We start from the raw sequence: 71,758 nt of genomic DNA, 5'->3' as shown, positions 1-71,758 counted from the left end.
CCCCTTCCCCTCCTCAGTTGCACATACCTGGATCAGGCCTAAAGCCTCAGGTGAACTGTCCGCCTTTCTTCTCTCACCCCTGGCATCCTCCCCGTCAGCAGATCTCGGCTCTGTCTTTGAAATCTGACCACTGCCCGCCCTCTGCCCCCAGTTCATGCTCCACTCTGCAGCCCGACCAGTCCTGTTAAAAGGTTAGCTGGGGCAGGTCACTCTTCTGCTCAGTGCCCTCTGAGGGCTCCCCTTCCCTCCAGGCAGAAGCAAAAGTTCTTGCCCTGGCCGAAGGGGCATTTCCTGTGTAGGCCCTTCATCTGCCTAGGCTCCTTCCAAGGCCTTGCGTCAAGTTTTTACTTGTAATTTTGATTTTTAAAAAGTGGATGCCCCCCTAAATTGTGTGAATTTCAAGTCCCCCCATGCCTGGGTCCACCCCTCACAGTGGCCTGTAAAACCCTAAGCAATATGGCCCCTGGGTCTCACTGACCTTATTTCCCACCCCTTGCCTCTTGGCTCATTCCACACTAGCCACACTAGTGTCCTTACCTTCCTCCTTCAGGACCTTGGTGCCCCTTCATGTGGGAGAGGTGGAAGGGTCTCCCCGATGGCAGAAGGACCTCCACCCCCAGCCTTGTCGAGACATAGCCAGGTTCCAACTGGTCTTGGGAGCCATTTGCTGGGTGTAGGAGCCTGTGAGATACACCAGCCTGATTCTCCCTCTCTCTCGGCCCTTGAGAGCCCAGGCCTGGACCTCAGCACCCCAGGCTCCATCATCACATCAGAGGCAGCCTGTGCTCTCCCAGCTGAGAATACCTGCCGCCTGAGACTCCACCACCATCGCTCCCTTCCTTGGGAAAAAGCATTACCTTCTCTGAGATTCCCTTTAAAACGTCCTCTTCCTTGTATGTACACACCTACACACACACATGCACACATGCAAGAGCACCCCCTGTGCATGCATACACACTCACAGGCAGGCAGCCTGTGCACACCCACGGCCCTCCGACCTGGCCCCGAAGCCAAGGACACATGCTCCTGAAGCAGCTCCAAGGCAGGGCAACCTCTGGGTCGTTGATAACGTTTTCTTTCTGCAGAAGCCACAGGTAATGCAGGATGCTAACCTCATAACGGCAGTTTCCCCTCTCCATGCCGAGCTGGTATCTGTATCTTTCCTGCTCCCTCACTTGGGTAGAAGGGGACAGATGTCCAGGGAGCATTTTCCACCTGGAACTCTGTGTGGTTCTGGGCTGGGAACTAGGTGAGTGAGGTCCTTCAGGACACCCCTTCCCTGTGAGCCTTTGGGAATCGTTCCACCTCTCTGGTCCTTCCCACTCTGCCTTCTCTGGGGACGGAGGGAATGCGGAAACACAAGCACAGGGTTTTCAAAGTTAAGAGCATGTTATCCCGTGTCTGGAGAGCTCTGGAGGGGCATGAGGACGGGGAGGAAGCGAGGCCTTATGAAGCAGCCACAGGAGGTGGATTTCTGTCTATGGGTTCTGTCTGGGAGGAAAGTGGGGTGTCAGTGTTACTGACAAAGTCAAGGAGATGCCCTCCAGCTGAGCTTGTTGGTTTCTCTGGCAGAGTGGACTCCCCTTGGTGTCCCCGAGGAGGGAAATTTCAGCTAGGGGAAGAAGATCTTGCCTGGGTTGGAGTGGCACGGAACTCCTTGTCAGAAGTATGTTAGCATTTACTGGTCAGGCGTTGGGAATCTTCAGGGGTAGAGTGTAGTGGCATCATGTAGGATTTACTCAAGAGGCTCCCCAAGCTTCCATTCCTCTCCTTTGAGAAAACCCAGCACCCCAATGGCCAGAGCCTGGCTACAGGCAGTAGCACCATAGCACCCCTGGACATGCTGTGTCTTTTTATCTTGGGCCCGAACACCTTTTCCCCACACCACTCTTCTTCCTGGGTCAGGCTGTCCATGAGCAGATGGGAGGGCCTAGGAGAGCTGGGTGGTGCAGAGGGTGGCAGGACCATCGCCTTCCTCCTCCTAGGAGGCCTGGCATTTCTGAGCTTTCCCCCTACTCCATCTCAGGTCTGGGGGCAGGGCCCTGACGGAGGGGGTCCCCTGAGGATCGTCCATCAGATAAAAGTGCAAAGGCACCGGCTCTTCATCTGATTACCTGGATGCTTGATGGATGCTGAATGCACTCGAGCCTCTGCTTCCTCATCTATGAAATGGGGGTGCTAAGAACAGAACCCTCCTCAGAAGGAGTGGTGAGCAGTGAATGAGACGATACCTGTAAAGCACTTGGCACAGTGCTGGCACTTCATAATCCCTCAGTAATGTTAGCTGTTCACGTTCACTTGTCCACTCACTCACACCGAACCTGCATTGTGCCCTGAGCGTGGCACTGTGGGACTCATGGCTCCTGCCTGGGAGTTGGTCACAGACCAGCTAGGGAAACAGGACAGGGCCTGGTAGGCTGTGTGTGTTGTGGGGTACAGAGGAGGTACAGGATTATCTGATTGAGTTGGGGTCACAAAAGGCTTTCGTGGAAGGGATGATGTCTAACAGGAACCTTTAGCGAGGCAGTATCTGATGTGGGGAACTGGGAAGCAGGAAGGGTATTCCAGGCAGAGGAACAGCATAAGCAGAGGCTCAGGGGCGTAAGACAGCCGGGTGTGCACTGGGGAGAAGCAGGCTGGGAGGGAGGCCCGCAGGCTCTGTGCTGGAGGGTCAAGATGGGGCGTGCTGAAAGGCAGGGGCATCATCATGGGGGGTTGCATTTTGTCACCTATAGACTGGGGACGACTGGCCTCAACTCATAGGGTTGTTATGAGGACTCGAGTTCGTGCCAGTACAGCACATAGCACAGGGCCTGGTACGTGCCGAGGTTCACTGTGGGTCATTATGGTTGCTTGCAGATGTGTGTGGCAGGAAGCCTCTTCTGATGCCAAATGCATTGTAGGGGTGACACTGGCACTGGGGAAGGACAGTCCATGGGACTGTGGTCTCCAGCTGCAGCCGGAGAACTGACCCTAACTTCCAGGACTCTTGTCTCCACAGCCTGTCCCTTCTCAGCCTCCAAGCTGCCAAGGTCGAGGTGGCAGCGGCTGCTCTCCTGGGCCTGGGGGAAGGTCAGTGAGTGGGAGGATCTTCAGGCAGGAAAGCTGGCCCCAGTGGAGCAGGGATGGCAGAGGAAGAAGGCAGCTGCCATGCCAACCTCTTTCCAGGTGTTAGGGCATCTGAGCCAATACTGACATAGGGTCCAAGGGCATCCAGAAAAGGCCATCATCCCTCTCCCTCTCCCAGTTCTTTCCTTCCTCCATCTCTCCCTATCCTTCTGTTTAGATTCCTCTCTCTGTGTTCCCATCTCCTTTTACTGAAGCCACTCCTAGGGGTTAGGCACCGACAGGTGAGTTGTTACTGCTGACTCATTAGTAGCCATCTGTCTCTCACCCTGAGAGTCTCTACCCTCCCCCATGAAAAATGAAAGCAGGGGCCCAAGCACAAACTCCTGTAGGTGACATTCACGAATGAAGCAGGTGGCTGTGGACAGCAGGGGCAGGATTAAGGGGCGCTGGCTTCAGCTCCGGCTGGCTGTTGCCCTGTGATGGATGGGCTCAGGGTTGCCAGAGCTCCTGACTTTTTTTTAAAGCAGCTGGACATCTGGACCTTTGTGTGAGTAAAAGGATGGAGAAAGTATCATCCCACTGCATGAGAACTGTGACAGGCCAAAAACTGAGGACCAGGGAGCGTCCAATGAGATGGGACCTGCTGGGCCCACACATCACTCTCCTCCCCCTGCTCAGGGCTTACTAAATCATGCACAGAGATGGGGGTGCCCTCAAGAAGTGGGCTAGCCTCTGCCTCCCAGCTGGAGGCTTGTGTACTGTTCATCTGAGATCCTTCATTCTTTCAACAAAGATTTGAGTGCCAGTTTTGGAGAGATAGCCCCAAAGAGATGAAAAACATAAGGCAGGTATTCTCGAGAGGGCTTGCAAGGTGTCTTCTGGAGCTCAGGGGCGACTGTGAAGATGGAGATGAGGTCTGTTTCTGACCTGGAGTATTTCTGACGTGGGAGGTGCATGGTAACAGCTGGTGTTAGCTTGAAGGGATGGTGGTGTTAATGATCGGGGAGGAGGAGGGCAGTCCTGCATCCCCTCCCAGTGTTCTGAGGCTCTTGGAGGTAGGCTCTGGGGCTCCATGTGTTGGCGTGGGGAGGGGAGAGGAGCTGCAGCTGTGGGGCGGCACAGGTGGCTATGCAGCCCAGCGTGCTACCTCAAGCAGCAGACGGACTGTGAGGCTCTGGTGGACTGGACAGAGTCCCTGACTACCCAGACGCCTGTCTGAGAGTCTAGGACAAAGCTCTAGCCATTTCCCAAATCATGGGTGTCGTCTACGGGGGACCCAAGCATCAAAAAGAGAGAAAAACCCACCCACCAACCAACCAACCAAACAGAAAGACCCAAAACACAAAAACCCCAGCATGAATTAGAGTAAGAGCACCTCCCCCCACTACCCCCATCACCACGGCTAGTGAAAAGACAGTTTACCTTCCCCCACCCCACCCCACCATAGCGGGGCAAGGGTTCAAGAGGTCAGAGGAGACATCTTAGAGGTGGATGTGAGTAGGAATGTTTTAAATTGGACTGAGTTCAAGAACCAGAGTGACCAGGCGGGTGGGGCGCCAGCTGCTGAGATGAGAAGGGGGATGTGACAGAGCTCCGCTGGGTGAAAAGAAAGGACCTTACATTTCCACATTCCAGTGAGCCAGCCATGCACCACACGTTAGACCGTTGCATCTTTAAGTGAAGTAGGGTCCCCTCTGTGCCCGGCACTCTCGTAAGCCTTTACGTCCACTGGCTTACTTCAACTGCAGAACCACCTTGCAGGGTGGATACTGTTATGACTCCATTTCACAGGTGAGGAAGCTGAGGAACAGGCAGGTCAAGTGACTTGCCCAAGGTCACAGGGGAGAGCTGGTAAATAGAGTCAAGACTCAAAGTCAACAATATGCCATCATGCATCTTACCGAAGTTAGTAACATGCGGGCCAGTCAGAGCGTGTCTGTGGACAGATCTGGGCTGTGGGCTGCCCCTTAGAGGCCCATGGTTTAAATATGAGTTGGCAAGCTCTGTGGGGGAGAGGAGGAGGGCAGGTGGGGAGCACTGAACTTGGGCAGGTCCATGGCCCCCTTAGAATCATGGAATCTCACAGATGGGTAGGATTTTGGTGAGCTGGGCCCATCTTTGTCCCCATTTTATGGATGGGGAAATCCAAAGGGGGTCAGGACTTGCCCAAGGTCCCCATGGCTCAGGACCCCTGCACATGCCTATTTTCTTCATAGGCTCCTCACTTAATTGATGTCCTAGGAACCAAGAAGTCCACAGGATGAAGCTGTGCTCTTGTGGTTCTAATCTGCTAATCTGAAGGGGGGGGGAGGACACCTAGGCCAGGTGCCCTTCTCGTAAGGATGCCTGTCTGTCCCAGGAGTGGGATATCCTGGGTTAGGAGGCAATAGGCTCTGACAGGCCTAAGGCCTGCCTCTGGAAGCCGCAAGGAAGGTGGGCGCTGACCAGGGTGCTGAACCTATATGGTGCCTTCCTCTTAATGCTCAGTCTAGCTGAGGGGAGAGGAGGAGGTGGAAGGGAAGGAGATTCCTATTGGGGACCAAACTGTTTTAGGCAGTTTATAGTAGGAAAGCCTTGGAGCTAGGAATTCTGTGGTCTGCATGGCCTTAGGAAGGTCACCTAACTGGTTCTGGGCCTGCTTTTTCATCTGTTCAATGGGGAGAGTAGCTCCTGTCCTACTACAGAGGTGAGCAACATCGGGTGACAGAGCCTTGCACTGAGCCCAAGCCCATTTCTGGAGCCTGGTGAGTCTGCTCAGGAGCACACCTTCACACAGGGACTTTCGCAGGCTTGTCTCTTCCTCTATGTAATGGGTCCTGTGCTCGGAAGTTTCACATGCCCCTAACCCGGGTGCCCTGGGCGTAGGTATGTGGAGGTGCTCTGATATATGATACACACTTCACAAATGGGACTGAGTTAGAGGAGTCTCAGACCATCTCAGGTTATGTCAAGACCTGACTTGGTTCTCCAGCTTCCGGAATGGATTTTGCCCAGGGACCCATGATCCTCACCCGCAGAGGGTAGAACAGTTCCATAAAAAGAGCACTGGCTCTAGAACCAGGCTGATCCAGGTTCCCATCACAGTTCTACCACCCCTAGGGGGCAAGTCCAGCACCTCACCCAATGCTGCTAACCGTGTCATGTCAGGGATGATTAAGATACTAAGACTAGGAAAAGCCCGGCACACTGAGTACCAGATAAATGCCTGTTTCCATCACTGGAGGGCAGCCTAAGGTTCCCTTCCTCTTATCCACAAGCCCCCCGGCTCATCTACCCATGTGGCCTCAGTAATAATAGTAGCTGCTAGCCACCAAGCTCCAACTATCTGTTTATAAGACACACTACTTGGCCGGACCCAGCAACAATCCTGAAGGTAGAGGTGATGATCATTTTGCAGAAAAGGCCACATGAGCAAAGGAAGGGCTGGGAGCTGCAGCCATGCCTGCCTGATTCTGAGACCCCTGCTTGGCTTTGAGCAGATTACCAGACCTTTCCAAAATCTTTTGCTGGTCTAGAAAATGAGGATAGTTATCTTGCTATGGTTATTATTTATATAATGAAGATATAATGTATGCTACTTCACAAGGGTGTATGCATATTTTAAAACCTGAAACACATTGGAATGACTCACAGGGGCAAGGGAATGGAGTGGATACAGGGGATAAAAGTAGAAACACTTAGAATGTGGGGGTTCTTGCATGCACTAATCATAGTGTGCCGTGAATCAATTAGACCCACTCAATTCTCTGCACCTGACATCCAGGTGAAGAAAAAAGATGTATCAATAGTTTGTACACTAAAGCGTCTTAAACTTTAATATGCACACAAGCTACCTGAGGAACTTGTTAAAATGCAGTCTCATTTAATAAGTCTTGGGTGTGGCCTGAGATTCCACATTTCTAATAAGTTCCCTGCTGTTGCTGATGGTTTGAGTAGCAAGAATGTAGAAAGTCTTCCCTCCCTCCTCAGGAGTTCTCAGACTTGCCTGATAATATGAATCACATGAGGAACTCATAAAAAATGGACCTAAAGGCCCTTCCCTGAGATCTGGATGCTGCTCTGGGCCTTGTCCAGAATGTACAGTGCACTTTGAGCTATTGTCACTGGAGACCGTTTGGCTGGGCTGGGCTGCGCTGGGCTGGGCTGGGGAAGCGTGAATGTGGTACTCATTTGGCCCATGGCCTGTGGTGCACGAACACACAGGATGCGGCCAGCTCACCAGATCTCTGTCTCGGTGTGCCTTCCTGAATGCAGAGGTGGGGAAAACGAACAAAGGCATTTCCTCAGGCTCTCTTGCAGCTATGGTTAGAGCACAGGTGGCAAACACAAGGCCTGCGGGCTGAATCCGGCCGTCCACCTTGTTTCTACCTGGCTGCAGCACCGAGCTCTCACTTAACCGTTAAGGAGCAGTTACATTTATACAGTCCCAGAATTACATTTGCCCTTTGAAGGCAGCCGTGAGGCTGATGTGGCCCCCGGTGCAAATGAGTTTGACACCCCTGGTAGAGGTGATGTAGGTTCTATCAGATGCATTCAATTAGGCATTGATTTTTTAAAAAAGATTTTATTTATTTTTAGAGAAGGGGAGGGAAAAAAACATTGGTAGGTTGCCTCTCGCATATGCTCTGACCAGGGACAGAACCTGCAACCCAGCATGTGCCCTGACTGGGAATTGAACTGACAACCCTTTGCTTTGTGGGATGATGCCCAACAGAGCCACGCTGGTTAGGGCTGAGGCTTGAACTTGAACTGAGCTGAGGTGGGGTCCGGGTGGCAGAATAAAGGGCATTCACTTCCTGTTGCAGGCCCGAGCAATCGCTGTGTGGCTCTGGAATTTCCCGACCCACAGATCCTGACAGTGATGTTTATACCCAACACTTTTTCTTACAAAAGTAAGGTCATTTCCGCTTGCTGCAGCCAAAGCCCAGGACCAACACTTCAGCAGGACCCTCCCGCTACTCTCTCTTCCTTCTGAACCCCTATCACACTGTCTCATAACACTTACCGTTGACCTTATGCAGCTCATACGGCACATGGCCTTCCGTGTGGTCATCCAATCTCCATTATTAGACTGCATCGTTAGCCTCAGCAGAGAGGCTTCCACTTGGTACCTCCTACCCAGCCCTGACAGCAGTGGGATATTCAAACCTCATTATCCTTGCTGCTCTGTGCATTCTAGGGTCTGTCCTTTGTCACCTGGGTCTTGTCATCCATCATTCCCCACCAGCCACACTGCCTGCCACTCCTGCCTTTTGACCCACCCTCCAGGTCAGATTCAGGGACAAGCACAGCTGCAGTCACTCAGGTGTGCCTTGTGGTATTTCAAGGACACACAAGGGCTGGGGACGCGGTTGCCTGCCTTTGAATCCCTCCTATGGTGCAAAAGGTCGGCCATGGCCCACAAGCATGCGCATTTTATGGCAAAGCTGAGGATATGCATGTGGGGGATCTTCTCTCTCTTTGGTGGTGGGACTGGTCTTACTGGAACTGCACCAAATTAGACAAGATTATAAGGGGACAGAAGGTATTAATGGCCCCACAGACCCCAATTCCCTTCTGTGAAGAGAGGCAGGGTCAGTAAGAGAATGTCATCATGACAGCAGAAAGGGAGGCCCCAGGGAAGCTGGGTGCTACCCATTTTCTAACCATGCATCACTAGGCGCCGAGCTTCGGGAACACAGTCTCCGTTCTGAGCATGATACATTCTTGGAGTTGGGGTCTCAAGAAACTCATGACTTCATCATGGAGGTTGACAGAGAAGCTCATGACTGAGTAGATAAAAGTAAAGAGAAACACGGCCAGCTCAAGAATGGGGAAGGACACAAGGAAGAGAAGGTGGGGACGAGGGGCTGCCAGAGATGGCAGTGTGAGTGGTCTATGGCACTTAACTGGAAGGCAGAATTCGGAACCAGACCTTTACTTTACTTGTAAGCCACCAGATAAACAAAGAAATTTCAAACCAAGTGAAAGTGATGCCACAAACGTCACGGGACCTGGAAAGGGTCACGTGAACTTCCCTGCAGACAGGACCTGTCTGATATCACTTCCAGCCCGGAACCTTCCCCAAATGTTCAAGCCAACTCCTCTGTGGCACACCAGCCATGGGCAACCCAAAGTGGTAACTCCCAAAGCCATGGTCGGCTCCCAGGGGTGACTGGCTCTGGTCTCTGACTTGTTTGGCCTAGGTCAGAGTTCTTTTTAAAAAAAAAAAAAACAAGAGGGCAAAACCACAATGAGATACCACTTCACACCAACTAGGAGGGAAATACGCAAGGAGACTAACAAGTATTGGCAAAGATGTGGAGAAACTGGAACCCTCACACCCTGCTGCTGGGAACGTAAAATGGCACAGCTACTTTGGAAAACAGTCTGACGGTTCCTCAGAAAGTTAGATATCAAGTTAGTTTCCATATGATCCAGCAATTCCATCCCTAGATATAGACCCCAAAGAATTAAGAACAGGTGTCCACACAAAAGTTTGTACACAAATGTCCATGGCATCAGTATTCACAGGAGCCAGAAAGTGAAAATAATCCAGCTGTCCCTCAACTGACACATGGATAAAGACAATGTGCTATATCCATACAGTGGAATATTATTTGGCCAGAAAAAAGGAATAATGTACTGATACATACAACATGGATGAACCTTAAAAACATTAAATGAAATAAGCCAGATGCAAAAGGCCACCTATTGTGTGATTCCTTTTATGAGAACTGCCCAGAACAGGCCAGTCTTCAGAGACAGAAAACAGACTAGAGGTTGCCTGGGGCGGGGAAGAGGGGAGCGGGGAGCGGCTGTCAGTGGATACGGGGCTTCATTTTGGGGTGGTGAACATGTTCAGGAATTAGATAGAGTGATGGATGCACAACACTGTGTATACACTAAAAACCACTTAAATGCACACTTTTAAAAAGGGTGAACTTTATGGGTATATGAATTATATCTCAATAAAGTTATTTAAAAAAAGAGGACCAGGTTATTAAGTGCTGATATTTATTAAGGCTCCAACCTTTTGGGTTCCAAAGCACACACACCCGAACCGTTCCCATTTGCTGCCTGGTGATGACCCATGGCTGAAAGGAGGGACATGGCCCGATGACAAGCACAGACAGCTTGACTCCAAAGTTCCTAAGAGCCCCGTGTAGCAGCTAAGACATCACCTGTGTTCCTCAGTGTCCTTGATGCAAGGAGAACCCCCCCCCACAATGGCTGATTCTGCAGATGAATCACTAAAGTTTCTGTTTTCAGAAAACGGAATTATGTATACGACTAGCCTTTTGACCACTGCCACTAGAAAATCTAGGTGGCAAATTTATTGTTTCAAGCTTTTCTTTGAATAAGGGTCCTAAAAGTTATCTACCCTTTCCCTGCTTGTCTCATGGTCTCTGGTCTGATGTTCCTTTTAATGCTTCCTTTTATAGTAAAGGATGCTTTTAGGAGCAAACTGCCCTAAGTCTTGCTGGTAGCAGATATGATCCGATTTCAAAACAAAAACATCCCACCCATTTGCTGGCCTTTGAGGAAGAAAACTATGATTGATGACTACATTCGTAGCTCTGCCCGACCTCTGGGCCCAGAGCAGAGATGTTCTAAAAGACTCAAAGTGGTCTTTGGCTAGATCAGTGCTTGAGACGGGGACTGCCAGAAATGCCCAGCGAGCCCACTCAGGCTAGCCTCCCCACCCAGGCCCAGCCTCCAGCTCAGACTCACCCTGGGCCTACGCGCCAGTTTCTTTTACCCCTAACCCACTCTCAGGCAAGGCAGACAGGACCTAGCATATTAGCAGATACCTCAGGAAGGCTCTGGTAGCTCCCTGTCCACAAACAAATGGTATGTCCTAATTTGGGCAAAGGAATCCCAAGGAGGTGAGAAGTGAAAGGACCCAAATGTGGCTGAAATGCTAGTTGTGACGCCAAAGGCACCACGGCTTTGATCTCTTGCCTCCGAGCCTGATGCTCTATGGCGCTCTTTCTACTCCAGCACGAGATTCATCACTGACCGCGTCTGTCAGGCCTCGGGCTGAAAAGGAGCCGGAGAACACCAAAGGTCAGGCAGGCTGGGACAGAGGACACAGGCTTCCAGAGGCGGGGCTCCCTGGGGGTCAAATGCCTTCCTGGGTTGTTTTGTGCTTGACTAGTTCTTCCATCCACCCCAGCCACTGGCGTCGAGGCTGGCCTCCTGAAGTTCAAGACCATGTTCTCTGATACAGCCCATGCTCCTGGGCTTCTGGACCCCACCAGGGATGAGAGGGAACAGTACAGCCTCTGTAGGTGAGTACCACATAAAGCCTTGAACTTTCCTCCTTCTCCTTTTGCCCCAGTTCCCAGGGCTTGCCATACACAGAAGCAGACATCAGATTGCTTTGGAGTAGGAAAGATTTCAGAGGTGGGGCACAAAGGCCATGGGAAGGGAAAGGACTTAGGGTCACTTAGTAAGTTAGGGGTAAAAATGAGACCGGCCCCCAGGTCTGTCCTGTTTATTCCTGTCTATAGGCTGCCATCGCCCCAGCACAGCTGGACTCAGAGGACTGGGCCAGACAGACAGAACTGGAGCGTTCTGCCCTTCACGGAAGCACGCGGTCTTTCTGCAATGTGCCTGCCACTGTGAAAGCCATCCTCGCGGCCTGTGGGGTTTCCAGTCACTCATTTTCACCCACGCAGCCATACTGGGACCCATCTTAGTGATGTCAGGAGCAAACAGCAACTTAGGAAGGGAAGGCAGCTGAGAAGTAGGAATGGACCACGGGTAGGAAAAGAGTCATGTAGCCCCACACGGAGTCAGACCCCAAAGTCTCAGAACTGAAAGGGTCTGTGCAGTAAAAGAAGTGAGAGACGGCAACATGACTTCTGTATTGACATTTGGCTCTTAATAATAACATCCAAAATGCGTTCTGTTCTTATAGCGCTGCATCAGGTCGAGGATATATGTTGCCGGAGTCTCCCTGGGAAAGCGGGGAGGAGCTGGTGGTGAGACACAGACACTGATTTCTCTTTGGGACCTATGTGCAGCCAGGTGGAAAGCTACAACAGGTGCCCTGGCTCTGACAGGGGGGCGAGAGGCGATCCCAGCCAGCCTGCAACCACATGGGCAGAATCCCTTGCCCCCAGCCCGCAAGAACACGGCTGCTGATGGGGCCAGAGATGGCAGCTCCAGGAGAGCGGAGGGAAGGCTGGGATGTTACATTCTTGAGGCCTTCACAGGTACATGTCATCGAAGCCCGGCGGGGGGAGATGGTCTGGGTTGGGTCTGGAATGGAAAGAGGGGCTGGTGAGTTGGAGCGAGGGAGGGCCAGGGGCACACAGGCAGACAGGGCCCTGAGCTGAGGGAGCCTGCCCTCCAGAACGACCTGGTGGTTCATGGAGTTTAGGAGCGTGACCTCTAGAGCCAGACAGAGTGCTACACTGAGTCCTGATTTTTCTACCTTGTGTAAGTTTTCTCATCTTTCAGGACCTCGGTTTCTGTATCTACAAAAGGTGGACAGTAATATCTACCCGTGAGCGCTGATGTAATAAGCAGCCAGGGAGTTCCTGACACACGCTAAACTTCCAGGAAGTGAGGAGCTCCTCCTCTGGGTCCTCCTGAGGAGAGCTGGGGGAAGGAAGGCTCTGCAGAGTGGGGAGCTCCTGGAAGCTCCGGGGGGCCTCAGGCAGCGCCTGGAGGAGGCTCCACTCTCGGCAGTGGGGCCGGAGCTACTGGCAGCTCTGCGCCTGGTATCAGACGCCTTCGCTCCTGCATCCCTGAGCTGGCCTGTCATCAGGTCCTACTTCTCAGCATACCTGAGGGAATACCTACCCGGGTGGGCTGGTCCCAATGGGTCCAAAGGGATCAAAGCGCGCTCCTGGGGGCACAGCGCCTGGAGGAAGCCGGTTTGGGAGGCCCGAGGATGGGTCAATAGGTACTCTTGGAAAGCCGGATCTCAGGGGATCCACAATCATACCCCCTCTCCGACACCTGGGGCAAGAAGGAAAAATGGGTGCAGATGTGGCAGGGAGCTGTTGGAGAAGACGCAAAGGAGGTGGGGACAGACCGAGAATGCCTGGGGTGTTCATTCTGGGGGGCTCAGGCAGACACACAGGGATGACTGCCTGAGCAGCGGCAGGAAGCAGGCCAGAGCACAAAACCTCCCTGGCAAGCACGGTCGGGCCTTTTGGCTTCCCCGGCTCCATGAGCCCACAAAATTGAGATTCCTGCCATGTCCTACACCCGAGAAGGACAATTTGATCAAGAACAATTGCCAAAACTTGCCAAGGGCAATGCAGAACCACCACAAGGCTCTCTGCAAGGCACTACTTTAGGTCGAAGGCCTAATAATAGCATTGAGAAAATTCACGCCGCTGGCTTTGTTGCCGTTTCCCTAAAGAACCTCAGGGCAATCTATGGACTGCTTGTGGGTCTCCCATAGGGCTCCTGACAGCACGTGTCTTTCATGGAGTTCCAAAGACCCGATCTCATGTGCTCAAACCAGGACACGCAAGCGGCTGTTCCGCTAAACGTTGGGGTCACTATTCAAGTTTAACTGCATACTTATGTGACTTTACCATCTAAAAATCAGATGCTCAAGTTGGGTCCCTGTACAGCAGAGGTTAAGGTCTAGTCTGAATCATTTAGAGACGACAGTGCATAGCTGAGGCTGTAATGACTTTATGGCCCAACCAGAGCTTGATGGGGATTAGGGACTGCCCCTTATCAAGCAAGGTGATCTCTGAATAGCCCTGAGCTGCACGAAGGTCTGTAGCCCACCACGTGCTCTTCAGTCCGCACCTACCTGATAAACCCACGTGGCATCCTGCCACCCAAGGGAGGGTTGCTGCCCTCCACAGGGCCCGAGGGGCTGGATCAACAGAGGAGCTGCTGCTGGGCTGGCTGAGCCCCTCTCCCACGCCCAGAGCTCACCTGCACTGCTCCAGGCCTGGCAGAGCAGAACAGGCAGAGCAGAGCAAGCAGAACAATTCCTTAGCTGCTCAGCAACAACCTGTCTCCTTCACCCCGAAGGAAGACTGATGAAAAGCTCTAAAATTAGAAGATGAGCTGGGGCTGCAAAGCCACGAGAGCAAGTTGTGTTGCTGCCACCTCCCCAGCAGTACTCACCCAAAGGGGTCTAGGTCCTCTCCCCCGACAGCAAACGGGCCCAGGGGATCACGCCTGAAACAAACAAGGGACAATTACCGCAAGTCCCATAGCAGCCAGGCGCCTGGGCCCTCAGGGGCCTGACCTGATGCCAGAGGGGGTCACAAATGCACACCCAGGCTTGGGGACAGGGCAAGCCCCTGCATGAGACCATAATACAAGGGGTACTGCAAAGTGGTCCTTGGCACAGACCGACAATGGCTGAACACAAAGTTACAAACCACGGCGGAGCCCAAGCCTATAGAAAGAAAGAATATCAACACTGGTAACCTCCACGGAGCTTTCATTCTGTCACGCCTTTCCCAAACTCCTCAACTTTGGATAACGAACCACGATCTTTTAGATCAGAACATTATTCTGAAGCCAAAACTAAAAGCTCAGATTTAAAAGCTTCCAAGGCTAGTGTGAGAGGGGTGCTCTCACACAGCTAGGAGTGCTTCTCACCCTTTCTTCCATTATGGTCCCTGCATGAAATTTTCACACCACGAGTAATGTGTCTCTGCGTACGCACTGCAGCCCAGCGGGGGGCCGCGGCCACGGTGACCTCCCACTGTCCCCACTGACGATGCATGAGCAAGGCGCAAACATGGAGAGTCTACGTTATTTAATACACGCCCACAAGATAGATCTACCTTTCAAAAGCTTAATGCATCCTTTATATTCTTTGATCCAACAGTTTTATGTCTAGGTACCAATCTTAAAGAAAGAACACATTATTCAAATTAACATATTACCACGAATCAAGGGCACTGTGGGTTGGCTTAAACAGGGGCCAGTTAGGTACATTGTGGCACATCCCTCAATGCAACCAAGGAAACAGTGTTCTTGGAATGTTTTAAAAAGATGAGGGAAACGTTCATGCTCAGTGTTAACTGTGGGGAAAAAGGGGTTTATCAATAGCCTAGGAAAGCGACTGTGAGAGTGTGGGTGTGTGTGGACAAATAAAACTAGAAAGCAGCATACTGAAAATATAAACAGTGCGGAGCTCCTCCTATTTCCTGTTTTTCTCTATAAAGGATAAGGACATAACAAAATGAAAAAGGTTTTAGGATTTGGAAAAGTGGTCTCTAGAATCTGCGCGGAGCCCCCGCGAGCAATCGGAGCTGGCCAGTTCTGGGGTGTGGCAGGCTCTTGCCAGACCTCAGGAGAGCCCTGCGAACAGCCTCTAACCTAAGCTTACACGTAAGAAGCCATTAATTAAAGAATTGGGGGGGAAAATCCAAAAGCAGGGGCTTCTCAGTCAGTCCTACCGAGTGGGCCGGAAAATATCACTGTGATTTAGCCGGGTGGGCGAGGTTTCCGAGGGAAGATTCTATTCCCAAGGCATGGTCCGTGGGGCGGGCAATCCCGGTGTCCGGTGTCCTCCTAACATTCCACCTTGGTGGACTGCCCAGCAGGTGCGAAGGGCGGCAAGCACTTTCCCTGTCCCCACAAACTACCGCCTTCAGAGCAGCACACAGAGCGGCTATGAAGACGCCCGGGGGAGCAGAGCCTCGATGGCAGCTGAAACAGGCAGCCATCTCTGTTTTTCTCTCCTGGGCCACAGCGTGCGGAGGGGAGAAATGGAGAGCAACGGGGGCTAGAAAGGCAGCTGCAAGGCCAAACCCACACTTGAAACTACTGCAACAGATCCTGCAGGCTCCACTCAACACATTCTCCCTGTAACACACGCACACTGTCGTGAGCTCGCTGTGAACATGCGCAGACCCCTTTTTAAAATAGTCTGTCCTGGATGTGCTGACTGAGACTAGGGTTTAAAAAAAGAAGGCAATTTTTGCACCTTCTAAAATCAAGCTCCTACTACTTCATCTGGTAACCAGCTGAAGGACAGAATGTTGTACATTAATCCATAGGCACGACTTCTTGGCTGGCCCACTGGACTGCATGTCCCAGGTCTAAATGGGGCCCTCTGATGGATTTGAAGTGAGCCTGACCACGCACAGTTTCCTTCTTATACGCTGCCCCCCGCCCCGATGAAAACAACAGTCCTGTCTTGGACACACAATTCCAGCTGACGCCACGCTAATGGCTGAGGTGCTCTGTGAACTGGAAAGGCCTCAGGACCGGGATTAAGAGAGGGGCTCTAGACCCTGGCGGGGGGAACTCTCTGGCTGATTGGCAGGGGTCCGCCATAAAACCTCTGCATCTCAGTCTTCACAGATGTAAATCGAAGCAGTAACACTCACGGGCTGCTGTAATGGGGAAAGATAGGACTGGCCGTGACCAGATCTGCTGACAGTTCAGAAAGGCCTGGAAGAACAGATCGACAGAAGCCACCGCTGTTTACCGGGAGCTTGCGTTGTGTCAGGCACTGTGCTAAATTTAAACTTAATAGATGACATTTTTAAATTTAATTTTCTGAATAGGTAATACACTCACCAGTTCCAAATTTAAGAGTGAAACAGGATACACAGATCCATAATCTCAGGCTAGCTGTGTTTTGGAATTCAGAATTGTTCGAAGTTTAGAAAGGTCACAGGAATGCATCTAATACGTGTTGTGTAACACTCCCAAGCAGCATGCTATGCCCAGTACCCTAATATTTCTGCAAACGAGTGAGTAGCCACAAGCTGGACAAAGGAAAATATAAGGAGCTTCATGCCACTTCAGGTCAGGTTTTGCTACCAAACAAGGTGTGGGACCAACCTTATTTTTCTGGGGAAAAAAGAAACACCTTGCTTTTCAGATCTTTTTTGATTTTAGAATTATAGTTAGGAGATTGTGGACTCATAAAAGTAAAAAATCTCCTTCCCACCCTTTCTGCCACCAGCCTACCAGGTCTTCAGTGACTTATATGTCCTTCCAAAGATGCTCTGCCTACGTGCGCAAATACGTATCTCCCCCGCTTTCAGACCGAAACCTGCCTAACTCCTGTGCATTCTTCTTTCACATTCGCGGCAGCCCTCTGAGTAGTGAACTTGTTAGTTCGGGAGAAACAGCTGACAGTGTATGTTGCCAATAATAAAATTCAAGCTTTCAAGTGAAAATTAGCAACAGACAAAACAAACAAACCAACAAACTAGCTTGATGGCTTCCCAACAGTGATGCTGATGAGGATCAGTAACATTAATGAGTGTGATTTTTTGACAGTGTGATAAAATGTATTGCTGTTTAGCAGCTCTGCACATCTTAGTGAGCCCCTATTTTCCAAGCAACTGATACATAATCTTAATGTAATAATGGATAAGAGTTCACTGACAGGGATTCAGATTCCACACTACATCTAATCTTTAAAGAAACTATCACATGGCAAATTTTGGAGTAATGCAGAGAATATCCACAATTATTTGAAAAAGTATTACACTATTCCTCTCTTTTCCAACAACCTATCTATAAGTTAAGGCTTTAACGAAAGTAACATTATCACGTAAGACTAAATGCAGAAGCAGGAATGAGACTCTAGTTGTCTTCTATGCCTAACAGTAAGGCAATCTGCAATAATGTAACACGGTGTTACTCTTCTATTTTTTGTCTTGTAAAATATAGTTACTTTCATAAAATTTCTTACTTATGTTAACATATAATGGATTTATTATTCTTTTTAAGTCAATGAATAAGTATGTCTTTAAAAAATTCTGGCTGTAATTTCTAATACGGTAAACACTGACAGATACACCTCACACAAGGGCTCCCTGGGGTCCTCAGTACTTTCTGAGAGTGTGACAGGGTTCCTAAGACCAAAAAGTTTGAGATCTGTCAGCACAGGAAATACAACTCAAAGAAGTAGATACATATGTGTATAAGTAGATACACATGGGTATATATGCATGTGTATACGTGTATATATATGTGTGTATATATATATATATACAGATTGCTCATAGTATGCAATTTAAAGTGAAAAATTGAGCATGCTTGAAATTACCTTATCGTATAATAAAATATCAGATACTAAAAAACATATATTTAGCACTTTAATCAATGAATTATGAAATTTTAAAAAGGAAATATATAATACATAATATCGGGAACATTCGAAAAACATGTAAAGATGCAGACTGGGATTAAAAATGAATTTCGAATGACATAAGAGCTTTATATCGAAGAATTTATTTTTAGCAAAGCTGGTTAAGCATAGGAAAAATTGTTTTTTCAAAATGGGGAACAGGATTTGGGACAGTCTCCTGACTGACGACAGATGGAGCAAAGGGAAATGGGTTAGAATTGTAATAATAACAAAAAAGGCTAGGCTTATATTAAAAAGTGAACAAGCAACTTCCCTTACAGACAGGCTGTGTCTGGGAATTCTTCCCTAGTGCACCCAGGAGTAGGATGCATCCACTTTCCCCGCCCCAGTTCTCCATCACAATGGGATGTCCTCTCCATCTACGCCAGCATCGAACCAGCAGACCCAGCACCTTGACAAGCTCTGGTTGCACCTCACCACACAGTTAGAGAAGCAATCCTCTTTATGCACTGGGGCAGACATGCCAACCCTGGTTTGCATTTGGAGGTTTCCGGGGTGGGACAGGCAAGATGAGGGCGTGGAAGGTGTGGGGTGAGACACAGGACCGTGTGCTGTGGGAAGGGGCAGAGGCTGCTGCTTCCTACTAAGAGCACATGCCAAGCTGTTCAGGGATGGGGTAATTAACACCCTGCAGTACCAGATGGGCCTGCTGCTGTGTTGCTCTTTCTCTTCCCTCACCCTAAAGCCCCACCCCCAAATCAGGCATTTGAGGGAAAAACAAAAAGGTAAAAGTGTGAGTGCCTGGTTGCCCAGCAACACAGTGGTGGTGGTGTGAGGGGCTATAATAAAGGGATCAATGTCATTACAGACATCTGTGCTACAGAGGAGGAGGGCTTGCAAAGAGGGACGGAGGGAGAAGGGGCTAGGGAGGGAAGATGTGACAGGCTGTCAACTCTCTAGTGGCTGACAAAAGCCTCCTAAGCGTCTGTCCTCCTGTCCCAGCCATCCCATCCAGTTCAGTGTCCTAGTCCTGGGAGACAGGCTTGCTTGAGAAAACCTACTGGGGGAGGGGGAGGAAGAAGCCAGATTTTCCTCCATAATTGGTGTATGCTCACCACACCGAACTTGTGCACAAACTGATTACAGGAGCTAAAATGGAAGAGTGAAGTGGGGAAAGCACAAGCCTCTGAGTCGGACCCACTCACGGGTAAACCTGTCTTCACCCTCCCACTTAGATAATTCTAGGAAGTTATGCTACCTCCCTATCCACGGTCTTCTCCCCTTGTTAAGCGGGTTGCCCCCGACCTTCTTGTAGGGCCGTCTGGGAGACGAGCAACCGTAAATGAGAGCACCTGGATCAGTGGCAACACTGGGAGAGCCAGGAGATGGCAGTACTCCTGTCCCTGATAAACGCCCGCCAGCGCTGGTAAGAAAGCAATGTCCATAACGGGCCTGGGTGGGAAGGCAGTCGCCCACCACACCTTCTGGGTCAATACTCTCTCACCGCTGTGGCCCCACTGCATCGGATCCTTTGCTGGGGGAGGACCCTATGTGTTTAAAACCAGAAAACCAGGTTGTCTCTGGGGAGACGCTCTACTCATTACACCTTCAGTCTTGTTCTCATCTCTGCCGCTACTGGGGTGGGACCCACTGAGTATTTACTGAACAGTCACTATATTCTCAGCACCGAGCTCCACATGTGACACCCACCATCAAACTCAATCCGCAGACAGGACTAGGGATCCCTAAGTGCAGATGAGAAAACCAAGGCTCCAAGAGGCTGAATGTGCTGACGGGTTAAGCTCCAAGGTCAGGACTTGAACCCAGTCGATCAACCTCCAAAGCCTGTGTTCCTAACTGCCATGTAACACTGCCTCCTTGACATGGGGCTTGGGGGGCTGGCAGAAAGAAGGGGGGCAAGTCCCGCTTGCTAAGAGTGCCATGCAGGAGTGACGAGGCGTCTGCCTTCCCTCTCCGACCTACCAGGCTCTGCGGCCAAAGGCACTGGATGGGAGCTGGCGGCATCAGCACCCTCCAGTGGTTTCCCACCGCCCAGGGAAGACGCCCTCCCTCCCTCCCGTCTGCATCAGGAGTCTTTCAAAATCCAGCCCTACCCTCCACAGCCATTACATCCTAGGACTCCAGACACAAATTCTTTCTACAGCTGAACTTCAGGGACAGTTCCATGCATCTAGCTTACTGTCCCTCAGCCTGGAAAACTTACCCCCTGAAAGAAATGTTATGAAATAATTCAGACACATTAAAAGGAAAAAACAAAGGAAGCTTAAAACACTTCTCTTCCTCATGAAGACACAGCTCAGGCAGCACCTCCTCCAAGAAGCCTTTCCCGGGGTACCCACGAAGGATCTCTGTACTAACCTCTGTTAGTGGCAGCTATCCCTTTAATTTACTCAGCTGTTTCCAAGCCAGAGGGAGAGTGTGTGCCTCAAGAGGAGAGATCCAGCCCTAGGGATCCCTAACCCACAGGAAAACATTTGTGAAATAGAAGACTCATCAGAATGTGCAAGGCACAGGTCCAGGTGATGGAGATACGCAGAGTGGAACAAAGGAAGTATGCACTTGAAAAAAGCCAATAATCGTGGGATTAGACAAAAATAACCAAGGGATAGTGTTGTCATGGACAGGGTGAACCCCAGGGCCGGCGGGCCAGGGAGCTGGCGAATGAAACAAACACCGAGGGCAGAAGGGCACAGAGCTGGCTGTGCCTGCAGCAGGCCGAGGTCTGACCAACACCATTCCCAGCCTCGCTCCCATCTTTTGGGCCTAGAACACAGCCCACAGTTCCCCTAAAGCCTTTTAGTCCAAAGATCTGGAGACTTCACTTAGCAAAGTTTCCTAAACCGAGGCCCACTTGGTAAATTCTCCACCCTGTCAGCAGTATTGTGCCCTGCCCCTTCCCTGGGTGGGGAAGCCTGCCCTGGGCTTTGCAACCCACTCAGCACCCCGAGTCCACCTGCACGAGGCTCTAACCGCAGGCTGTCCTTCCAGGGCTTTGCAGAGAACAGGTCTTGGGGTTGGAGCGCCCTTTCTACCCCTCTCGCTGCCTGGCTGATATCTCCTGTCTAGGGGCCCGATCCTTCCTGGGGACGCCTTCCCTGAACACCAAGTGTGGTTCAGGCTCCTGTTCCTGTGTGCTCCGAGCGCCCTGCTGCTCCTGCCCCATGAGACGAAATGAGAGCAGAAGCCCAGGCGCTGCCTGTCACCGGCCCTGGTGAAGCACCCAGGGGTAGATCTAGTGTCCCATACATGATGAGCTCAGGAAATACCATAGACTTAAGAACCTAAGCAGCAACGTAGCATCTGAATGTTTACATACTTTTCATTTTTAAAAAATTACCCATGGATGTATGGGTTATTTTTGGACTCTCAAGTCTATTCCTTTGCTTTGTATGTCTACACTAATGCCAGCTCCACACTGTCTTCATTACTGTAGCTCTGTAGTAAGTTTTGAAATTGAGAAGTGTGAGTCTTCCAAGTTTTTTCTTTTTCAAAATTGGTTTAGCTATTCTGGTTCCCTTGCATTTCCATGTAAATTTTAGGATCAGCTTGCCAATTTTTGCGTGGTTGCTTCTCACGTGCACCCTACTAGCTTGCCAATTTTTAAAACAAATCAAAACCTACCAACCAACACAAAAACTCTAGGATTCTGACTGGCATTGCACCGAATACGCAGATCAGTTGGGGGGCCCTGACCATCCACGTCTCTCACGCACGCAGCATGCCCTTCCGTTGTTTAGATCTTCTTTAATTGCTTTCAATAATTTTCTGTGGTTCTCAGTACACAAATCCTGTACTTCTTTTGCTAAATTTGTTTTTAAATATTTTATTCTTTTGGGGATTACTGTAAATGCAATCATTTCTAACCTCGCTTCCAGAACGTTCGCTGCCGATGCACAGAAACACAAGTGATTTTTGTTTACTGGTCTGCGTCTTGTCATGTCGCTCAATTTGTGTGTTAGTTTTAAAAAGTTATTTTTAAAAAATGTCCGTAGGATATTCTCCGCACAAGATCCCATGTCACTGGCAAACAGAGACTGTTTTACCTCTCACTTTCTAACCTGGACACCTGGCACTCCTTGAGTGACTGCCCTGGTCCCTGTTACGCAGTAAGCACTGCGTTGTAGGAAAACAGCAAGCGCAGGCACCCTTGCTTGTCCCTGATCTCAGGGGACAGCGCTCCGACTTAATCTGGGTGTTAGCTGTGGGCTCTTTGCAGATGCGCTTTATTGGGCTGCGAAAGTTCCTTCTGTTGCTGAATGCTTTTTACCGTGAGCAGGCGCTGCACGCTGCAAATGCCTTTTCTCTGAGATGGAGAAGTGGCTTTTGCCCTTTGTTCTATCAACATGTGCATCACGCTGATTTCTGTTTAGCTATTAAGCTAACCAATTCTGGGGTAAATTGTACTTGGTCACGATGTGTGTATTTTATATGCTGCTGGGCTTGTTCCCTAGTATCTTGCTGAGGGTTTTTGCATCTATATTTATGAGGGACACTGGTTTACAGTTCCCTCGTGCTGTCTCCGGTGTTGTGTCAGGGTAATCCTGGCCTCACAGAACACACTGGGAAGCATCCCTTCCTCTTCTGTTTTTTGGAAGGAGTTTGTGAAGGACTGGTATTAATTTTAAAAATCAGTATTAAGGAAATTTTCAAACGGACCAAAATAGTACGAACAGTGTAATTTATGGAACCCTTGCATTTTCAACTCAGTTTCAATAATTATCAATATTCTACCATTCGTATTTCACGTATACTTCCTTCCCAATGTGATTCTTCTGGGTTAAATTACTCTAAAGCACGTCCCAGACATACCATCTCACCCTTAAAGACTTTAATATATGTATGTAAATACACATCTATCAGATAAAGACTTCTTTTTTTCCAACATAACCAAAAACTAATTGCTTCACTTAAAATTAGCAGTAATTCGTAATGTTATCTAATACCTGGTCTACATTCAAATTTCTCCAGATGTTTCAAAAACAAATTTTAGAATCAGCATGAGTCAAAATCCAAACAGAGTCCAACACTGTATCCAGACGACGACTTTTGTTAACAGTCCCCTCTCTCCCTCTTCTCCCCATGCCATTCGTTTATTTGATGGAAAAAACAAGGCCGATGTATTGTGTAAAAATGTTTCATGTTCAGTTTTTGGCTGGAGCACACGCATCCTCACGTGTCTGGTAACTTGTTCTTCCATCCCTCATACTTCTTTTAAGCTGGGGGCCTGCTCTAGTCCCGGCAGCTGTGAACCTGCCTACAGAGGACACTTAATGTCTGGCTGTCCCGCTTTCAGTGTGAGGCCCATCCATGGTTTCAGGTGCCATCAGTCCGGTCCACCTGTTATAAAGTTCCCCACCAACCTTTCACCTGAGAGTTTAGCAAGCACTGACATTTGCGCCTGGGTGTAGGACTTCGGCAGAAGTTTGCAACGTGGCGGTTTTCTAATTCTGTCACTTCCTCTAAGGCTAGCGTTTTTGTTCTGTTTTTGTTTTTATCTTCACAATTCTAGACTCCAGGTCTGTGATTCCAAAATTAGGATGGCACAGCCTCCAGGTGCCACTATGGAAGCTCTGGGGGTGTTTTTGCTTGCCACAGTTTCCGGATGGTCTTCTTGGCATCAACAGGCAGATGCTGCCTGCCCTGCCATCCCCAGCAGAATTCCACGTAACGAAAAATGCCCGCACCCCACACACCTTCCAGAAGTCTTGTCAGACATTAATGGAGATGTAAAGCCTACATAAAGTATCTAAGCCCAAGCCCATTTCATATGTGAACACAGTATTTTTGTATGGTCCTAACAGGAATTTTTCCAGGAGTACAGCTGATGCGATTAAGAAACACCGTCCATCCACTCTCGTCTGCCATCCTCGCAAGGGCCGCTCACTATTTCAGAAAGTCGCGTCAGCAACAGCATACGGGCTGTGTACTCGAGTTGCTGATACGACACGTCGGCACGTGGCCAGCTTTTTGTGGCCGTCAAATTCAAGATAATTCCACACACAACTGCAAATGTATGATTACATTTTCCATTGAAATCTTACTCAAGAATCTATTCAATGAGATACACGTTATCTTATTATTAATTAATCTCTTTTTATTTCTCATTTATACTATAGTTAGGGCTTTATACCAATTCCTCTTGGAACTGTGTAATCAGTGAGTGAGAGTATCTGTGAATTCCATTTTGAGAGAGTAAAGGCGATTTCAGAGTATCTATTTTGAAGTGGGCAGTGAGTCTGAGAGAGCTGAGAATCATCACCTACTTAAGGTCTGAAAATCTCCTCTGACTTGACTGTTTATTCTTACACCTTGCCACCCGTACTCTGGCTACATCGCAGACAGAGCACCGTGCTGGGTGTGAGAACACCTGGACCCCGGCCCTGGCTCTGTCTCTGTGTTGGGCTCATGACTTAAGGAAGGCCATCCTGTCTGAACATAAGAATGTGAGACCAGACAAGCAGTTCCAGCCCTTCAACTATTTTTTATTATTCTCTACTCTGCCATAGGACCCATATTTCCAAAGACTGCGAAAGAGATTGCGAATTATTACTTATTGTAATAATTAAATCAATTTCCTCTTAAAAGCTAAGCACAGGTATAATAACTACCAAACAGAATAAAATAACAATGGCAGCTAACACTTGCTGAGTGCTTACTACGGCCCCAAGGCGAGCCGTCCTGCAACGCCCCAGGCCCAGCATCACCACCATGCTGTGAGGTCCAAGGGGGGAAGTGCCGTCTCAGCAGAGACTGAGGTCTGCCCGGGCCTTCTCTCCTCCCTTGGAGCAGAAGTCTCCAGCCCTGAGTGCTACTATCCTCATCTGCAAAGAGCTTGGACATGATTTGGTCACACCCAACACTGTTTTGGAAAAGTTGTGAAGTTGTCAAAAGAGGTCAGGGGACTGCAATAAACTGAAACGGGCGAGACACTGGGACTACATCCTCTCTGTGAAAGTACTTCAGCATCTCTGCATTTTCCCAAAAAGCCAGACCAGGTCCCTGCACGCACGGAGCTCTAGAATAAGTGAGTGAGTCACCCGGGCAGCCACCCGTGAGTATTGCACACAACACCCACGGGCACTGACGCTTGGGCTGACTCAGGGGCTCCTTGTGAACTCCAGAAGTGGGGCAGGCGGCCGTAAGGTGCTGGGAAGTTAGGGTGACTAGTAGCAGTGAAAGAACTCACTGCTCCACTGATGTCTCCATTTTCTGTCTCCAGACACTAAGACTGACAATTCTGTTGAGCACACAAAGGGGGCAGTGAGGGGGTCAAGTAGCAGGATGGACATGGCTGGAGTCCTTCGGCAGAAGCACGGGCTGCCCACTCGGGGCTCTGTACTCACCAGGAAGGCTGCCGGCTAGTTTGCGGGTGCTGTGGGCGCTGTGGGTAAATCCGGAGTGGGTCCACCTCTTCGGGAGTGGCCGGGGGAAGCTCTCGGCGGGGACTGCTTACACTAGCCTTGTTCCAGCGCTCATGGATCGGAGTGATGATTCCAGACACAATGCGGGACCGAAGCTCCTCACTGTTTTTGTAGGTCCTGCAGGAAGTAGATGAGGTGTCAACTGCTTGCCGCTGGCTGGCAGCCCCGCATGCAGTATTCTGGCGGCCACGTCGGCCTTGACAGCTCTTGGAGTTACGCTTAGAACGTTTGCAAGGGTGGGAATGGGCCGTCCAGCGGGCCTGCGTGAGGGGGGCAACAGCCCGGCGTTGTCTCCGAGATTTGGGCCTGAGCTTCCTAGGCATCTGAGTTGCCCCTCCTCATTTACCACCCCATTAGAAAGAGGTGAGAGTGTAGGGGCACACGGCCTGGACTGGCTACTCCTCTGGACCCACCCTATCCCACCCCACCCTCAATTGTGTGTTCATCATTTGTCATAGGAAGGGTCATAGAAAGGCAAAGCCTCCGAAAGGGAGAATGAACTAGGTTCCTGGTCCAGGTGGGCAGGGCTCTGGGGGCTCAAGGTGTCGTTTTCAGGGGCCCTTGGAAGGCTGCTCTGGGCCTCTGTTCTCTGACTGCGAGAGACAAGCAATGTGAGCTTCAGATGAGGTGCTAAGGCCGACTGAGGTAACAGGGAGTGGGAAGTCCTTTACAGAGTTCTAAAAATCAGGTGTTTTAAAATGAGCCATATCCTGGGTCAAAAAGCAAACCTCACAGAAAAAGCAATGTAAAAACTGAAATCATATACGTTCTCTGACCACATGGAATCATGCTAAACATGAACACAGAAAGGAAATCTCTAAATATGTGGAAAGTAAGCAACATAGGTCTAGATAACCCATGAATCAAAGAGGAAGTCTTGAAAAAAATACAAAACACTGAATAAAATAAAGATGTAACAAATGAAAACATGTGCTATATAGCAAAGCAGTGTTGAGAGGAAACTTCATAGCGTTAAATGCTTACATTGGAAAAGAAGAAAAAGTAATAATCAAATTCTGACCTAAGAGCCTGGAAAAAGAATATTAAATTAAACCCAAAATAGGCAGAAATAAAGAAATTATAAAAAACAGAAATCAATAAAACAGGAAAATAATACAAAAATTAATTAAAAAGCTGGTTCTTCTGAAAAGTGAATAAAATTGATAAACTCGTAGCAAGACTGTCAGGAAGAAAAAGAGAGAGGACACAAACTACCACATGGAGAACGAAACGGGGCAGCTCACCGGCTCTGTCGCCAGTGGAAGGGCCGTGCCCAGTGCTCTGGCCAGAGCACCGGGCACGGCTTCGCTCCACAATTAGGCCGGTTCCTCAGCAACCACGCTATGAACAGCTCAGTCACAATCAAACAGACAACCTGGATAGTTCTATTACAGCAACTGAACTCATAATAAGCGCTCCAAAAAAGAAATCTCCAGGTCCAGGTTATTTCCATGGAGAATTCTACCAAACATTTTTAAAAATTAACATAAAAAGTAACATCAATTTATAGTCACTTCCAGAAAATACATGAGGAGGAAACATAGGCCAGTATTAATTACCCTGATATCAAAACCAGGTAATGAGTACAAAAAAAGAAAACTACTGACCAGTTTTTCCTATGAATTTGGGTGCAAAAATGCTCAACAAAATACTAACAAATTGAAATAAAATATATAAAAGAATTATACACCACAGGAATTACTGTAAGTGTGCAAGGCTAATTCAATATTCATAAATGCTTACCATATCAATAAGCTAAGAAAACTCAAATAATTATATCAATTGATGCAAAAAAAGAATTTGATAAAATCTACCATAATAAATCCATTCATGATTTTAAAAAAAAACAAACTTCTCAATAAACTAGGAATAGAAAACTTCCTCAATTTGGTAAAGAGCACCTACAGAAAAACCTACAGCAAACAAGGCACTCAGTAACCACAGACTGAACGCACTGCCTGGGAACACGGCAAGCACACTCTCTCCCACCTCTCCTATTTAGCACACTGCTGGAAGTTCTGGCCACTTCAATGCGGAGAGAAAGGGCACACAGATTAGAAAACAAGGAATAAAACTGCCCCATTGCAGATGGCATGATAGTCTACCTTGAAATTCTCAAGGAATCTACAAAAAACGGCAACACTGCGTTCACTGAGCATCCAGCATGCAGGACAGGACACAAGATCAGCACACGGCCATAAACAGCATTTCTTACACTAACAGCGAACACCTCAAAATCAAAACTGACAACAGAACACCGTTTATAGTCACCTCTATCCACCCAAAAGAAGTAACAAAAACATGTTCAGATGCTACATGTTTAAGATTAAAAAAATGATGATGAAAGAAACCAAATGGAGACCTAAATAAGGGAGACATACCGTGTTCACAGTAGAAGTGTCAAGTTTCCCCACTGTAGGTTTACCGCGACTCCTACCAAACCCCCAGCAGGTTTTTTAACAGACACAAACTTATTCTAAAGTTTATACAGGAAGACACAGTCCCTAGGATAACTAAAACTATCTTGACAGGAAGTGAATGGGAGGAATTATTCTCCTGAAAATTAAGGACTACTACATATCTACAATAATCAATACTGTGTGGTAGTGGCAGATCTGATCCACAAAGATCAATGGAAAAATAGAGAACACAGAAATAGACCCACACAAGTACAAATAACTGATTTTTGACAAAGCTGCAAAAGCAATTCAATGAACAAAAGGTGTTGAAGCAATTAGACATCCGCAGGTAAGAAAATGAACCTCTACCTAAACCTCACATCTTACATAAAAATGAACTTAAAATAAATCACAGACTTGCCTGCCTCCTGTATGTGTCCCAACCGGGGACTGAACCTGCCAAGACCAGGAATCGAACCCGAGACCTTTTGGTTCACAAGACAATGTTCCAACCGAGCCACACCAGCCAGGGCAAATCACTTTAATGCAAAACAAAACTATAAAATGCTTAGAAAAAACGTAGGAGAAACTATTTGGGAATCCAGGGCTAAGCAAAGAGTTCTTACACTTGAGACTAAAAGCAAAAATTGATTAAATAGATATCAAAATTCAAAACTTTGGTTTTGCAAAAGACAATGGAAAGAGAAAGAAAAAAACGACAGTCCAACAGAAAGTATTTCTAAACCGCCATCGATCAAAGGACTCGTGGCTGAAATATATGTAAAGAACTCTCAAAATTACAACAGTAAAAAAAAAATCCAATTAGAAAATGGGCAAAAGACATGAAAAGACGTTTTGCCGAAGAAGACACACAGATGGTACATTTACACAAGACAAGATTCTCAACATCAGGAGCCACCAGGGAACGCACATTAAAGCCACAACGAGCTGTCATTGCCCAACGATCAGAATGAGTAAAATGAAAAACAGTGACATCACCGAATGTCGCTGAAGGCACAGAGACACTGCATCACTCATATGCTGGTGGTGGACATGTAAAATGGTGCGGGCACTCTGGAAAAGTACTCAACAATTAGTTTAAAAAACTAAACACGCAATTACCATTGTACTCGTGGGCATTTATTGCAGAGAAGTGAAAATTATGTCCACACAAAAGCCTGTACGTAAACGTTCATAGCCCGTTTATTCACAATAGCAAAACACTGGAAATAACTCAGGTACCATTTAACTAATGAGTGAACAATTGGGGTACACCATAACATGAAACACTACTCGGCGACACGAAGGAACAGGTGCATGCAACACCCGGGATGGATCACAACGGTACCATGCTGAGTGGGAAAAGCCAATCCCCAAAGCTTGCATCCTGTATAATTCCATTTATGCTTTTCTGAAATGACAGAATTTTAAAAATGAAGAATAAGTAACGGTTGCCAGGAAGTTAGGGATGGGGAGGGAGAGTGAGTGTGGCTCCTGGTGGTGGTGGATGGTCTCTGTCATTGTGCCAATGTCAAACCCTGGTTGTAGGAGCTGGTATAGTTTCGTACAACGTTATCATTGAGGTAAAATGTATAAAGGGTACAAGGAGTCTCTCTGTATTATTTCTTACAACTGCATGTACGTCTACAATTAAAATTAGAAGTTTAATTAACAATGTATTTATTACATGACCATAAAATAATCCGAGGTTAGACTGGATCAGTGGTTTCGGATCTTCTCTAGCACAGAAGGGGGCCCAGAAAGGCAAGAGAGAAAGCCAAGTGGATGGGGCACAGGGACCTCCAATTCCTGCCCCCACCTTTTCCACCAGAGCAACTCTACTCTAACCAGTTAGTATCAATCTGCTTGAAGGAGTCCCATGGTTAGAAAGTGATAATACCTGCAGTGGCTTGAAGGTACTAGGGGCCTGTGGTCCATTCATTCCTACAAAGAACAGGTTTCTACTTAGAACACAGAACTGCAGAGACTCTGCTGCTCTCCCGACCAAAGGGGCTGGAGGGGATAAATAAATCCACTCCTCCTTCCTTTCCAATCAGACAAACTGCTGTGTGATGCCCTTGGAAGACCTCTGATCTTCCTGTGTAAGATGTTTACCTGTAGAACTCAGGTCTGATTCAAAAACTACTGAAAGGAGTTCTCACGCAATTTCTACGTCTCAGCAGAACTGCAATTTTGGTAGTAGCAAAAGACAGCTTGTCACCTGTCTAATACAGAAAGGGTATGGCAGAAAGAAACAGGTCCACACTTCTCGGAAAACTGCAGTTTGCTTACCAACGGACACAAGTAACTACCCGAAACAGACAAGACATGCCATGACTACGTAACAGGGAGGGCTGCTGAGGGGAGGGGACTGGAAGCAGGCAGCTCCGAGCTGAGGAGGCAGAAGAGGGAAGTGTGATCAGCAGGCAGGTCCTGCCCCAGCTCTCACAGCCTCAGTTGCCATGGAGATGATTTCTAGTGATCAGATATTTCTCCCTCTGCGTGTTTACTGAGCGCTCAGGCCCAGCTCTAGGCACTCTGTGCGGGCAGCTCATTTCACTCCCAGACCACCACCCTGGAATAGTGCTATGGAAACAGTACTACCCTGTCCCTCGCATCACGGTGATCACCAACACCACGTGCAAAGCCCAGCACGAACGCATTGAAAAATAAATAGATGGAACCATTACCACCGCTTCGCTCTCAGTAATGCTGAGACAACTACATGCTCTAACGGGCATGAACAGCGGAACGCAGGCCCGGGTTCTTCCACAAATTCTGTCCATTTCTCTCCCGGCGGAATTCCAGAACGGAGAAGTCAGAGAGAGAGCACACTCCAAATGCCCTTCCCTTATCTTCTTAAGGGGTGCAGCGGGGTCACGGTGTGAGCAGCACCCAGAAGAGCAGCTCTGCCAGGGCCAGTGCTGCCCTCGCTTCACTCGAGCCCTTTGTCTGCTACGTGCGAGACAGACCGGGGCCTGCCTGCAAGGAGGCCACACACTAGTGGGGGAGATGGACTCGAAGAAGTCAATCACAAAATGCCCACTTATCACCATAGCATCTGGGCGTACTTTTTGTCCATATTTTTGAGGGAAGAATAAGGATGCACATTATACGTGGGTAGTACCTGAAATATCTTGAATCTGTTCTTGTATTTTTGTAATTATTTGTCACATGAAATTTCTTATACCATAATGTTCAAAAATAAATGCTAAAACTCCTTTATAATACAGAAAAACGCAAGTATCTAAATACAAATAAATAAATAATTGAATTAAAAAATTAAAATGAAAGGTTTTTTTTCCTGAAAGTTTGGGCCAAAAACGTGGGTGCACATTATACATGGCAAAATTCCTATAAGCTTGTTTCAAAACACCAAACACGGGAGGCCAGGAAGGCTCCTCTGAGGAGCTGACGTTTAAATGGGAGCTGAAGGAAGAGCAGGAAGGAGGCGGCTGGGAAGAGCATGCTAGGCAGAGGGAGGAACTCTGGAGGGGGCGGCACCATGGCTGAGACCCAGGGAAGAAGCACAGGATGAGGCTGGGCACTAGGCTGCTAGGCTTTAGGTCTCATCAAAGATTTCATTCTTTATCTTCAGAGAAAAGAAAACTCACTGAAGGGTTTTGGGTTGTTCTTTTTTTAATTAGGAATGTTTAAAACGGTCTCAGTGTGAGATTTTAAGTGTGCGGATCACCAGCACCATCCGTCTTCGGCACTCTCCTCATCCTGCAGAACTGAACTAACTTGGTGCCCGTGAACCAGCGACTCCTACTCCTCCCCTCTCCCAGCCCCTGGCAACGGCTGATTCCTGTGTCCACGACTTTGACTTCTCTAGGTCCCTTGTGTGAGTGGAATCGTACAGCATTTGTTTGCTTGTGCCTGGCTTATTTCACTGAGCATACCCTCCGTGATTCATGCTGAATCACGTCCTCAAGATTCAGGCTGAAACCTCCCTTCCTTTCTCAGCGCTGAGTGGTGTTCCACCGAGTGCATACACCACGTCTGTTCACCCACTCATCCGTCCTTGCTAGGCTCAGCGCCTGTGTTCTTCCACCTCTTGGCCGTCACGAGTAATGCCTCCATGGACGTGGATGTGCAAGCACCTCTTTGACACCCGCCGTCAATTCCAGGTGCACGCTCAGAAGTGGCACTGCTGGATCACGTGGCCATTTTTTGAGGAACCACTTTCTGCAGTGGCTGCATCACTTTCCATTTCCACCAAGAGCGAACAAGGGTTCCAAACTCTCCACATTCTAAAACTTTTTGCTGATGGTAGCCATCCTAACATGTGGAGGATTTCACCAAAGGATTTCAGGCGAGGGTTTTTAACCACGATCAGACCTGTGTTTTAAACACGCCGGTCCACTGCCGTGTGGGAAACCGACTGGAGGGCGGCAAGCGGGAGTGAAGCTGGGATCTCCGCACATGCGGTTGCACAGAAGAGGGGAGGGGGCGAAGGGGGGTGGCCGGAATGTGCAGGTAGGTGCTTTGGAAGTCTGAGAAGAGGGCAGCGGGTACAAAATGGTTACCGCTGACTACAGACGACTAAACGTAACAGGGTTTCTAGGCAGTTCTGATGACTGCGAACTTGTAGTGAGGCCAGGCGTCCTCCAAAGCCCTGAGGAGGTCAACAAGGATGGGGAAAAGTCCCTAAAACGGAATAAAGTGGAAATAAGTGGGACAAACTACGCATCAAACAGAAAGTTTTATTACACTGGAGAAACAAGCATTAACCTAGGTACCTTCTGAACGCAATACCATTGACTGTATACATCCTCAGTGGGACACAGTCAGAGGACAGAAAGACCTGGGGCGCAACAGTGTTTGAAACTTTACTTCGCAGATTTGTTCTTGGCAGGTACTGATGAAAGTTCAGAATCTACTTACGTGCATTTTAGGGTCAAACAAATAAGTAAATATATTGATGCCACTGGACATCAGAGTTCTCGCCGCAGGAGGGAGATACAAGGATGGACTAAGAGATGAAGAATCCCGTGGGGTTGATTAAAAATAAAAGTATCAGATTGAAATTTAAGAGAAACAAACTTTAAGGAAAGAGTCTCCTAGGTCTCTTCCCTGACAAGGCTTGGAAGCAGTGACACCCTTAGTCTTAACGAACACATCCGGGGGCAGATTTTAATTCTGAAATAATATTCCTTATGAACCATGAGGTTCCTTAGAAAAATGGCTAATTTCAAAGCGGGGGCAAGGAAAGTGCAAGGTGAGGCCAGAATGTCTTTCTGTGCCAGCAAGTGTGAGAACACGAGAGGACGAGGACTTGTCAAAAGAACAAAGCGGCAGCGTGAAGGGGTGCCCACCGGACAACTCTGGAACAACTGAATATTCACAGAAGGACAGAAATGGACTAGAACGCCAAACGAAAAAGGAATCCATGAGCCATACTGATATTTTAAAAATTAAATAAACGGGACAAGAATAGAAAATCTTTCTTAGAAATGCTAATAAAGGCAGAAAGAAAAATAAACACAGCATATTACTGTTTTATAATCATCGCAATAATAACTGATTCAGGCAAGAATCATCAATAGCTGTTAAAAGCACTGGGCGAAAGACCATTAGGAAGTAGATCACTCTACTTCCCATATAAGCCCACACGTCACTTATTAAACACAAAGGAAAACAAATGCATTCACTGTAGAGAAGGCTGAAGGACGAGGTCATAGCCGAGGGATCAGATTGCAGCGGACCCACTGGGAGATGGACATCACACGCCTGGCGGGAAACACAGAACACAGCTCGGCCGTGTAGTGCGCTTGTCGAAAATGCTCACCTATGTCAGAAGATGAGGAAACTATCTGATGAGCCCAACTTAGAGGAAAAAAATCTGAACATCCCACACAATGACTGATCTCAGGTCTTCAAAAATACCAATGCCACTAAGAAAAAAAGTCTACGGAACAGTTCTAGGTTAAAGGTAATTAAAGAGACATGAAAATAAATGCAATGTGCGATCTTGGTTGGATAAGAAAAAAAAACACCTCGAACCCAAAACCAAAGACCAGCCGGCTGAGACGGACACCGCTGCGAGGCCTGCAGCGGAGCGAGTGTTGCTGCTGTACCCCCGGCACATCTCTGCGCGTGGTAACCGCACTAAGACGATACGGGAGAACGCCCTCGGGAGGAGATAAATGTTAAAATATTTAGGGGCCAAGGTTCATAAAGTCTGGAAATAATTCTCAGACGGTTCAAGAATAAAAAAGCACATAAAAATTAAGCAAATGTGGCAAAATGTTAAAAAAATTGGTAAATCTAGGTGATGGGTATAGGGGTGTTTGCTGCAGTATTTTTGCAAACCATTTTTTCTGTAGGGTTGCGAAGTTCAAAATAAAAATTCAAGAGGATGGGAAGGCAAGCAAGACTAGGAAAAAATATTTACAAGACACATCCATGAAAAAGGAATGTTATCAAAAAAACCTCCTAAAACCCAACAATAAGAAAACAAAACATGGGCCAAAGACCAGAACAATGGCCTCAGACACAGACAGCAAATAAGCACCAGAAGAGGCTCAGCACCGCGTGTGGTAGGGAACTGCCAGTTACAGTACCGTAAGGTATCACCACACACCTATTAGAATGGCCAAAACCTGAGACGTCAGTACCGACGAATGCTGCCAAGGATGCGGAGTAACAGACACTGGCAGCCGCTGGTGGGAACGCAGAACCGTGCAGCCACTCTGGAAGGCAGTGTGGCCGTCTCTGACCCACCTGAACATGCTCCGCCACCACCGAGTGGCCCCTGAAGTGAACGCTGGCACCTGGGTGATCGTGTCGGCAGTGCAGGCTCGCCCGCCTTTAGAAGCGCACCACTCCAGTGAGGGGGCGGACAGTGAAGGGGCTGTGTGTGTGTGTGTGTGTGTGTATACCGGGGGGAGGAAGGCAGGAGGTCCACGGGGATTCAGCACTTGCTGCTCAGCTTCGCTGTGAACCTAAAACTGCTCTAGAAAGTAGTCTATTAACAAGAGTTGGGGGTGGCGTGGATACCCGACTAGGGCGCTGTTCTTCCAGGCGCCTACTTTGGCGGACTCCACTGGGCCAGCCCCGTCCCTGCTCCACAGCCACAACAGCACTTGCGGACCCGACTGCATGACTCGATTCCACGTGGCGCTGCCCACATGGGTCCTCCCTTCGAGTAAAGTAAACCCCGGGAGAGAGCTGAGACGTGACTGTGCCGGGAGTGACAGACCCCCATTAACCTTTCTTAATTCCTGACCACCGCCACCCTGTTCCTTACATCCAGCCACTGGGGTCCCTCCACCCCAGGAAAACTGTCACTTAGAAGTACCTGTGGAAGTCGGTCAGGTGTTCTGAATCGATATAATCATCCAAGTTGAGCGTCAAGTCTGACACTTGCTCTGAGCCATATTCCTAGAAAAGTAAAAGTTAAAAAATGAGAGACCAGGAATATTTCTGGGCCAAAGAAACACCTATGTGCACAAGGAAACAAATGAAAGGACCGTGTGTACTACAGGAAATACCCTTCCAATGCTTGGGGCCTTCTCTGCTTTAGGATATTGTTTTTCAGAGACAGAGCCCCGAACACCTGCTTCCTAGGCTCAGGTACAGGCATGGATGCACAACTTCAACTCAGAGGTGGGTGACGCGGGGAAGCAGGCTGAGCAAGAGATGGGCACCCTGCTAATGAGGGCTCAGAGCAGCAGCGGCTCACGAGAAGCAGCACCAGGGCTGGCAGCAGTGGCCGGTCCCTAGTACCCAGTGAGTACCCAGTGTGGTGGCACCAGCAGCGGTTTCCATGGCACGGTTCAGGGCACCATCCTGGAGCCCAGATACGAACCTGTTTTCCAGCCCTTCCAACAATTCAGTGAGCTACCCCAATTCTTTAGTAAACCCAATCTGTCTGAACCAACCTGAGGGGATTTTGTGGTTTGTAACTAAGCCCTTGTCTGAAACGAGATCTAAGTGTTCATGCAAAGGGAGAGGGGTAAGTCAGTCACGGTACCACAGAATACCGCACGGTAAATCAATAAGGTACACCTATGTGCATTCCCATGTGAAGGCTTCCAAAAGATCCGGAGGGAAAAGAGCCGGGCACAGTACAACACGGGCCGTATTAATACTTTCGTATGAACACACACAGGCAACCAGATCACAACCTCACGAAAAGGAAACCACTGCCCTCGTGGTGCTGCCCGTCCAGTGACAGAGGACAAACACTCACCCGAAGCGTAAACGAGTACGTAACTGTACACTGCGGTACCAGGCAGGAAAATCAGATGATGAAGGAGAGAAGGACAACTTAGATTTTTCTGGCAAGTGAGAGGACGTGGTGAGGACTGAGCTTTTGAGGAAGTGACAAATGAGGGAGCAGTCCTGGCTAAAGACGGGATGAAGGGTGTGTGTGTGTGTGTATGTGTGTGTGTGTGTGGCGCCCACAGTGGAGGGAAAGAGCTTTCCAGCACAGGAAACAAGAAGTGTGAAGGCTCCAAGGCAGCAGACAGCTAAAGAACTAAAGAACTAAAAGTAGCCCGGGCTGCTGTGACTCACTCGGTTGGAGCGTCATCTGATAAACCTAAAGGTTGCAGGTTTGTTTCCTGGTCAGGGCACATGCCTAGGTTGCAGGTTCGGTCCCTGCTCAGGGTTAGTACCGGAGACAACATATGAGGGGCAACGGAATTGATGTTTCTCTTCCTCCCTCTCTCCCTCCCTACCTTCCCCTCTCTCTAAAATCATTAAGCATGTCCTTGGGTGAGGATTAAAAAAAAAAGAAAAAAAAGAAAAAAGAACTAAAAGTAGCCCCCTGTGGCTACAGTGAGTTTCTTCCTCCCACGTTGTGACCCAATGGATTTATCTTAATTTACTTAATCATTCCCCTGTGAAGGAAAGCCCCCCTTTACAAGACCAGGTGGTGAAAATATTTGAGCACGAGCTATTTCATATTTAGGGAAAGTTCCAGAAGTAGGTTCGTTGGGTAAAGGCCTCACTCACAAACATTTAGGGCTCCGCATCCATAGTTAAATGGGTTTTGAAAACAGGACCCCGACCCCCACTGCCATCAGCAGACCCCCCATGTCTCGGGACACTCACCAGCACGTTGACGATCACGCTGTTCTCCACAGTGACGGCCTTCACCAGCAGCCTTCTGGACCCGTCCTTAGACGCGTACCGCAGGGTGTACAGGTCTTTGCTGCTGTTCCACTCGGCAGGCAGTAGCTCTGATTTCCTGTCATTGGGACCCGGCTGAGAAGACACCAGGGTTGAGAGGAAGGTCACGACCTCAGAACGCACCTATAAAGGACCTTACAGAGACAATCTAACGCCATCCCTCACATCACAGATGAGGTCAGGGAGGTCAGGAGAAATAAAACGTCCAGGGCCCTACAGGAAGTTGGAGATCTGGGACCCAGGGCTCTGGACTCCCGCTCTTGCTCCTCTCTCATCTCTGACCGCCGCCTCTGTCACACAGCCTGGGACCTGTCAAGAATCAGTGCCCTTGCTTTGACATTAGTCTCCTCACCACCCCCCACCAAGAATAAGGCCGATCATGTCTAGGGATACTGCAAAATTCTAAGGTAAAACTACAGATTCTGATGCACCACCCCCTCCACACTACTGTAGTGGTTTAACAAAGATTACAAACAATTTCACACACACATGAAATGTAGCAGATATACAACATAAAAAGGGATTGTCAAAGGGACGCCTGTGTATCTCCCACCAGCTACAGAACAGGGTATCGCCAACACCTCTGACAAGGATCCTCGAGTCCAGCCCCAGAGAAGCTCTCCCCCCCACGGGTAATTAATACTCTGCATTTCTAAACATTTCTTTACTTTTCCTTACCTAAAAATAAACTGCTTCACGTTTTTGAATTTTATGTAAATTGCATTACTTTTACCGCTTGCCTGATACATTTGAAAGTTTTCTGAGATTCATCCCCGTCATGCATTTAACTGTAGTCGAGTCACCAAACGGCCTCCCACTGCCGTGCCGAGCACGGCTCTGTGGCACCCCGCTGTATGAAGAGGCCGCAAGTCCCCCCTCACTTGCCGGCAGACATCTGGAGGGTGTACAGCTACCCGTTTAGCTACTATAAAGGCTGCTGTGGGTATTCTTGTACAGGTCTCCTAGTACACACGTGGATACACTTCTGTGCTGTACGTCTGGGGGAAGAACTTTCAGTGTATAAGGTAAAGCGAAACTGTTTTCCAAAGAGGCGCTGAGTGACACTCCCACAGGCCGCGTGTAAGAGCTCGTGCTGCTCCACACAGGCGGCAGCACTGCTGTTGCCCGCCTTTTCCATTTCTGCCCACCTGGTGGGCGTAGACACGCGTCGCTGAGTTGTGATGTCTTCCTTTCTTTTCTCTGTTTAGTAATGCTATGACTTTCCTTTTATACGCTAAAGTTTGAAGCACGGTCCTCAAACTATTTTTACAGTAAGAACTAACATAGTGACTTCCAGAGGGGGAAAGATTTCTTAAAGACAACTGACAAAAGAAAACCGGTGCCGTCTTTGAGACTGTTCATGATTTAAGGCTTCTCCTCAGCATTAGACACTACACAGTTAACACTGGGACGAGAGATCTGCCGTGGCTACAAATGAAGAGAATTCATCACCAGCACATAAACGCGATGCTTGGGAAATAGTTGTGGGTCCACGTGAAAAACTGGCAAAAGATGTGAACAAGCAGAAAGCAGCTAATAGTGTAAAGGACTGCTCAACTCTACCAGCACTCAGAGAAGCACAGGCTGAAATAATGAGATCCCGGGTCACACCCACCAGACTGGGCATCACCCAGACTTCTGTTTTTGCCAGCTATTTGTGTAGGTGTGGGAAGAACGAGAACCTCCAGACACGGCTTGTTGGTGGCCCCCAAACTCTTATGACCACGCTGGAGGGCAGGCTGGCAGTATTTGGGGCCATGAGGGGAGCTGACACGACATGACCCCAAACCGCCCCTCCTGGAAGAAACCCTGCGCACACAGGCACAGGGGACAAGACCAGGAATCTTCTTCATCACCACGGTGGAGGGGAAATGAAGACTACGCTCACAGAGGAACCTGCTATAGCAGTGAGAAGAACAAATTAGATGTAATTGTGGCATGAAGATAAAAGTTTAACAAATATGTATGACCAAGTTAAGAAAAAGTGAAATCTGTAGCTGGGTGACATGCAAAAATTTTAAAAACGCACAAAAACATCTATTTTTTTTTCATGGATGCTTATTTATACAGCTAAACATGGAGAAGATGGACTGGGAAGACCTGCATTCATGAGAACACAGTGGGAGAGAGTGGGACCAAAGATGACGAACAAGGACAAAAGACAAAGGTCCAGCAATGCAGGCCTTAAACACCCCACGGACAGCCGGAGGCCACGAGTGCAGAGTTGGGGGGCTCTCCCCTTTGGTCAGCCCCAGTACTCAGGCATCCAATGGGGGAAGGGGAATAAAATCCAAGATGTGGCAACGGGCAGGGTCTGAAACCTGGCTGGACGACGAGGAAGCTCACGGGCCTGAAGCAGAGAAATGGGAGACAAAGACAAAATGAAGCTGCTACGTGAGAAGGAGAAACTCCCTTCATCCCAACTGGGTAAATTCCCTGTAACGCGCAGTGTCAGTGGATTTAACCTTTACCACGGGAGCCCAGAATCTGATAATACGCCTCTCTTTGTTCTGTTAAGGGCCTGTGAATTTGGATCCTCCATCTACAGCAACCCATCAGCATGTATGTAATGCAGTCCACTCAGTACCCCATAATAACCTCTGGCTTCCAGAGCGAGGCAGAATGGGGGGGGGGCCAAGTGAGGCTGACGCCTCCCACTGCAGCAGAGCCAATGTTCCCCAGCCCAAGGGCTGCCCTGATATGGGGGGCAGGGGGCAGACAGAGAGTGACTGGCCCTGGTGATACCAGGCCAAACATGGCATTACACCGTCCTCTAGCCCGACATCAAATATCAGGCCTCCCAGAAAGCTACGGTTGGAAAGCAGCCAAAGTGTGGTATCAGCGTTTCACTCCCTTGGATGAAACACGTAGAGGAGGCGGCTGACAGGGGATGAGAGTTGCCCAAAGTCACCGGAAGTCAGGCACGGGGCTGGATTTGGCATTCAGAGCTTCTGGCTGCCGGGCTACGGTTGGCGGGAGGTTTTTCCCCCGGCCAGGTCCACCAGACTGGCCCTGAGAAAGGAACTACAGTTGTGCCTGTAGGCAAACCCCTGGAGCTGGAAGCACCCTTTAGTGGGCTTGAGTTCATCCCAGTGCCTCTGGGCTAAAATGCACCCAAAGAAACTGCAACAGATCATTCTGGACATTTTCTCTCTTTCCTCACAATCCTAAGATTCCCACAAGAGCAAACAAAATTCTCTAACTTAAGTCTGTGGCCATCTCTAGCCCCCTGCTCCCTAAACCACATGACACAGCCGTAAAACTCTTGTGAGGCGTGGTGCGGACTTCAACACAGAAATCCAAACTCCAACATGGGCTTTTTATTGCAGCCAATGAATGCACTGCTTTCCTAATCAAGTGTTACGTACACAATTCCCCAGTACCAAAGGAGACAAAACCAAAGAGAAAAGGAGGCGATTTAGCTTTTCACTTAACTGCCAATATATTATATAATCAAGTACGCGCACACTTGTGGGACCTTCCTCTGTCTTGTATCGCCCCAGAGGGGTGGGGAGCAGGAGGCGGCCGGCGAGGCAACACACACCCCCTCTGAGCCTGGCAGACACCACTGGTCTCTGCCAAGTCTTCCGGTCTCGGGGCAGACAATGAAACCCTCTCCTGAATAAATTAACAGGAAAGATGCTTCTCTGAAGGGCGTCCACTCTGAATGAAAGCAGACTCGGCAGAAGTGAGAGGAGGACAAGTGCAACCTGAGCGCCGATGACACTTAAAACAAAAGGGCGAAGAGCAGCAAACATACTCTCTAGTGAGCGATACAACCCCCTGTGCCCTCAAAGGGCGCGCGTGATTCAGCCCGGGGCCGCCATCCAAACGGCGGGCAGAGGGTTTCATTCCCCGTCCCCCGCCTCTCCTGTCTGTGTGGAGACAGCACCATTGCCGGCACGAACTCAGCACATGGCACCAGGAACAGAGTGAAGTAGATGGACCTTTGGGAATTAGTTAAGGATCTTTTATTTCCTTTTTTAAACCAGTATTACAATGAGGCCATATTCTTTCTGTACATTTCACCTGGACATTTTTGGGTCTAGAGTATACGGCAGGGGGATGATGCTAGCTGCAATGAGGCAATAACCTATATGGACTAATGTCCCTAAGCCGTCAGTGACTCGGAGTGTGACAGGACGTGAGAGAGGGAGAGTGGAGGAAGCAGATCTGCAGAGCTGACGTGTGTCTTTGGAACGGGGAGAGGAGAACAGAAACCCGTGTTGGGGAGAGAGGCCCTGACAGTGTGTCCGAGTACCAGCAGCTGCCGGAAGTCAGTAAGGATAGCCACGCACATGAGGAGGGCGAGAGAACAGGGCAAACGCGTTAGATCTGAAAGACAAGGCAAGGGGTCAGGGAGCTAAGGCCGATGGGGGGACTCCAAGGTCAGGACCAAGTCTTACCTCCCCGCCCCCATCCCACTGTCTCCTGCACCACCCTACATATCAGATTCAGGAGAGAATATCCCAGGAAAGACTGAAATGAAATGCTTGGGGCAACTGAAAGAGCTGTTACGGATTAGAATGCAGGGGTGGGGCGGGTGAGGAGATGTCAGGTTCTGTTGGGGAGACTAGCCACGGAAAGGGGAGCCTGACACTTGCGAGTGGGGACTCTGTCTGTACCTTATCCCAAGGTCTGAAATGATGAAAGGCAAAGTAAGTGGGATGAAGTGCAGAGTGAACAGGTAGGCCAGAAAGATGCATTTGGGAGGGAGAAACGGTTCCTGTTTCGTGTGTGTGTGTCTCAGACTGGCCCTTCTTTTCCAGCCTATCTCCGAGAGTCCACGAGTCCATGCGAGGGATGAAGTGCATGTGAGCCTAGAGGTGGTGACAGAGGATGCTAAGTGCGTATCGGGGGTCCCAGTGAGAAACTGGAGGTATGGGGGTAAAAGACCCAGACACCCGTGACAGTTATGGTGCTTCTGATTCCTGTTGGTGGGAGTAAAATGTGAGAGGGGCATGGTGGTCTGGGTCCCTAGTTCTAAGAGACAGAGGAATGGGGCGGCCAGGGATGTAGGAAGGATCTGGCCCTAAGTGCTCAGGATGCATCAACCATCTCTGAGGAAGGACCCCTAAAGCTCTGTGCAGAAGAGGAAAAGTTTAAGACTCTGGATGTACATCTGAGAAACTGAAACTTGAGAACAGTTAGAAATGAGAGTAAGGTTAAAAATCTCACTATTAGCTGCAAGGGGCGAGGTGCCCTGTTCCCCAGAGCCGGTCTAGGTTCTGAGAGGGAGAAGAAAGTATGGGGGGGGGGCTGGTGGGGGACAGGCTTGGAGTTCTGAGTGTGTGTCTGTGAGAAGCGTGGCAGGGACTCTGTTTCCTCTGGCAGAGCAGAAGGCAAAGACAGGGGCAGTAGGGGCCAGGCCCGGTTCTCACAGGAGGCTGACGTGTAGGACCAGAGTCACAGGGGAGCAGCTGAGAAGCTGGGGGAACGCTACCGCAAAGAATCGTTGAGGCAGGCGGGCCCAGAAGTTCTGGGGCTCAGCGGGGATGACAACAAGGCTCCCCGGAGGCAGAGCCTGAGGACGGGAGAGCAGGAGGGGCTGCTCCTGTAGGGGCAGCTGTGGGGACGAAAGCTTACCTGGCCCTTACACCCAGGGTGTACGTGTGTACGTGTGAGGTGCTTGCTTTCCATAGCCTGAGTTGGGGATGACAGCGGAGAGTGGTGTGCAAAGCACAAGGGGTGTCTGAGTTCCCTGGGCCCATGCTAGGGAGTGAAGGGCCCCTGCCTGGGGCTGAGCAGGTCAGAGCTCACCCTATATACTCGTGCTTGGGTCCAGTTATCCGGCGGAGGCTCCAGGACAGCGTGCGGGCAGTTCTGGGTGGGAAGGGGCTTACTGGGCACTTCAGGTGGGTGAGGCGTGCGCAGGAGGCGGGGCTACACCCGTCTCAGTTCCAAACAACCCTGACCTCGGAGACTGCCAGGCTGTGCTGAAAGCAGGTTTCTGACCGTGGGTTTTCATATGTGCCAGCTATGTTGTGAGGGGCTTTGGGCTCAGCTGGGACTGCAGAGATCTCCCCAATCCGCAGACTGTGGTGTCATGAACCCCCAGTCCCAGAGTTGGGAGAAGGGAAGGTTAGGTAGGTGCTCTTGACCAGGGCTTCGGTCCTATGGGTTTGGGCAAAAGACACCTTCGCCCCTCCACCCGAGCTCGGAGTCGACACCGTAGCATACCTGGTCGCCGACACCCAAGCCGTAGTAGCCGTGCGTCACCACCTCCCAGTGCAGGAAGCAGATGAGCGCGTCCTGAGCACAGGTGATCGTGGGCGCCACAGACGCGAACAGTACCTCCAAGCCCGCCATGTGCGCCCCTGGCTCCTGCGGGCAGAGGAAGGAGATGAGAAATTGCGTCGAACCGACTCGGCCCTCGCAGTACTGAGGACCCCGCACCGATAATCCACTTGTCCTAGCCACCTCTCTACCCACGGCCAAAATGGAGACGCCCGAGGGTGAGGGGGTGGAGCCACCGGAAGTAGCACTAAAGAGCGGTGCAGCTGCGGGAACGCGCCCGGGCTGGAAACCAGAGCGCGCACTTCAAGGTTCCTGAAGGCAGAGCTTGGGCAGGGAAGGGCGGGGCGGGGGCGGGGCCGCGCCGGAGAGAAAGGGAGGGGCTCCTGGGGGCGTGGCCCTTCGCAGGAATCCCTGGAGGCAAGAGGACGCTCCAGGCAGGGAGGGTGTTGTGTCCTAGAGGAGGGGTTACCTTATTCTGAACCACAGATTTCCCAAGCCCAGTATGGGGTGGGCGTATGCTAGTGGGGGAAGATGTAATGAAATATGGCTAAATATATATTCATAATAATTGGCTGTTATTGAGATCTTGCTACATGCACATTATTCGAAATGCTTTTTTCTACTTGTATTTATTTATTTAATCCTCATGGCACCAACCCTAACGATAGCCCCATTTTACAGATGCGTAAACAGAAGCACAGAGTGTTAAATCTGACAAAGATGACACAGCCAGTGTCATCTGTCTGGCTCCTAGGATAGCATTTATTACATATTTACTGTGTGCTAGATCCTGTGCTAAAATCTTGATGTCACCCTAACGACAATTCTATGAGGTACGTTTCATTGTCACCTTCATTTTGCAGATGACAAAACCAGCTCAGAGAATTGAGGCCACTTCTCCCAAGAAGACAGCTGCCTGCTGCTGAGCTTGAGTTCCTGATCCAATACCAAATTTCAATATTTTCTTGCCTGTCTCCTTCACGGTTTTTACCACCTGTTATTTCTTCAACAGGTTTCTTGAAACCCAGTTTCCCATCCCAGTCAGCACTCTGCTGCAATCCATCATCATTTCTCATTTAAATGCCTACGACAGCCTCTGAACTGCTCTACTCCATCTCTGCCTCCCTAAAGTTCCTTCTACGTTCTGCAACTATAGATCGTTTTACAACACACACCTGATCACATCCCTCCTCTGTGCAAACCCTCTGAGGGCTCCCACCACACTCAAAAGAAAAGTCCTTCCCATGGTCTGCAGGAACCTGCACGTGGTCTGCAAGCCTCCACCCGTGCATCCCTCTGACATCATCTCCTCTAACTCTTCCCTCATCATTTGCATTCTTGCCTGCAATAACCTTGACTTCCCATCTTCTTTCACACCCACATCTGATCGAACAGCAAAGCTAGTCACCCATGCCCTCAAAATATATTCCAAGTCTGACCGCTTCCACCCTGGTCTGATCCTCTAGCATCTCACACTTGGACTATTGCAGTAGCTTCCTACCTAGTCTCTCTCCTTCACACGTTCTGTTCTCCAGGCCTTTGCATGTACGGTCTTTCCCCAAATATCTGCATGGTTCATTCCCTCCTTTTAAGTGACTCCTTCCCTCACCTCCTACCAGCCTCAGCAGAGGGCTTCCCTGATACCCATCTGAAACAACCGCCTCCACTCCCCAACCCCTTACCCTGCTTTCCTTCCTGCAAGGCATCAGTCATAACCTGATGCTGCATTAGGTATTTGCTTGTTTATTTAATGGCTCTCATCTCACTAGACTGTGAAAGGGAGCGGGGATCGTGTTTGTCTTGTGTACAGGTATGCCTGAGTACCTTCCCAGCTCAATATATACTTATTGAATGCATGCATGCATGAATTATTGGCCTGGACTCAACTCAGTCCAGCTTGTCCCACTCACCCCTTTGCGGTCCACCACTCACTCTGTTAGCTAGACCTGTTCTATTCTAGATAGAATATCTCTCCAAATTTTGTGTTCCTGAGGTTCCCTTGGGATGCCCAGATTCTTGAACCCCATCTGCAAAGATTCTAGATGGGCAGTTCTGAGATGGAATGCAGGTATGTTGCCCACACTCTGGGAGGTGCTACAGTTGAAGCTGTGGAACTTCTGAGATATACTGCCTGTGGCATAAAGCTCTTTGCTTGTTCCACCAAGAAGCTCTGCACTTTCAGGCAACCCTGATTTTGCTCACTCCGTCTCTTCTACTTGCAGTGTCCTTCACCAGTTATGTAAAATTCCACCGATTCATTCATTCGAGCTTTCATTAAGCCTTCATAGGCCAGGTTGCCATGGATGGTTGTGCAGGCTGTGCACGGCACAAAGGTGCCCACCCAGGGGCAGCCCCAGCCCTAAGTGCCTACACTGTGATCCCGGCCCAGATGAATGAGCCATAGTTCCTGCCACCACGGAGCTCACTGTGGGACATGAGTTGTCCCAGTTGAGAGCAAAGGAGCTGAGATGTTTTTGCACTCACTCCCTGTCTGCCACATGCTGAGGGCTACTTCTGGGGGCATGAAAAGCCCTCAGGCAGAGAATTGCAGAGTTTAGAGAAAGCAGCCATTGGTGCTTAGCAGTGAGTGCTGAGGAGGGAGTGGGGCACTGTGGCATCTGCTGGGCCCTCCCCCAATGAGGGAGAGCCCTGTCTTTGAGAGCCCCTGGCCCAGCAGCCGTCATGAAGTGGGCACTAGCACGTGCCTTCTGAAAGGATAAGGCAGCTCTGTCTATTGCACTGGGCTGTGAGTCCCCTGAGGGCCAGGACTACATTCTGTAGGGTTCTCCTTAGATGGGAACAAATGGGAGGTTCCCGTGGGGCTGGAGGCTGTCCATGTCTGCCCCCAATCCATCCAGCACCGTCTATGGACTTACCTCCATCAGTAAGAGCCTCAGTCCCTGTGAGGCCTGGGTGTGGTGGAGAAGGGAAACATGTAGATGGTGCCTACCTGGCTGGGCACCCGCTGCCTGGGCAGTGCAGAGCCCATGGGCCCAGGATGATGGAAAGAACGTGGCAGATGGTTAGCCACAGTTTATGGTTGTCAAGTGAGAGCAATGTGAACGTTCCAAGCTCCCTGGAAACTGTCACTGTGGAAACTGTGTAGAGGTGAGCTAAGGGGCAGGGCCCAGATAGGCACTGAGATAGAATCATTCACCACAGGAATCCTTCTGTTTCTTTTGCCTAGCATCAGTCCACCACCTCACCTCCTCCAGGAAGCTCTCCATGACTAATACTGTTCAATACTAACTGGAACCCAAGACTTCTCATTCCCCTTGTCAGTGGGGTGCCCAGTATATTTGACACCTGGAAAAGAGAACTCTATTTAAAAAAATATATTATAACTTTAATATCACTCTATTAGGTATTTTAAAGATTTTTTATTGGTGTAAAATACAAATAATTAAAAAACTTAACTGTCTTAACCATTTGAAAGTGTACCGCTCAGCAGCAGTAAGTACATTCACATTGTTGTGCAGCCGCCAGCACCATCCATCCCAGAACCCTCTGCGTCTTGCAAAGCCGGATCAGTGCCCATTAAACAGTAACTCCCCGCTCCCTCCTCCCAGTCCCGGGCAACCATCGTTCTTTGCTGTCTCTGAGGGTTTGACTACTCTAGGTACCTTACATAAGCGGAATCACACTGGGTGTGTCTGTGACTGGCTTATTTCATGTGCAATAATGTCTTCAAGGTTCATCGGTGTTGCAGCGTGCGTCAGAATAAGCCTCAGTCATGTGTCATTGTCTGTATCTACAGCTATTCACATCAACATATACACATGGAGTATAAATATCACATCTATCGTATATCATATACATACCACATTTTGCTTATCTACTCATCTATTGATGGACAGTGGGGGACGGGCTGTTTTGAGGTTTTAACAGACAAATTGGACCGTGAGTATTCTCTCATGTAATTCCCACACTTCTTTAAGGTAGAAACTATTATAAAGTTTCATAGAACCATTTTGCTCTTTAAAGTAGGGACTGGTATAACACATAACATAAAAGCAAATTAAAAAAAAACATTTTGCATGCCGTTTTCACCAAGTTTCTTCAAAGTCAAAAATAGTTAATATCTACATTAGATCCCATGTTTAAAACAGATTTGGAGTGTGCACCGTGGTCGGGGATTAAAGCAAGACAGAAACTGCGAATAATAGTTCGTCAGCAAATAATTTAGGAAATGGATGTGCAACCAGCTTGCACAGAGCCCAGCTCTTTCACCCTAGCAGTAAGTTTCATTAAAGATTTGAAATAAAAAAATAAATGAAGACCCTCATTTTAAAAATAAAAAAGTAAGGCACAGCAAGTCTGCACAATTGCTCCTAAGTGATGCAGTCAGCGTCCACCCAGACCCGGCGCCTACACTCTACAGCGCCGCAGGGCCGTGCCTGCAAGGGCATCGGGAGGGCTTGCAAGCGCCCAGGGTTTGCGTTCCGAGGTCTGCATAGAAAAAGGCAAGGGAGCAGTGACTGAGATTTTCGGGCCTGGGCTGGAGGCAAGAAAGGCTGGGGATAGGGAAAAGGTCCAGGCTGGGGAGAGAGAAACCATCCAAGCGAGGGAGGCCTCTCCGACCACAGGGGTATACGGAGGGTCCATTCAGACAAGGGAAGCCACAAGAGGGCGCTCGGGCCCACCCAAATGCCCACCAAAGGCAGCCATGCAGGGTGAGGTGCATTGTCGTTTTTATCCTGACTACCAGGAAGTTCGGGGAGCCCTGGACTGGGGGGCCCGCAGCAGGCTCTGTCTTCAGTGCCGCCAGTCTTCCCACGTGGAAATACCTGCTTTTAGCTCTGGGCCTTGTTGACCCCAAGGAGAGAGAGCCCTCAGGGAACCCAAGTCGCAGGGCGCACAGATGGTTAGCTCTGTTCGATTTTCCTTCCCATGTGTCCCACGTCCCTCAGCAGACACCCTGTATCCATCCTGTCAGACGCTTGGTTCTGATCCTTCCCCCTGCCGCCAACACCAGCTGTGTCCAGCTGCAGCCCAAGGCCCCATCAGGCACTTGCCCTGCCTTGGTCAGGCAGGTGGGATGTGCAGCTGGTCTTACCTTGAAGGCCAGAAGCTTTCCCTGAAGCTTCCCTAACGGGAACACCGGCTTCGGGAGCACAGAGGTCTGTGTCTGTCTGACCCACTGCTGCGCCTCTAGCTCCTGGAGCAGAGAGCCTGGCATACACAGTGGGGGCCCCAAAATAGTTGCCGAGTTAATGAATAAATTAGCAAATGTGCAGAGTGGAAAAGTGTCTAGGTCTTGGAGTCAAGCAACCTGGGTTTACATCTCAGCCTCATTGCTTACCCTCTGCACAGCTTTGGGCAAATCACTTACATTGTCAAACAGGGATTATAATGGTATTTCCCCAGGGGCCGTTGGGAGGAATCCTGGAGGTGATGCCACTACAGTGTCTCCCATAGTGCCTGACACATGCCAGGGGCTGCTAAGTGGTGGTTCATTATTTGAGATAATGAGACCTTAGAAAGCAGCTGCTGTTTATTAAGGATTTACCACGTGTCTGGCACTTGGCTTTGATTACCTAATTCAATTTTCTTCACTACTTCGTGAGAGATTAAGTAGTGCAGAGAGGTTAAGGTACTTGGCCAGGGTCACACAGTAGAGAAGAACAAACTTGGGTTTAAAAGTCTAGGTCTTGAAGACTGAAGCACGCAACGTCAGACTTTCTGGGTTCAAGTTCTGACTCCATCACTTACAAATGGTATATGACCTTGGACAAGTTTCTCAGTGGGGATGTCTAGGAAGGTAAAAAAGTGAGCCACCACATTGGCCTGGGCTGTTCCTCAGGATCTGGAGGAGTTAAGGGCACCACCAACTTTAATACCACAGCCTCGTTCCCTTGAGATTGAGTGACCTACTAAGGCTCTGGAACCCGCTCTTTAGCCAGAGCATCACCTGGCTTCCCCCTCACATACCAGACATTTCCAAATGCTTTCTTTGGACTCCACCTGCAGCTGGAGTCACAATCTAGTCAAGGAGGCAGAACACAAACACACACACCTCCAGAAAGAGAACGTGTTGGCTTTAGCTGTATAACCTTGGCGAAATGGCTTTGCCTCGCTGGGCCCCAATTTCCTACCTGTATAAGGAGTATCTGGAAAATACACATAGAAGCGCTGAGTCCTGTGCCCCAGGGGTGAGCAAGGGGCAATGGAAGGGTTGCTTCCGGGACTATTGGCATCAGAATCAGGCACTGATTTCTAAGGCTCTGTTAAAAGATAACTTTCATTAAAAGGTAAAATCATGACTCCCTTACCAATCTAAAAACAATCATGTGTAAAAGATTTCACTTTAGCTGTTAAACAGTGAGAGGATCTGACAGATGGTTCAAAGGAAAAGTCAAAAAAGCACAAATGTATACAGAGTAAGAGAATTGAATGTAAATGGAGGCAGTTGGTTTTCCCACAGGGAAGGAGTCAATCCTATCAGACACGACTGAGTTTGCATATCTGTATCAGTTGCCTACACTCTCCAAAGAGACACATACAGCTCAAAGACAAGGAGCAGGACTAGAATCGGCAGAAGGATGTACTATGATCTTCTCCGTAGCCCACGTTGGCCTGACGCTTCTAGACTTCTCATCCTGGGGAAGTACGGTACTTCTCAACTTCTCTGGGTTTCAGTTTCCTTGTCTGTAAAATGGGGTCACTGGTTATATTGCCTCCCAGGGTTGTTGTGAAGGCAAAGTGAGACGGTGGAGTGCCTGGGACGGGGCCTCGCACATAGCAAGCCATTCTCTCTTTTGAGAGTTCAGACTGCCCTTAGGGGGAGGAGCCACCACATGCGGAGGGACCGTGTTTTAGTATGTGTTGCCTTATTTTATCCTCCTCACAACCTGATACAGGAGACTATTACGACCTTTGATTAGGAAGCCGAGGCTCACACAAGTGGTAGCACTTGCCCAAAGCAGCTTGGAAAGTAAGTGCAAACTGGTTTAAGACCCGAGTCAGTTTGGTCTTACAGGTCATGTGATTCTGTCAAATGCCTGTGTGACCTTGGGCAGATCTTCCCTCGCTGGCCTTGGTCTGCCCATCTCTCCAGGAGGGCTAGATCAGCTGACCCCTCAATGATATATCCCATTTCTTCCACTCTGCAGAGCACTCCATTGCTGCCAAGCTGGCCAAGCCAGAGCAACTTTGGGAATGCCCTGGTGGGCAGGTGGCATTGGTGTGGCAGGTTAGGGTGGCCAGCTGCCAGGGCTGGGATGAGGTCCAGCATCTGGCACTCAAACTTGATAGCTGTCCATCTTGTTCACATGGCTGGCAGAAAGGGCCACCCCTGGTTGGACTTTAACAAGGAAAAAGGAAGAGACACTTCCCAATCCCCAGGTTGGTAAGGATGGGAAGGATGGGGCAGAGACCAGCTGCATCTGAATCAGGGTTTTCCCTGTGTCTTATCAAAGGCCCAGCTGTCATCCTAAACACAGCTGTCATCGTAGAGCATCCCTATGCCCATTGCCACAGAAAGGCAGTGTGTCCTGCTTGTACTCAGGGCTTCTAATGCACCCAACCCTATGCCAAGTACTCTGGTGGGGACAGCGGAGGAGCTGTTGTCTTCAAAAGATTCAACTGTCACATTTTCATCAAGGGCTGTAATGTTTAGGAATTCTTGGGTGGCAAAGGAAGGAAAACTCAACTCAAACTGATTTGGGCATAAAAACAATTTATTGGCTTAGTCTGTCCTACGAAGAGAAGTGAAATGGGGAGGAGAGAAGGGAGTAGAAGTGAGGCAGGCATATGCTGACTAGGGAGGCCAGGGAAGGTCTCACTAGCAAAGGGCATTTGAGCAAAGACCAGAAGGAAGTGAGAAAGTGATCCAGGTGGATGCCCAGACAGTTAGAACAGCAAGTGCAAATGCCCTGAGGTGAGAGGGCCTGACATGCGTGTCTGGAGCTCAGGGACGGAGGAGGGAGGTGGGAGAGGAGGTCAGAGGGTTCACCTAAAGCCAAATATTAGGAAAAGAATTGGAAAAAAAGACCTAACAGAAGAGTCAGGGTCCTGCAGGCTTTGGTGGGCAAGGGGTGATGAGGTGGGGAGAAGGAGTGGTGAGAGAAGAGAATGAAGCAAGGACCACCCCTTCCAAGCCTAGCCTCCTTTGGCTTAGAAAGCCCAAACTGGGAGCTAGAAGGGGAATTGATGGCCTGGGCTCCATGGCACAGCTGATAAGGGACTCTGTCATCAGTCGTCTTCCCAGAAGCCAAAAGCTTCCTCTGGAGTCACCTAAAGCCCCCAGGCAAACTGGGCTGGGCCAGAGAAGTCTGTGATAGTTTCTGCCCACAGAGGATGAGCTCTGGGTGCAAAGGGAGTTCTCTGCAGCAGGAGCGCTCAGGCCTGGCCCCCATTCGGGGGGCATAACTTCAAGGAAGTTATGTGTCAGGTGAGTACTTTAGACTCTGGGGAGACCTAACATTTTGGGAGAAAATAGGAGATAGCCAGCTGCTTCATTTACATATGGGAAAACTGAGGCACAAGAACTGGAGCACCTAGGGTTACACAATGGGCATAGACAGCAGCAAAGCTAGGACTTGAATTCGACTTCCTGACTCCAAAGGAAGTTCTCCTCTCTCAATCCTGGGAGTGCCAAAGAGCCCAGGGAACACACAAGACCTAGAGTTAAACTCTCCACCAGTTGATGGCTGTGTGACGTGGCTAAGTCACTTCACTTCTCTGTGCCTCAGATTCCTCATCAGTAAAATGGAGGAAATGATAATAACAATACCTGTTCTCATAGGGTTGTGATGAAAATTAAATAAGGTGATAGGTGCTAAAGATTTAGAAAAGTAAAAGTGGTGACGTAGAACTTCCAAAAACTCTTTCTTCCATAAAAACTATGACAAAATAGGCAGAAATTGTCAGAATATAAGCTTTTCAGAATCCTTGACAAAAGTTTGCAGCAATCAAGGGAGCATTTATTTAAGGAAAAGGGCTAACCTTGGTAAGAATAGTAACCTTGTGGCATTTTAACTAGCCCTGTGCCCATTGCCCCCCACCGAACTCTATTGCAGACTTGACATCCAGCAGCCCTGGGGCCAGAGAAGACAGAATCGAGTTAAATCTCCTTCAAAGTCTCATTCCCAGAGAACGGTCACTTTTGGTCTGTCTGTTGGTTTCCTAGAAGACCCTAGTTGCAAGGCTGTCTTTATTTGACCTGGCTAGGAGCTCACCCAGTGCAAAAAAAAAAACTTGTTCCTGTGGGTATTTGTCAAAAACATTTAGAGGCAATTGTTTAACTTTAGGTTCCCTGAGGTGGTGGAGAGCATTTGTGGAAAACGATAGACTAATCAGAAAGCTTGAAAGGAAAAGCTGGACAATGAGGTGTCCACAGGGGTTTTGAATAGCTCTGGGAATGGAGAAGGCCACGGGCCTGTGTATGGCAGTGTGTATGGCTGGGGCCGTGCAAACGCACTGGAAGATCTGCGAAGACCTGAACTTCTCACCTCTGGTGAACCTTAAGGCTCTGTACAAGGAGGAAGTGAAGGCTAAGGCAGAGTGATCAGCTGCTTGACTAAGTGTTGAGAGTGTGCCCCAGTCTACACAGAGAGCCCCTCAGCAAAGACTGGGAAACTTACAAGTTCCAAACATTTAAGGAAATATCTTTCCAACAATTAGCTGGTGGCCGAGGTCACAGAAGAGAGACTTCACTGGAGAGAATCACTGGAACAGAACCGAGAGTCCAGAAATCCATATATTTATGGATAATTGGGTTTTGACAGAGATGCCAAGATAATTCAATGGGGGAAAGAATAGTCTTTTCAGCAGATGGTGTTGGGACAGTGAATATTCACGCAAGAGAATGTAAGTGGACTTCTCTTTCCCTCTGTGTTCATAAACCACTAAAAATGGATCAAAGACTTAAATCTAAGAGCTTGCATAGCACTTTAAAACTCTTACAATGGAACTTAGGAATAAATTTAACTATGCAAAAATTTCATAGATAATAGCACCTAAAGCACAAGCAAATAAAAAATGTAAACAGCTTTGTAATTCAAAGAACACTGTCAACAAAGTGAAAAGACAACTCACAAAACTGGAGAAAATAGTCCACATCACAGTATCCAGAACATAGATAGGACTTGGACAACTAAATAATAATAACAATAAAACAAATAGCCCAATTAAAAGTATGCAAAGTATTTTTTCCAAAGAAAATATACAAATTCCCCAAAAGTACATGAAAATATGCTGAACATCATCAGTCATTACGACAATGCGAATCAAAACCAGTGAGATAGTGCTTCACACTCACTAGGATGGATAAGATTTTTTTTTTTAAAAAGGTGGACAGTAACAATTGTTGGCAAGAATGTGAAGAAATTGGAACTCTCATACGATGCTGGTTGAAATGTAGAATGATACAGCCCCTTGGGAACATGATTTGGTAATTCTTCAAAAAATTAAATGTAGAATTATCATATAACTCATACAGTCCCATCCTTGGTACATACTAAAAAAGCTGCAAACATATTCACACAAAAGTGTGTACGTGAATGTCTGTAGCAGTAAGATTCATAAAACACAAAAGTGGGAACAACCCACATGTCCATCGGCTGATACATGGATGAGAAAACGCATTATACCCCGACAACAGAATATGATTCAGACATCGAAAGGAATCTGACGGATGTTACAACATGGATGAGCTATGCAAATAGGGTGCCGTGTGCAAGAAGCCGTACTGAAAAGGTCGTGCATTACATTACTCTATTATATGAAATATCTGAAATAGTCAAATCCTTAGAAACAGGAAGTAGATAAGCGGTTGCCAGGGGCTGGGAAGAGGGGAATGCAGAGTGACTGCTAGTGGACACAGGGTTCCTTTCTTTTTTCTTGTTTTCCCTTCTACCTAGGAAGGTCAGGGAAGAGAGATAAATCAGGGGAAAAGAGGGGGAGGAAGCAAGACCCCCAGGAACTTCTTACACACACACACACACACACACACACACTCACTCACGCCATGTTGTACTACAAGGAGGTCTGCTATGAAATATCCAGAGAGGCAAAGAGAACAGTTGGAGAAAGCAAAGACTCTGCCTTGTTTGTGCATCAGGATACATTGTAAACCCACACACACCCTTTCATTCCATCCTCGGAAGCAGCTTACTACGTAGGCACTATTATCACTCTCATTTTTCACCTGTGGAAACTGAGCCAGAGTGATGTGCCTGCTCGGGGTCATAGCTTGGCTGTAGAATGTTGCTCTTATCTGTGAAGCTGCCCTTTTTGCAAAGCAGTGAATGTAGCACCTTGTAGGTTAGAAGATATTATTATTATTATTATTATTGTCTTCTCAGTCTTTCCTCAAATGAATTGTAGAGGATGCTACAATTAGAAATCAGGGGATTCTTGAATTCTAGAAAGGCTTAACCTGCCATCAATGAACTAGAAGCCCTTGAGTGACAGTGACAATAACCTTGCTGATCACCAGGCTCTTCCAGGCCACTATCGTATCTGGTGCTTGCAGGGGGTCCTCGGAAGAGATGGGGTAGGAGGATTGTCAGCACCATCCTGCCTTGTAGATAAGGAAACGGAGGGACTCAAGCTGCTTACCACAGGTTTCCTAGCAGGTCAGTTAGAAGATTCGTGATATCGTCACTGCTCCTGCCTGGGCCTGGTGTGAATTTTCTGGAGAGACAGACAGATAGACAGATAGATAGATAGATAGATAGATAGATAGATAGAGAGAGAGAGAGAGAGAGAGAGAGAGAGAGAAAGAGAAAGAGAGAGAGGGAGGGAGAAAGAAATGGAAAGGAGGAAGAGGTAGAGAGCCTTAAAGGGGTGGCTTTGATTTCAGTGTTTCTTTTTTTAAGGTCATAATGAAAAAGGATTCAAACCAGATGTCATCCTGGTGACTTGCGGTAGCTGAGAGTGGAACTGTGGTGTGATAATAACACATTAGCTGAAAGCGAGGTATCTGTCAGCTGCCCCAGTCATCAGCGTAAAGCAGTTGGCATTTGCAGAAACTGTGTCCCCACGCTCGAGTCCGAGCGAATGGGGCTCCAACTCCAACTGGGTTTGAATGGGGCTCCAACTCCAACTGGGTTTACAGGTTCTTCCAGGAAAGGCCTGTGCTTCAGACGTTGTCCAGCCCCCATCTCCCACTCACACCTCTGGGGAGAAGCTCACTCATAGGGCAAGAGCGGGACCCAGTCACTCACTTGGCGACACATTTGAGGCTGGATGGGGAGGCAGCAGCCAGAAGAGCCAGGCTCAGTAGGGGCCGATGGAGCGGGGCCCAAACAGCCCACAGGATCACAGGCCACACTGTTATTACTTTTTAATTAAAATGGCGTCTTTCCCCCTTATTACAAAAGCCATGTCTGTTTATTTTACCAAAACTAGACAGGACAGACCAGGAAAAAGAAAAAATTAAAAATGACCCATGACCCAGAGAGAGCCACTGTTAATGCCTGGTGTATTCAAGAGTCATAAACTAAATGCATAGGGGCCAAGCAGTTATTGTAAATAACAATTGGATGGTATTAAAATTAATATAAATGTATGAGTCGGGTGAATTAATTTATGAGAATGCAAATATGTGACTCGTGACATTAAAAAATATCAGAACCATTTGAATCTGTGGAGTAACAGTTAGCTAGTACAGACATTTAAAAGTCAAGGAGATTTTAAATAAAGACTTCGGTTCCAAGGGCCACCAGTTTGAAACACCTGCTGTGTGTCTTTTCAGATCTATGTATGGATGTACCTACCCATCTATGTATCTAAAATACACATATATGGACGTGTATAAATATGGATATGTATAAAAAGGTACACAGACACACACATGCATACAGATAAACACACACATATACACAGACATCAAGTGGAATTTTATGTGGATATGCAAAATAATATTCAGATAAATGTGGAAGTGCCTGGGTTGAAGGAAGACTGGGGGCTGGTACCTCCACCACTTCCTGCCAACTTCTCACCCCACTGCAGCCTCCAGAGAACTCTGGGCAACACAGGAATCTGGTTTGAAAACCAGTCGTCTATTCCACTGGTCCCTAGTCTTTAGCAGTCAATTCTACCTTCCGAAAATTAGGGGCTACTCATCTAGGGTTGCCAACTTTCTTTGCTTCAGGCACAGCTAGCTGCCCTCTCAATACCTATTTCCTGCCACTCTGCCCCTTTCTTCCTTGGTTTTATTTGGGGAGCCATGCACTCTATCCCAGGTAATAAGTCATCATTAGTAAACCCAACATGGGAATCTCATTTCCTTCTGCCAGACTGTTGTTTACCTAGACTCCCTTGCAGCTAAGAGTGGCCCTGTGTCCTAATTCAGCTAATGTGCCACAGAGGAAGTCTGCTGAAGACTTCTGAGAAAGCTTTTGCTTTCCTGTAAAAGGCAAAATGTCATTGGTACCATCTCATCCCCCCTCTTCCTACCTTGAACATGAATATAATGCCAAGAGCAGTGGCAACCTTCTTGGGACAATGAGGAAAAAGGCAAAAGAATCACGGGGACTCCTTCCTGCCTAGCACTGAAACTTTCCCAAGTCACTATCTCCAGGCCTCTTTCAATGTGAAGAAAGAGGCCCCTATTCACGTATTCCACCGTTAATAAGTTTTTGTTAGGTGCAGCTTGGAAAGAAGTAAGAAGTTGCCATTATCATCATCAAGCCAAAGATGTAAAATAGAGATAACATTATAAAAAAAACCTTACGAACATCTGGCTGCTGTCTCTATTTTTCTGATTTTGCCATCCCCTAGCAAAAACTTTCCACTGAGCAGCCTTGGCCCATGGACAAACACCTGGGAACTGTCGGTCTTTCCCGCAGCAGCAGGTCGAATGAGTGCCGAGAGCCCCTCCTCAGCCCCTCCTCAGCCCCTCCTCAGAGCTCCAGTCTTTCGACAGACCAGACTCCTGTGGTTGGGCATTCAGGTTGTTTCCAGCCACCTCCTACACAGCATCCCGGTGAACACCTTGAAACTGAATATTTGTCCTCGTCTTTACTGATTTTCTTAAGATAAATTCCTAGAAGTGAAATGTGAAGGTGGAAGAATATGTATGTTTAGGCTTTAGATCAAATTGCCCGACTGTCTTCCAGAAAGAAAACATCAAGTTATACAGTCACCTTCCCACAGGTGTTTCACACAACTTGGGTTGACAATACAAGTCTTTCCAAGATCCTTCCCAAACTGGGCTTTGGGCCAAGGTGGTTTGAGTTGGACAACCAGGAGTCCTGATTTACACACCTGTGCCACTTCCAGCCCTCCCAGGATCAAAGCCACCTGCAAATTTACAAGTGGTCACTGCCCATCTTACAGTCTGCCCTTCCCTGTTTTCCCAGAGCTATGGGAATGAAGTTAGGGCTGCTCAGCTTCAGACACAGGCTGTACCATCAGGGCCCAGCGACACCCCCAGTCTCATCTGACAATTCTCTGGCACTTCCAGTCACATCGTGAGCTTTTGTGCTTCTGTGCCTTTGTACATGATGTTCCCATTACTGGGAAGGCCTTTCCTCTCTTTCTAACTAACTGTTGCTCATCTTTCAAAATGCAGCTCAAACATCACTGCCACCAGGAAGCCTCCTTGATCTCTCCTCTAAAGGCTTTTCCTATAATAGCCTGGTCACACTCTGTGGCAGTTGCCTGTCTACCTGTCTCATTCCCCCACTGGACTGACAGGTTCTCACAGGAGAGAGAGCCAGGCAGAGAGAACTCCCTTCGACAAAACCCCTGTCCTCCTCCCTGCTCTCCACACATATAAACTCTGCCCGTACTTCAAGCCCTTGAACAAAGATCTCACAGCCCCCACCCTGGAAATCTTACCTGGTGGCCTCATAACCCATCGGCCCCCTGAGGACCTGGCTCTCTTGGCCTTGCCCCTGAGGAGACAGTTGCCAGAGAGCAGGGCCTAGAATCATGCCTGAGCTTTGTTACTGCCTCAGTCCCCTTGGGCTGCTATAACAGATATCATAGATAGGGGGCTTCAACAACAAACCCATATTTCTCATAGTTATAGAACCTGGGAAGTCCAAGATCAAGGAGCAAGCAGATTCGGTGTCCGGTGAGGGCCCTCTTCTTGGTTTGCAGATGGCTGCCTTTTTGCTGTGTTCTCATATGGCAGAAGGAGAGAGGACCCTGGTTTCTTCCTCTCCCTGCAAGGACACTAATCCCACCGCGGGGTCCCCACCCTCACAACTTCATCTGAACCTAATTACCTCCCAAAGTCTCCGCCTCCTAATGCCATTATGTTAGAGGGGGAGCTTTAACATAGCAATTGTGGAGGGACACAGACATTCAGCCCATAGGACCCCTGACAAGCTGTGTGACAAGAGGCACATCCCTCCCCTCCCCGAGCCTGATCCCTCCTTTTGTACAAGGGATGGCAAAGGAAATCCTCAGTAAATTCTAAAGGGGGTAAGTTCTAAAGGGGGCGTTTATGGTTTGTGACTCCATCTTTGCAGCATCCACTCCCCTTTCTTCTGGAAAATGCCCTAGTTTCCCTCCGTCAGTTCAGGAGGGCTGGGGATGGAGCATTGGATTTAGGTATTCCCTCACCACAGTGATTGGCTGGCATATGAAGGCACTGAGAGCCAGTTAAAGTGAGTCCCCAAACTGCCGCCGAGCTTCCTGGAAGACCGCTCCTGCTTTGTGTAGCTCTGGGATCAAAGGCTGGAGATGCTTAGGTTGCTGGAGAACAGGATCCACAGAGACAGACCGAGAGAGAGGCCAGATTCTGATGACATTGTTGAAACCCTATATCCAGCTTATTTGATTCTCTCTTCCCTGCCCTTCCCTCTTTTTTCTCCTTCTCTCCCTTAGTTCTCCATCCTCTGTCCCTCTCGCCCTCGTCCCCCAGCTCCTGAGCGTCTTGCTCCCTCTGCTGTCCTGCCCACCCCATGTGCAGACATTTCAGGCTCAGGTCTGCATGGGCCCAGCTGTAATCGTGACCCTAGCAGTGGTGGGAGCTGGGTCCTCAAGAAGGATTGTGAGGAACAGGCTGCAGAGGGCACATGCAAAGGTTAGAGGCCGGGTGACAGGCAGTGCTCCTAGAATCCTCCTCTCGGCATTTGTTTGGTCTAGGCTCATAGCCCTGTTGGTGTTAGCAGCTTTGTTAACAGCTGAACTACTACGCCAGCTCCGCACAGCACAGGGGGCTGTCTTGCTCTTTATCTCTCCCATTTGCTCATTATCAGGACAGTTCAAGCTCAGCGCTAGACAGTACAGGGAGAACTCAAGGGAGAGGTTTCTATTTCTGTTCTATGACTTTAATATCATTCTTGTAATGTTAATTGGCAGGAAGCACAAGAGACATCTATGCCATCACCTGGGTCCCTACAGCTCCTCATCCAAGCCTGGCTCATCATCTCTTCCCGGGACCACTGCCTCTTGATGCTTGCCCTGCCGGTAGCTTCTAATCTGGCCTCCATATCACTGACAGTGTGCTTTGTCTGCAATGGAAAGGGCTCCTTCAGGTTGCTTCACAGTTCAGGGTTAGTTATGTTCTGCTGCGTAACAAACCACAAACCAAGGGGCTTTGCAAACTATTGTCCTCGGAGGTTTGTTAACTATAGTCTTCAGGCTAAATCTGACCCACTGCTTGTTTTTGTACAATAAAGTTTTATTGGAACACAGTCATACCTATTTATGTATGATCTACGGCTACTTTTGTAGTTAAATAGTTATAACAGAGACTATGTGGTCTGCAAAGACTAAAACATTTTTACTTTCTGGCCCTTTATAGAAAAATGCTTGCTGCCCTGGCTGGTGTAGCTCAGTGGATTGAGCACGGGCTGTGAACTAAAGGATCACTGGTTCAATTCCCAATCAGGCACATGCCTGGGTTGCAAGCTGGGTCCCCGGTGGGGGCCACGTGAGAGGCAACCACACATTGATGTTTCTCTCCCTTCCCCTTTCTCTAAAAATAAATAAACAAAATCTTTAAAAAAAAGCTTTTTAAAAAAAGAAAAATGCTTGCCAATCCCTGGATTAACACAATAATAATCTATTATCTCTCATGGTTTCTATGGGTCAGGAATTTGAGAGTGGCCCGGCCAGCAGTTCTGGCTCACAAGGTTCCAGTTAGGCACTGCCGGGGCTGCGCTCATCTGAAGTCTTGGCTTGGGGCTGAAGGGTTCTCGTTCAGGAAGGCTGGTTACTGTGCCTGCTGGCTATGGGCTGGGGCTTCAGCTCCTCTTTACGTGGGCCTCAACATGGGATAGCTTGGGTGTCCTCATGTCGTGGTGGCTGCTGTCCCCAGAGTGAATGATTCAAGAGAACAGGGAGAATTCAGTGCCTTTATAAACTAGACTCAGAAACTACATACTGTTACTTCTACCACATTCAACTGATCACACTAGCCAACCCTGATTCAATACAGGAAAGGTGGGGGCCATCGTGCACCTGGACCTGGCCACGGCTGCCACGTGAGGTGTGTGTTCGGGCTCTTGTGGTCCTGTAGGTCTGTCCGGTCTGCTGTTTGACAGCCAGTCCTCAGCGCCATCTCCCCCCACCCCCACCCCACCATGGACAAGCCCCTCGTCTCCATAGGACAGCTTACCACATCCAGGAGAAAGATATCCAGTGCTTTTTCGGTGGCCATGGCTTCCTCCTCGAAATAGACCTCAAAATGGGCATTGCTTCTTGGAGTTCATGGACTCCCAAGACACCGATGATGCCCTGTATGAGCTGAATGGCGAGGATCTCTGTGGTGAGCGCGTGATCGGCTCCCGAAGCCACGGGGGTGGAGCCGGATACAACAGTCTGAGAACTTCTGGAAGAGACAGATATGGACCATCTCTTCGTACAGAATTCAGGCTTATGATAAAAAATCTTTCTAGTCATTGCAGTTGGCAAGATTTAAAGGATTTCATGAGACAAACAGGTGAAGTAACCTAAGCAGATGCTCACAAAGTATTCACAAACAAAGAGATAAAATTGAATTTTGTGCCTCCTCTGACATGAAGCGTGCTTTGGATAAACTGGGCGGCACAGAAATAAGTGGCAGAAATATTAGGCTCATTGAAGATAAAGCACCAATTAGCCACAGGCGGTCTTACTCTAGAAGCAGAACAAGGTCAGAGTCTAGAAGCCATAGTAGACCGTGAGGTATCTCAAAAAGTCAACCCTTGATCTAGGTCTCAGAGCAAAGGTCATTCACGTTCTTGGTCAAAGGCCGGAAATCTAGGTGAAAAAGCAAACCAAAGCCCCAGTCTGATGAGGCTCGAGTTTGCGTTCTGGAAACAGGTCTGAGGATGAGGACGAGAAATCTCAAAGCAGATCTCATTCTCCACCCCGTTCCCCTGAAGGAAATGCAAAAGGTGCTATAAAGTCGAAATCTAGATGGAGGAGCCAGTCTTCACCCAACTTGCCCCAACCTGCTCCACCCTCAAAGGCTCATTCTGTATCCCCTCTAACCAAAAAACTTCAAGAACCTATTCTAGATCCCGTTCAAAGTCAAGGTCACAATCCAGACAGAGTTCCAGAGATTAATCTAGAACTCTACATTCTTTGCACACTATTACAGAACTTTTCCCACTTGCTTAGGCAGTTACTTTTCCATATTTGTACTTGGCTTCTTCTGCAACAGGAATCTCCTGAAAATGAAGGCACATAGAAATTCGATTTGATTTCAAATTTGATGAAAAAGATGAGGTTCTAAAGAGATGGTGGTATGAAGACCTCCCTTCCTTGTGGAATTAAGATAACTTATTTTATAGCTTTTGAGCTAAAATAACTTTTATAAAGATTAAGCTCATTTAGATGTTTTAAAGTATTTCAGCAGGACCTGCTGCGGAGGTTCTGTTGTTTTGTTTGCCTTCTTTTAAATGAACCGTTTCAAGCTTTGGATACTTAAGACTTTACAGGGAGCACCCATTTTTCAATTATGTTGGCTTTTTATAAAGGTTGAGTTATGTAAGTTTTCAATAAAACTTTGCTACCAGGATGATTGCCTTATTGACCAGGTCACTACTAATTCCTTTACATATGGCTGTCTGCTGTTTGTGAAAACAACGTAAATTCCACTAAGCATAAAACGGAGCAAGCCTCAGACCAGCAATAAGTTATGCAATTTGGATAACATTATTTTGTGCTGTTAATCAAATTTGTCAAAATCATTATATCTGTCCCTTTAACAAGTTCAGTTAAAAATAAAAGATATAGCCCTGGGTGGTGTGGCTCAGTGGACTGAGTGCCGGCCTGTGAACTGGAGGGTCGCCGGTTTGGTTCCCCGTCACGGCACGTGCCAGGGTTGTGGACCAGGTACCCAGTAGGGGGCACATAAGAGACAATGACACATCTATATTTCTCTCTCCCCCTTCCCCCACTCTAAAAATAAATAAATAAAAATTAAAAAAAGCTATTTTGTAGTCATATATATGAAAAGATGATACAAGAGGACATCAGGAGGCGGGATCACTGAGGCCATCGTAGAGTCTGGCTACCATGTGGAGGACAGAAACTCGTGCTTCCCATGAGCATCTCGATCTATAGATGTCTTTTCTTAGGCTTGCACCCTGCTTTAAGTCAGTATTTTTAAATCGGGAGACTTCACAAAATATCTAAAAGATTGAAATGATCCCACATCTTTACATGTTACAACAGGGTGGTGGTGAACAACAGCTGCCGTCTTTTCACGGGACAGGATTCTCTCCAGTTTACCAGATTCCCCACCATTTCCCACTGATCCCTGACAGGGAAACTGAATGTTAGTGACCATTAATAATTGTCCTTGGGCTGTCTCCTTACCGGAGAGAACTCCATCTCTGCAACCTCATCTGTATTAAAAGAGGGCAAAGCAAAGATACACTGACAGGGCCTCTCATTTTAAGACGAATCAAGGAGAGAAGACTATTTCTATATATTTAATATGCACATGAAGTATTCATATTTTCAACAACTACAACCACCACAGTTTATAAATGTTGCTGCCTGGCTGGAGGAGACCAATGTCCTCAGTTTGGCATTGAAGATCTTTTGTAATTTGTCCCTTCCCTACCTTAAAGACAATGTGGCAGAGAGATGAAGAATGCAGACACTGGGATCAGACTACACAGGCTCAAATACCAGTTGTGGACTCAATTTTCTCACCTTAAAAATGGAGATGATAATAGTCCCTATCACCGAGGGTTTCATGACTACCTTTCCAGCTCTATTTCCAGCCCTGCTGGCACTCTACCTACCTGGACACTCCAGATTATTTTCGTCCTCTGTGCCTTTGCACATTCTGCTTCTTCTGTCCACGGTCCACATGTCCTGCTTCTCTGCTGCAAAGCTTAGTCCTGTTACCCCCTGAAGTCTTCCTTAACACTATTCGCCAAACACATCTGGTTCTCCTGGGCATAAACATGTGACGCTATTTCCTAGTCTCCTTGTAGTTGGGTTGGGGCTATGTGACAAGATCTGGTCAATGATTTGTGGGTACAAATAACACATGTCCTTTTCAGGCTGGACCATTTCACAGCAGGTTCAGGCTCTCCGGAATGCTCTCTTCCCTCTGCCCTATTAACTGAACCCTGGAGTGAGGAAATGGTGCGAGCAGAGTTGCAGCCAAGCCACGTTAGATGTGTTGAGCAAAAACCCACCTTTGGTTTAAGTCGGAGTTGTTACGACAGCATTGCATAGCCTTGATTGACTCCTTTCCTTAAGAGAGCTTCCCTAAGCTCTCCTCAAACAGAGATGGTAACCATCTGTGGGTTGACATGGCAACCAGGAAAAACTCAGTATTAAATAACTGGCTTGTGTATGTTATGGTGTCCACTGGTGCTGTTCTTTCCTAAGAGTGGCTTTCCCTCACTGCCCGCTGTAAAGACGTTCCCTCCCTTCTTCTTTGAATGAACACGCAGTTTAATTAGTTGTTAGTGCTTTATTCTCAACAGCAATTATTTTTATTTATTTACTTGTTTATTGTCTACTTCTTCCACTAAATAACAAGCTTACAGCCCTGAGGCTAGTTCAGTGTCTGGCACAGAGATGAATGAATGATTGAATGAATGGTCAATGAAAACTCTACACCCAGTGCCCTTAGCATTGATGCCTGGCGTACAGCATGTCAGCTAGAATGAATGAATGGCCTCCGGTACAACTCAACAATTCATCCAGCCTTGAACACATCCCCAAGTGTTCTCTCTCAGGGCCCGGCTGGAGAGGCAGCAGACAGCCCAGTATGTTTTCCCCTGCCACAAAATCTCTTGTGACTGTTTAAAGCCAGGAAGGAAAAATCAAAGAGCACTAGATTCAAAGGACACTAATTACCTTTCAAAGAGTTCCCCTTGGCTTTAGCCACACGATTCCCGTCAGAGGCCGTGGGAGTCTGTGGTTCCTGTGTCAGGCTTTGAAATTGGGAGGGATTAATGGGACTTGATTAAACCACAAATGTCAGGAAGTGTGGAGAGCAGCTCGGAATGCTCCCACCTCCATCCATCTTGGGAGGAAGAAAAGTCACTGACCTACCCTCCTCCACCAGGCTTGAGCTTCTGATAAAGGAGCTAAGGGGGAAGGCATCTTCCCCTACACTCAAGGGTGCCATGTTCATGCTTATGATTACTTACATGAAAATGACTGATGTGCCAGCTAATGAGAATTTAGTTTTGTATTGTGTTAAGGTAGGTGTAATAAGAACCCTGCCCACTAATTTTTCATGCCATGACATCTGAACAGCAACCTCCTCAACTCCACAACAGCAGGCTTGTGCTAATGTAATTGATAATAATGACATTAATAGACACCAGTTCACTGAGCACCTACCTTCATATTAGGCACTGAGCTCACTGCTTTATATGGTTGACTTCATTTCATCCTTATAACGTCTCTAGGGGGAGATAAGGGCACTCATTAGCTCCATTCATAAATGAAGAAACCGAGGCTCAGAGAGGTGCAGCCACTTGCCCAAGGTCACACAGCATGGAAGTGACAGACCAGCAGTTAGCCCTAGGCCTTTCGCACTTCAGAACCGTGACTGCTCTACCCTGTTCATATCTTGTGGTATATTCTGAGGGCCCATCCTTCTGATATTCCAGGAGGAAGGATTCTGTGAAAAGCAAATGGCGAGATACAAGAAATGGACAGACATGTTGGAGAAATCTGTACCAGCTGTGGTGGAGTCTCATTTAATTTGCATACCAACCCTGGGTCTGATTCCTGAACCATTTTATTAATCCTCCAACTACTGAGGAAGAAGCAGGTAACACTTTCTGTCAGGAAGCTTTTCAGCTGTGAGTAGCTAGAACTCGATTCAGCGAGGAGACACCGTGGATTTGCTCATCCTACATCATCCCAACCTTCTTTGCTTGCCTTCCAATATAAAGGCTGGGAAAACCAAATATCCACTTTCCCAGCTTCCCTTGCTGCCAGACGTGCCAATTCTGGCCAATGAGACCTACATGGAAGCCTCCACTTTCCTCGATAAGCGGGACAGAGATTGCTTGTAGCAATCTCTTCCCCACTTCTTCCTCCTGTCTGGAATCTGATGTGACACCTGATCTGTTTCAGTCATCCTGTGTTTGGAGGGAAAGACCAAGAGAGTCACAGACTTTGCTGAGCCATCAAAGCAATACTAGCTACTGCCTACCTCTAGAATTTTTGAAAGTGAGAAGAATAAAACTGCTATTTATTTAAGACCCTATTAACTGGATTTTCTTTTGCTTGTAACCAAAAGCATCTTAATGGGTACAATCTTTCATCCTACATCTCTGATTAAGAATGTAGACATTTCCCAGAAGCCCCCTCCCAACAGAGTCCCTTCACATCTCTGTGCAGAATTTTGTCCAATGTCTTTCTAAGCTCATAGCTGGTCAGGGGAAGGAACCAATGTGGTCTGCTTAGTGCAATGGTTCCAGAACTTGAAGTGCATCAGTAACTCCTAAATCTGTGTGCCAGGACTGCTTCGGGTGCAAGTGAGAGCAAAGTCAGAGGGGCTCTCACAATTGAGAGGCAAGACATGACTGAAGATGGGGGCCTCTCATTGGGGCAGTCTCTGCTATCTTTCAGCCCAGCTGTTCTCTGTGTTGGCTTCATTCTCAAGATGGCATTCCCCATATGGCAGTAAATATGGTTGCCAGAGGCCCCAGGTTTGTATGATTCTCACAGTTGGCAGCCCTAAAGAACACACCAAGACTGTCCCTCCCCTAGCATCCATGTTAATCCCTGAGAAGGACTCTGATTGGTTAGCTTAGCCTTGTGCCCACCCCTTATAGGACCACATGACTGACAGCCCAACTAGAATCACAGTGGAGTTAGAGGTAAGAGGGAGAGATCCCAGAAGGTAAAGATTGGTGGGCGGTAGAGATACTAGGTGACCAGAATGGGAGATGTCAAGTATCAGGCAGTCCCCACTGTCCTTCACTGCTGAATATGCTGGGGAGACAGGAGGTCTGCATTCCTGTTTGGTTTTGCCAGTAGTACTTCTGGCATATTGTAATTTCTGGGACTCTTACTTTGCTTAGATGGCAAATAGGAAGCCTAATCACAATGGGTGGGAATTGAATGAGGAAATGCATGGAAAAAAAGATCTACAAAATCAGACACCCTGTAAAGAATTGCTTGCATCATCACTGGCCTTAATAGTAGTCACCAAGTCAGATTGCCTGACTCACCAAGTTAAGGATTCTTTATGGGCCTTGCAAGTCTGTTCATAGTCTGACCCCCACTGGCTCACCTCATTCCTCCCTAACCCACCTCCTCCACTCTAAGCAGGCTGATCTCTTGTCCCACACACGTATTGGTCAGAGCCAGTTCCGTGGTTCCACCTGGTATGAACACACCCACTTGCCCGAGCGACCCTGGACAAGTTAGGTACTTTATGTGAAACTCAGTTTATTCTTAAATGGAACTCTTAAATGGAAAATATGGCTTCACAAGGTCATTGTGAGTGTTACATAAAAGAACAGATATAAAGAGGCCAAGAGTACAATGCTTCTCATGGTCTGGGCTCGCTCGTCCCTTGCATACCCTTTTCTGTACAGTCCCCTTGGGAATGCCTTTGAGAGCGTCATCAGTAGGGAAGGCATTTCCCTTTGGGAGCACTTGGGCCCACCAGAGGCGCTCATGTCAGATGGCAGAAAAAGAGTGGGCTCGATCTTCTATATCCAAGAACTTAAGAAAGATCCTCCTAGGGAGGAAGAAGAAGGGAAAATGGTTGGGGGTCTTGGTCCATGAGGAAGTGGATGCCTCAGTCATGCTGAGGATGTATTCTGGGGTCAGGCTGTGGCTTGGGATGCACCTAAGTCTGTGGACAGGGGAAAGGATGGCAGTGAGCCAGCACCGTGGTGGTGCATGGATTGAGGTCTGCACCAGCGATCCTGCTTGGCGGTGTGTTCTAAGGAAGTCCTTCCAGGCACACACCCCTTTGCGCTTGGCTCCACACCCATATCTCTGCTCTGGGGATGTCAGTGCTAGTCTTCACTTCACTGTGTGAGCTGGGTCGTCATTCACTTCTGCCCTTCAGAGATGCAGCCAGCAACATTCTGGCCAAATGCAGCCTGCAGACCCGTTTGGCGTGGCCATGGAGTGAATGGTGTTTTTATAAATGGCTGTAAACTCTTTGGCACTCCTCCCACCAAGTGGTGGGGACTGTGTACCCCTTCCCTTAAATCGTGGTGGGTCTGTATCTGCTTTGACCAGTAGAGTATGGTGGCAGTGACACTATGAGACTAAATGGTCAATCATAAAAGGCCATCCTTGAATGTTCCCTCTCTGGATTTTCAATGCTCCCTGTCTGGACAAGCAGTGCTGGCCTCTGGGTTCTCTGTCTCAGAAACCAGCTGTGTGGCATGAGCAGCTCAGGCCACATGGAGAAGCCACATGTAGGCGCTCCAGTGGACAGTCCCAGCTGAGCCCAGCCTTTGAGTCATCCCAGCCGAGGCACCAGATATGTGAGCAGAGAAGCCTCCAGATGATTTTAGCCCCAGTCATTGGAGCCCTCCCAGTGGAAGCCCCAGACTCTGTGGAACAGAGTCAAGCTGTCCCCACTGTGCCCTGTCCAGACTTCTGACACAGAGAATCCATGGGCATAATAAATGGTTGCTTTACGTCACTACATTTGGAGTGGTTTGTTACATGGAAATATTAATGAGAAAATAGTGCTTTAAAATTTTTTGATTCTGTTGCCAACATTTAAAATTGGCAAATTTTGCATACGAATTTGGATTTCTGGCTTTTAATGAGAAATCAGAAAGTCTGGCCACAGTGGCATCCCTGTTTGGCAAAAACTGGTCAGAGCTGCCCACTTGAGAAGGGACGTGAATGCCCTGTCTGCCTTGTCCTCCATCTGTCCATCTTCGCTTGTTCAGGTCATCTGCCTGGTCCCCTTGGGCATGAGGGTGTGGTGGCCCTGAGCTAGAACCATCCTGTAGCCTCATGGGCATCCAGTGTGACTCAGGATGGCCTAGACACCCCTGACCTCTGCGGGTGCCCCTTTTTTGTCCCTGGAGCTACATAAATCCACCGAACTAAGCAGGGTTCTACCCTTTTCTCTGCTCAGAAAAGCACTTATATGAAATTAAAACCAGGCAAGGTTGGGGGTGGCGATGGCTGTGTCTGGAGCTTGCTTGCCCTGTAAACAATTTCCTGGTGATAATCTTTCCAATTATCCCTCCAAGCTGGAACTGCTGTGTGAAATCAAGCTGGGTGCCCTCGGCTTATCCTGTACATCTTGGAGTCATTAAAATCCAGCTTTCTATGTCAGGGTGAGCTGTCCAGAGCCACGAGGGCCAAGATGTCTATGATCCTTGACACAGACACAGAGAATCCCAGTGTCACAGAAACTCCGAAACCGATACAGGGTAGATGACAGAATTTCCCCCTCAGCAAGACTCTTAAAAATCAATCTAAGCACCAGGCATAGAGAAGCCAGGTGCAAATATATTTTAGTTTTCTTAATATAAACTTACTTATTACCTTCCGTTCATACAGATAGCTGAGGCTTGATTAATTAGTTAATTCATTCAATGAATGTTTATATCAAGAGCCTTTAAGGACCAGGTATTTTCTTTTTTTAAGTGATAGAAGTATAACCTTGACATGTCAGATACAAATCTGTGTGAATATGGAGTATAATTTGCATTCCAGTGGAAGAGACAGATGAAAAACAAGTAAACAAGTATATGACAGAATGCGTTAAGTGGTGATAAGAGATCTGAAGAAAAATTAAGCACTGGGGAAAACATATGTAGTGATGGAGAAGGAGTGTTATTTCATCCAGGGTGGTCAGAGGATGGGCCCCACGAGGCAACTTTTATGCAGATACTTGGAAAATGTGAGGGAATGAGGCCCATGAAGACCTGGGGAAGAAGGGTGCATCTGGGTGAGGGGACAGGAAGTGCAAAGGCCTTGAGGCTGGACTGGAGTGTGCTTTGCCTATTGTGGGAGAAACAGCAGGAAGAGCTGGATGGCCAGGCAGAGATGGGAGAGGGGAGGAGGAGTAGAGATTGAGGTTGACATCTCAGTCACTTTAATATTCTTCTTTCCTACTGGGTTATGTCTAAACCCTGAGGGGCTCACATAATCCCGGGATGGAAGGGAGCAGCTAGTCCTCCATGTTATGCATCTAGTCCTGCAGCCATGCCGGCAGCTGCTGATATGCCCACCTGATTCCGATTTCCAGTTGGGACAGTTGGCTTTTGATGCCCTACCTGTGCCTCCTGCACGTGCCTGGCTCACCAAGATTCTCTGATCTGTGGGAATCTATGGGAGGCTATCTGCCTGTCCAGGCAAGTCTCCTGCAGAATTTTTCCAGCTATGTACTGTGCCAAGAAGGAGGGATCTGGCTGGGACTCAGCCAATACCTTTCTTTCTTCACCTTGACACCTCCATGAAGGGATGAAGGGCAATGCTGGAGAGTGGATGCAGGGCTTGATCTGGTTTGTGTGAGGTCTAAAGCTTATACCATTTTGAGTGACCCTCTTTGAGAAAAAGAAAAAAACATATGAATATACATTTAGGTGTGAATGTAAATGTTTATTCAAAATGAGAAGAGAAAATGAAAATAAATCACAAATTTTAAAAAGCTAACAAATACCATAAAAATACAAACTCCAGGAAATAACACACTATTTTTATTAAGTATATGACATCCCCTATAATATGTTTCCACTACATTTTGGCTGCAGATTTTACATCAGAAGCCATGGAGATAAGAAGGAAGTGAAACAATTTATTTAAAGTGCCAGAAAAAAAAAAAAGGATGGTCAACTCAGAATTCTATACCTAGCAGAAATAACCTTCAGGAGTGAAGGTGAAGTAAAGACATTTTTTGGTGAAAGAAAACGAAGAGAATTCATAGCCAGTAAACTTGCTTTAAGAGACTTGCTAAAGGAAGTTCTTCAAACATAAGAGAATGGTAGGGAACTTAGAAGATCAGGAACAGAAGAAGAGCAACAGAAATGGTAACAATGGATTATAAAATGGTAAATGTCTTGGTAAAAGTAAAGGATCATTCTTTTTCTTTAGGGTCTTTACACTATTTTGACACCTAAAAGTGAAACTGAACACAGTCTGTTAAAAACTTTAATGTATGTAAATATAAAAGGCAACTGTAACATGAAGGAGAATGGTAAGCACACGTGTATGATGGAGAGGTTTCTAAATTTCACTTGAAGTGGTAAAATGTTGATTCTAAATAGGTTCTAACAAGTTAAGTATGTTACTGTAATCAATAGAGCAGCTTCTAAACATATCTATACCAGGAGATATGGTAAGAAACACAATAGGTAAATTAAAATGGAACGCTAAAACATGTCCAAATGACAAAAAAAATAGAGGGAGAAATAGAAAACAAAGAATAAAATGGTAGACCTAAATCCAAACATATCAATATGTACATTAAATGTAAATGGTCTAAACACACCAATCAAAAGTCAGAAATAGCTAAAATGAATTTTTAAAATAACCCAACTGTATGCTGGCCACAGGAAATCCACTTTAAATATGCTGAAGTAGGCAGGTGAAAACTGAAAGGATGAGCCCTGACTGGTGTGGCTCAGTGGGTTGGGCGTTGTCCCACAAACCCAAATGTCGCCAGTTTGATTCCCGGTCAGGGCAGCAAACGAGAGGCAACAGATCAATGTTTATTTCCCTCTCATTCTCCTTCCCTTCCCTTCTTTCTAAAAAAGAAAGAAAAAGAAAGAAAGAAAGAAAGAAAGAAAGAAAGAAAGAAAATCTTTTAAAAACTTAAAAGGATGAAAAATTATATATCACACAAGTACTGATCATAAGAAAGACAAATTTATCAGTGGCTACATTAATACCAAAGTGAATTTCAGGGCCAAGAAATTTACTATGAATAAAGAGAAACATTAAATAATATATGAGTCTATTCATTAAGAAGACAAAACAATCCTAAAGTGTTTATACACTTAACCCAGCTTTAAAATACAAGAAGCACACCGAAAAACTGAAAGGCGAAATAGACAAATCCACAATTATTGCTGAAGCTTTTAATGCTGTTCTCTCAATAGAATCAATAGAATTCT

At 47.9% G+C, this 71,758-nt stretch overlaps 1 protein-coding gene and 1 pseudogene across 1 annotated transcript; one reads left to right on the top strand and one right to left on the bottom strand.

Moving 5' to 3' along the window:
* Positions 1 to 11,392: 11,392 nt before the first annotated feature.
* PSMF1 (proteasome inhibitor subunit 1) lies at positions 11,393 to 43,558 on the bottom strand. Its single transcript, XM_024559388.4, has 7 exons — positions 43,269 to 43,558; positions 37,011 to 37,163; positions 35,251 to 35,333; positions 25,471 to 25,665; positions 14,161 to 14,214; positions 12,865 to 13,023; positions 11,393 to 12,318 (listed from the first exon to the last, which is right to left on the bottom strand). Exons 1-7 carry the CDS (start codon positions 43,395 to 43,397, stop codon positions 12,267 to 12,269), a joined length of 825 nt encoding a protein of 274 aa, XP_024415156.2. The 5' UTR covers positions 43,398 to 43,558; the 3' UTR covers positions 11,393 to 12,266.
* Positions 43,559 to 53,547: 9,989 nt separating this feature from the next.
* LOC112303687 (serine/arginine-rich splicing factor 6 pseudogene) lies at positions 53,548 to 61,781 on the top strand (annotated as a pseudogene).
* Positions 61,782 to 71,758: the final 9,977 nt, after the last annotated feature.

The sequence above is a fragment of the Desmodus rotundus genome, chromosome 6 (genome assembly GCF_022682495.2).
Source record: "Desmodus rotundus isolate HL8 chromosome 6, HLdesRot8A.1, whole genome shotgun sequence".
In the NCBI taxonomy this organism is placed as follows: Eukaryota; Metazoa; Chordata; class Mammalia; order Chiroptera; family Phyllostomidae; genus Desmodus; species Desmodus rotundus.
Note: the sequence above shows the minus strand (reverse complement) of the source record. Positions and strands in the feature narration are given on the sequence as shown.

Coding starts and splice junctions, on each gene's coding strand:
- PSMF1 (XM_024559388.4), bottom strand. CDS start 43,397: ATGGCGGGCTTGGAGGTACTGTTCGCGTCTGTGGCGCCCACGATCACC. Junction 35,334..37,010: donor GCGTGATCGTCAACGTGCTG/GTGAGTGTCCCG, acceptor TTACTTTTCTAG/GAATATGGCTCAGAGCAAGT. Junction 12,319..12,864: donor ATTGGGACCAGCCCACCCGG/GTAGGTATTCCC, acceptor TTTCCATTCCAG/ACCCAACCCAGACCATCTCC.